Here is a 72,089-nt window from a genome sequence, read left to right on the forward strand (position 1 = left end):
TTTTCTTTGTTTTGTTGCTTCCTGTTGTGTTTCTCTTTTTTCCTCCATTCTGTTTAGCTGATTTCCTGACTGGTTTGACACTACCTTCATCCTCCCATTCCATTTTTGGTTTTACTCAGTGTTTTCATATTTTTTGTTCCTCTCTTTATTTTTTTACTTAAATGTTGTTTCCTGATTTCACTTATTTTTCTTTATTCATTTATTATCATTTATTCATTTATTTCTCTTTAACCTCTCCCTTCTTTGTCCATTTATTATTTTCAAGTGTTCTATCCACATAACTGTTTTCTTCTTCAAATATATCTTAATGCTTCATGGTCCTTTTATCTAACATATTACATTTTGGAAACAACTTGTCAAGTTCAATGTCATGAGTGGGTTTGGGCTTTGTTGAAAATTGCTTTAAATTTTGAATATTCCTGAAAATTGGCACTTTATGATACTGAGTATTCTAGTTTGTAAATGTTCTGTATAATAGCACTTACTTCTGTCTTCCCTAATATCTTTCAATTGAGTTATATAACTTTATTCAAGAACATCTTGCATAAATTAGAGGTAATCTCATAGTATTGTTACTGTAAATCTGATCTTTTCTAAAATTACATTGTCTGTCTAAGGAATTCATTGGCTTTTATAATATATATCCAGCAAATATGCCAAACTGTATTACCTGCTTTAATAATTTTCTTTAGAGATTTTTTCCCCCAGTATAGGAGATCTTATTCTTGAATAACGACAATCCAAAATAATTTTTTGGAATGCTTATACTTCAATTCTTTTTTCCAGTGTATGTTAGGAGTTAAAACACAATGAAAATGAAGACCATTGACAGTTATGTTTGTAACAGAAACCCTGGTGGCACAACGGATGAATGCTTGGCCGCTAACGAAAAGGTGGGTGGTTTGAACCCACCAGCCGCTCCACAGGAGAAAAATCCTGGTGATCTGCTTCTGTAAAGATTACAGCCTAGGACACCCTATGGGGGCAGTTCTACTCTGTCCTAAGCGTCACTATGAGTTGGAATTGACTCGATGGCACCTAACAACAACAACATAATTAATTTAGATATTTTTATATGTTTATATACCCAGTGCCCAGTGCCGTCAATTCGATTCTGACTCATAGCGACCCTAGGGTATTTCATATAAACTTTAAAATTTTCTGTTATATTTCTAATATGATAAGCAATTTAATTTTTTTATTACGAATGAATGCTAAATAAATTTTAATGTACCTTTCTCATTTACTGAGAAGGTTTTATGCCATTCTCCTCTCAGACATTAATATGGAGAAAGATTGATATGTAATTATGGCAAAAGGTTTCCTAAAGTAAAAAACTCTAGCATTTCTAGGATAATCCAAACTTTTCATGTCACACTAATCTTGTTTATAGTTTGTATACAGTTTGCAATTATATACATATATTTTTCTTTTTAATTTTATCATAGTAAAATATATATATATATAACCAAAAGTTAGCCATTTCAACCTTTTTTAAGTGTACAATTCAGTGACATTAATCGCATTCACTTTGCTGGGTTACCATCACCACTATCCATTTCTAAACATTTCTCATTGCTCCAAACAGAAACTTAGTACCCCTTCAGCTGTAACTTCCATACCTCCTCCTCTCAGCCCCTGATAAAAACATGTTCTCTGTGCATGTGCCTATTCTAGATATTTCATGTGATATTTGTCCTTCCGTGACTGACTTATTGCATTCAGCATAATGTTTTTGAGTTTCATCCATGTCATAACATGTATGAGAACTTCATTTCTCTTTATGGGTGAATTGCAATTACATTTTGAATAAATATTCTTATGTTTAATTATCTTGTAATTGTATTTTCTCATTATTCCAGTGAATAATCTTAGTATTAAATTAATGCTACCCTCATTACTTGAATTGGGGAATGTTCCCTATCTTTGATATTTTTGGATGAATCTATTAAAATCTATTCTAATTTGCTCTTTAATGCTGGATAGAGTTCACCAGTGTAAGCATCTGGGCCAATAGTTTTGGAGCTGTTTTCTGTTTCCTTTTTTGCCTGTGTATTTTTATCCCCAGTGGATTCATTTTGCTTTTAGTTAGTCTGCATTTTAATAAAGTATGTAGGCGTAGTGGTTAAGTGCTATGGCTGCTAACCAAAGGGTCGGCAGTTCGAATCCACCAGGCGCTCCTTGGAATCTCTATGGGGCAGTTCTACTCTGTCCTACAGGGTCGCTATGAGTTGGAATTGACTCGACAGCACTGGGGTTTTTTTTGGGAATAAGCAAATTGTAGTTGATACATTATCTTAAAAAACATAGGCTGTGAACTTTTAAATTTATTAGCATGAGCTAGCTTATATTGTTTTTCTTATTGTTTGAAATATCTTCTCTGTGTTAATGCTTATAATATTATTCCTAGTCTTTATATTTTAATTACATTTTCCTTTGTGAATCTTGTTAAATTGTTCTGTTAGGTAGTATTAATCTTTCCTCAAAATTTTGGCTTTGTTCATCCTTTTCATATTGCCTTTTCTTAATTTTATTAATTCCACTATTATCTTTACTACTGCATTCTTTCTCCTTTCTTTGCATTTGTACAAATATCAGCAGTGGCCACAACATTGAACTGAAAATCAACTAAGATAGTACATTAACCCAACACATCTGTACTTATCTTAGCCTCAAATAATCAAGATGTACAAAAGGATAAGCCTATCAAGGTGGATAAAAACAAAACATAGCTATATGCTACATGGAAGAGCTACACTAAAAATATTAGGATTCAGAAATGCTAAAAGAAAAAGTTTGGAAATGATTCATTCATTCATAGCACACTGTCAGCAGCATTCTGTAACATCCTGAGGCTTGGGCAAGCAGGATCCCTGCCCTGTACAAAATGAAAACAAGCATATACTACCCAGTGCTAGATACGAAAAATATGGTTAAATTTCTTTATAACTTGGCAGAGGAAGAATATTTCTAATTATGACTCAAAATATATATTAATATCAAATATGAACATTAATAGCAAAATGTACCATAAACAAAGTAAATGTACAATTGACAAATAGGAAAAGCATTTTCAACTGATTTGGCTTGTATATCTAATATCTAAAGAGATTCTACATTTGGAAAGAAGAACTCTAACTGGCCCAATTGTCAACTGTGCATTACTGAAAAACAGACAATTATAAAACTCTGTGGTTTGATACAATAGCCATTATATTCTGCTCAGTGTTTCAAGAATTCGCTGAGCCATAAGTAGGTTTGGTGGCTAATCTTTGTTGGGATCTCTCACGCCAGTGTGGTTATGCTGATAGTTGGCTAGAGGATGGCTGCCCTCCCATCTGGGTCTGAAATTTGCTTGGAGTGGAATGGGATTACAAACAGTCCTGAAAGTTGGCTGGAGAGCCTCAGATTCGCTCTGCGTTTCCTCTCATTCTCGTAAATAGGCTAGGAGTCTTTGTATAGTGGTCTTTGGGCTTCAAATGAAACAAGAGAGCAAGACCTTGTGTATGATACTTAGGAAGACTCTGCTGTGTGTAATTATTTGCTGTACTTTGATTGTCCAAAGTCAGTCAAAAGCAAACTCTTGTTCAAGGGGTAGAGAAAGAAGCTATTTCTTGAGAGGGACCACAATGTCCCATTATAAGGGATAAGGAGAAATGAAGAATTTATAGAGTTTTTTTTTTTTTTGGCAATCTAATATACCCTGGAATCAAGAAAAAATGAGTTATGAAAAATCGAGAACAGAAGTAGAACAATTACTTAGAAGAGTATTGCTCAGAAAGGATGAAAAGATATGTCTGAAGAAATGAGACAGAAATACAGTATACTTGTGTGTTGAAGGGGGGAATTTTGATAATGCATGAAAGAAGAATAACAGAAGACAAGTCCTTGAGCAGAAAAGAGAGTTCCATATTCATTGCACAAATAGGTGGGTGGGCTTTAAAAAGGAACCTGGACAGTTCATCCACTGTACCAGGAAAGAAGAAAGATATTCTGAGCAAAGATAGAGAAAGGGGGATAGATGCAGTGGTAGGAGTCTTGGAAATAAGCCTTTTGGTGATTTACTTTTCTCAGTGAATTATTAAGTTTGCCATCAACTGAATACAAGATTGGGAGAGGATATATTGGTAATTTTTAAAATACAGAAGCAATGACACAGTCACAAAAGATAGCGAGAGAGTAAATAGGTAGAAAATTTAGTGCAATTGTCAGCCAGAATTAATGGTTAACTGGTTCTTAGTGATGAGGAATTTGATAATTTCAGTTAACATGGATTGGTATATTTCCCCAGGTTTGTTTATCTCAGCAGGATGGCATGAAGTAGGCAGAAAATTAGAGGTAACTGGGATTCAATTCAGAAACCTAACACCAGAATTATTGGAATCCCAGAGCGCCATGACAACAATAAAAGCACAGAAACAATTTCCATGAGATAATCAGACATATTTCCCAGGCCTGAACAGGGAATCAAGCCTGCAAACACAGGAAGCTACAAGACCCCATTCAGAGGAGACACAAAAAGATCAACTCTGTGACATATCCTAATAAAATTCTTGAAAACCAAAGACAAGGAGAGAATCATGTAAGTAGCAAGAGAAAAACATAATATAACATGCCAAGAATCATTCATAAGAATTACTGCAGATTTCTCCCCAAAAGACAATGGAGAGACAAATATAAAATACTGAATCAAAACAATTGCCAACCAAGAATTCTTCACCAGTAAAGTTGTCATTCAAAAACAAGGGGGAAATCAAGACACTCTCAAACAAACAGAAGTTATGGGCAGTTACCACTACCAGACTCGCTTAGCAAGTATCACTCAAGGGAGTACTCTAAGTGGAAAGGCAAAAGCATTAAGTAATAAGTGCAAAGTAAACTTATCAAATATAGGTTGTATATTGATATTATTGGAGACATACCAAGACACATAGAGGAGGGAGAAGCACATCAGAAATAGATTTATTATGATAAAGTTGTATGTTGACCATGGTCCTATGTTAAATAAACATTGTTGTAAAAGTTGTATAATGTAACATATGTGGTAACCATATGAAATCACCAAGAAGAAACATTCAGAAGACAAGAAGGAAGATAACAAAAGGATCATCACAAGAAAGGACCCAAGTACAAACAAAAACAGAAAAATCAGATTAAAAAAAAAAAAGATATGAAACACTCAAAAACCAAATAGCAAAATAAGTGAGGTAGGCAAGTTGTTTTCAGTAATAACCTTAAATGTAAAAGGTCTAAAATCTCCAGGCAAAAGACAGAGAGTGGTAGAATGTATAACATACATGATCCACCCTTTTGCTGTGTATAGGAAACACACCTTAGATATAAGGACATAAATGGACTGAAAATAAAAGCATGAAGATAAATGGTCCAGGCAACCAGTAAGCAAAAAAGAGCAGCAGTGGCCAGATAAAATATCAGATAAAATAGATTTTTAAATCAAAATCTATTACAAGAGTTAAAGAAGGACATTACTTAATAATAAAAGGGTCAATTCATCATGAAGACAAAACAATTATAAAAACATATGCACCTAGCAGCAACACATCAAAATACATGAAGCAAATACTGATTAATATGAAAGGAAAAATAGACAACTCCACAATAATAGTAGGGGATTTCAACACACATCTTTCAATGATAGAAGAAGCATCTAAAAAGAAAATCACTAAGGACACTAAGAACTTAAATAAAAGTGGACCTAATGGACAAAAATAGAACACTCCACCCCACATCAGAACAATACACATTCTTCTTCAGTGGACATGGATCATTTTCTCAAATTAGACCATATGCCAGGACACGAAACAAGTCTCAACAAATTTAAAAATATTGAAAGCATACAAAGCATCTCTCTGACCATAATGGTATGAAGTCAGAAATCAACAACAGGATAAGGAAAAATAAATAAATACACCTGCTTCTCACTTATTAACTATGTCATTATCCAACATTTCACATTTATGCCAAATAGAGGAAATCTACCATCAGATTAGTTTGTGCATTAACAACATATTTCAGGAAGTAAGGAATACCCAGGTGTGAGGTGAGAATAATGCTGACTGTGATGGTTATGCACCAGCTTGGCTGGGCCATGATTCTCAGTGATGTGGCAGTTATGTAATGATGTAATTTGGCAGTTGTGTAACTGTAGTCATCCTCCGTTTTGTGAGATGATGTAGTCATCCTCCATTTTTGTATAATGCTAATTTTCACGTACCAACCTGGTTGTTGGAACCTAACCATTTCAGTAAGTGGGGAGTAGGTGTACATGGAAACTAAAGAATACACTACCAAAAAACTACTGGCCATAGGAAAAATTAAAAGTGAAATAAAAAACTTCCTAGAATCAAATCAAAATGAAAACACAACATATTAAAACTTTTGGGACACAGTAAAAGCAGTGGTTAGTGGGAAACTTATAGCAATAATTGCCTACAATAAAACAGAAGAAAGATGTAAAATCATTAACTTCAACTGACAACTTTAACAAATAGAAAAGCAAGAGCAAAACAAGCCAAAATCTACCAGGAAAAAACAAAAACAAAAACAGAAAGAAATAATAAAGATCAGGGCAGAAATAGACAAAATTAAAAATAGAAAAACAAAAGAATTAACAAAACCAGAAGTTGGTTCTTTGAAAGGATCAATAAAATAGACAAACGACTGGCTAGATTGACAAAAGGAAAAAAACATAAGAGGCAAATAACCAAATTAAGAATTGAAATTTGTGACATTACGATTTATCCAACAGAGATAAAGAAGATTATAACTGACCACTATGAAAAATTGTACTCCAACAAATGTGAGAATCTAGATGAAATGGAAAAAATTCCCAGAAGCACAACACCTACCCAAACTAACACAAACAGAGGCAGATAATTTAAACAGACTCATTACAAAAGAAAAGATGTTGTAAAAAAGCTGCAAAAAAAAAAAAAAAAAAAGAACAAGCAAAACAAAATAAAAACAACACGGGACCAGATTGCTATACTGGAGGATTCCAGCAAACATTCAGAGAAGAGTTGACACCAATCCTACTCAATTTCTTAAAAATATAGATGAGGAAGGAACACTACTGAATTCATTCTATGAAGCCAGCAGGACCCAGGAACCTAAACCAGTAAAAGACATAACAAAAAAAGAAAATTAGAGACCAGTGTCCCTTATGAACATAGATGCAAAAATTTTCAACAAAATTCTAGGCAATAGACTTCAGCAACATATAAAAAACAAAAACAAAAAAACAGACACCATGATCAAGTGGGATACATACCAGGATTACAAAGGTGGTTCAATATCAGAAAATGAATCAATGTAATCTACCACATAAATAAAACAAAGGGAAAGAATGATATGATCATATCAATGATGCAGAAAAAATGTAATAAAATTCAACACCTTTTCCTGATAAAAATTCAGAAAAACAGGAATAGAAGGGAAATTTCCGGCATAATTAAAGGCATATATAAAACAGACAACATTATACTCAATCAAGAAAGGCTGAGAGTCTTCCCTTTGAAAATGAGAATGTGACAAGGATGTGCATTATCATCACTCTTATTCAACATTGTGCCGGAAGCCCTAGCCAAAGCAATAAGACAAGAAAGAGAAATAAAAGGTATACAAATCAGAAAGGAAAAAGTAAAACTAGCTCTATTTTTAGATGACATGATAATATACATAGACGACCCTAAAGATTCTTCAAGAAAACTGCTGGAACTAATAGAAGAATTCAGCAACACTGCAGAATACAAGATCAACACACAGAAATCAGTTGGTTTCCTCAAAGACTACTCCAAAAAAAGAAATTAAAAAAAAAAATACCATTTTCAATAGCCCCTAAGTCAATAAAATATCTAGAAATTAACCTAACCAGGGACATAAAAGACTTTTACAATGAAAATTATAAAACACTACTACAACAGACTAAAAGAAACCTACCAAATGGAAAAACACCCCCTGCTCATGAATTGGAAGACTTAATACAGTGAAAATGTCAATTCTACCTAAAGTGATTTACAGATTCAATGCAATCCCAATCCAAATCCCAACAACATTCTTCATGGAAATGGAAAAACTCTTGACCAACTTCATATGGAAAGGAAAGAAACCCTGAATAGTCAAAGCAATGCTGAAGAAAAAGAACAAAGCAGGAGGTCTCACACTCCCCAATATCAAAACATACTATACTGCTACTGTAATCAAAACAGTCTGATATTGGTTCAGTGATAGACACATAGACCAGTGGAAAAGAATTGAGAACTCAGAATTAATTCCAGCTCTCCAAGGACAATTGATTTTTGACAAGGGGTCAAAGTCCATTGAGTGGGACAGAATCAGTCCCTTTAATAAATGGCCTTGCCAAAACTGGATATCTACCTGCAGAAAAATGAAACAGAACCCATACCTAACACTATATACAAAAACTAACTCAAAATGGATTGAAGACCTAAATGTTAAATCTAAAACCATAAAATTCCTGAAAGACAACATAAGAAGAAAACTGTGGGACTAATCATCTGTAAAAGTAGGATACGAACATTATAACAAACGCACAAATTGAAGAAGACAAAATAAATGGGACCTCATAAAAATTAAAAACTTATGTTCGTCAAAAGAATCCACTAAAAGAGTAAATAGACAACCTACAGACTGGGGAAAAAAAACTTCAAAAATGATTCATCAGATATGGGTCTAACGCCTAAAATCTATAGAAAACTGCAACTACTCAACAATAAAAAGACAAACAACCCAATCACAAAACGGGCAAAGGACATGAACAGAACCTTCACCAACGAGGACATCCAAGCAGCCAACAAACATATGAAAAGATGGTCTTTATCATCAGCCATTAAAAACCAGTTGCCATCAAGTCAATTCCAGCTCATAGCGACCCTATAGGACAGAGTAGAACTCTCCCACAGAGTTTCCAAGGAGAGCCTGGTGGATTCAAACTGTTGACCTTTTGGTCAGCAGCTGTAGCACTTAACCACTATGCCACCAGGGTATCCCATTATCCGTTAGTGAGATGCAATCAAAACTACAATGAGAGATACCATCTTTCCCCATCTGAAATGACACTGATTTAAAACAACAACAACAAAAACAAAACAGGTAACAACAAATGTTGGCCAGGATATAGGAGATTGGAAGTGTAGCACTTAACCATTATGACACCAGGGTTTCTAGCTCTGTTGACATCTTACATTTTATAAGTGAAGAAAACAAATATTTGATGAACACATACAAGGAAGAAATACTCATAACAATTACACTCCCTGTTTCTGCAACTGTTCATGTGGTTGTAACTGGTATTTAGAACTACCTTCTTCCACCATCCATTCCGTATTCCCTTTGCCCTCAGCAAGCACCTCAGCTGGTGATGGTTCTTTGCCTGGTGGGGGAGTGACCGATATCTTTATTCCTAAAGGGTCTAGGCCATTAGTAGTCACGCCAGAATTGGGTTACTGTAGTTTTCCCTTGACAATAATCACAGGTATGGTAGGACCAAGAGATGCCCTAAGGGATCTCCTGCATTCCAGACATACTCTTCTTTACCTCCATTATGTAATATCAATCCGATTTCCTCTTGATAATTAGGATCAATCACACCACCCAATACGAGAACGCACTTCTTTGTCTGTTGATCCAGGGGGATAAGAGGCCAAAGTGTCTAGGTGGCACTCTTAACTTCCAGTTCAATGGAATCAGTGATGTCTCTCCAGTTGGAAGCATTTCTCCCTTTGAAACTAGGACCTCTAGGCCAGCAGAGCGTATAGAGTCGTAGGGACAGGAGGCAAAAATTTTGTGAGTGGGTCACTAGGCATAATAGTGAGTGTCGCCACTCCTATTTCCACCCCTTGATTCCTGGACCCATGAATCCCGGCAATGGGAGAAACAGCACTGTATGTTGGGTGCTGGTTCAGAGCATATACAGCCTCCTGAAGAACACTGCCCCAACCCTGCAAGGTATTGCCACCTAGCTGGTGGCATAATTGTGTCTTTAGAAGGTCATTACATCATTCTATGAAGCCAGCTGCTTCAGGACAGTGGGGAACATGGTAAGACAGTAAATTCCATGAGCTTGGCCCTGTTGCCGCACTTCATTTGCTGTGAAGTGAGTTCCTTGATCCGAGGCAACGGTGTGTGGGATACCATGACAGTGGATAAGGCATTCTGTAAGTCTACAGATATTAGCTCTGGGAGAAGCATTGTGTGCATGGAAGACAAATCCATACCCAGAGTAAGTGTCTATTCCAGTGAGAACAAAATGCTGCCTTTTCCGTGCTAGAAGTGGTCCAGTGTAATCAACCTGCCACCAGGTTGCTGACTGATCACCTTGAGGAATGGTGCCATATCTGGGACTCCATGTTGGTCTCTGCTGCTGGCAGATGGGGCACTTAGCAATGGCTGTAGCCAAGTTGGCTTTGATGAGTGGAAGTCCATTCTGCTGAGCCAATGTATAACCTCCATCCCTACCACCACGGCCACTTTGTTTATGAGCCCATTGGGCAATGATGCGAGTAACTGGGGAAAGATGATGACTTGTTTAAGTCATCCTATCCACTTGATTGTTAAAATCCTCCTCCGCTGAGTTCACACTTTGATGAGCATTCACATGAGACACAAATATCTTCACTTCTTTGACCCATTCAGAGAGGTCTATCCACATACCTTTTCCCCATACCTCCTTGTCTCCAATTTTCTAGTCATGTTCCTTCCAAGTCTCTGACCATCCAGCTAAACCATTGGTCACAGCCTATGAATCAGTATAGAATTGCACATCTGGCCATTTATCCTTCCAAGCAAAATGAACAACCAGGTGCACAGCTAGAAGTTCTGAACCTTTGGAAGATTTCCCTTCACCACTGTCATTTAGGGAGGTCCCAGGAAGGGGCTATAGTGCTGCTGCTATCCACTTTCAAATGGTGCCTGCCTGTCACACAGAACCATCTGTAAACCAGGCATGAGTTTTCTCTTCCTCAGTAAACTGATCATAAAGAACTCCCCATGAGGCCTTAGATGCAGACTGGGAGATGGAAGGTAATATGACAGGAGTGGACACCCTGGGCATTTGGGCCACTTTCTCATGCAACTTTCTTGTGCCTTCAGGTCTTGCTAGGGGCTGATCTCATATATACCACTTCCATCTAATGATGGAATGCTGCTGCACACATCCAAGTTTGTGGCTTTGTGGGTCAGACAATGCCCAGTTCATGATGGGAAGTTCAGGCATCATAGTGACTTGGTGGCCCATGGTTAAGCATTCAGTCTCTACTAAGGCCCATAACAAGCCAAAAGCTGTTTCTCAAAAGGAGGATGGTAGTGCTATGCTTCAAAGTCTGAAGGGTCTGTACTGTGATTCCCCAATAGGGGCCTGCCAAAGACCCCAAACAAAATCTCTATCACTACTAACACTTCAAACACCATTGGACCAGCTGGATCATTTGGCCCAAGTGGCAGAGCTGCTTGCACGGCAGCCTGAACCTGTTGCAGAACCATCTCTTGTTCTGGGCCCTACTCAAAACTAGCAGCTTTTCAAGTCACTTGGTAAATAGGCCAGAGTAGCACACCCAAATGAAGAATATATTGCCTTCAAAATCCAAAGAAGCCCACTAGGTATTGTGCCTCCTTTTTAGTCGTGGGAGGGGCCAGATGCAATAACTTATCCTTAACTTTAGAAGGAATATCTTGACATGCCCCACACACTGGACCCCTAGAAATTTCACTGAGGTGGAAGACCCCTGAATTTTTGTCAGATTAATTCCCCCCTCCCCAGCACGCAAATGGAAACTCTGATGGCATAGTGGTTAAGGGCTATGGTTGCTAACCAAAAGGTCAGCAGTTTGAATCCAGCAGGCGCTCATTGGAAACTCTATGGGGCAGTTCTACTCTGTCCTATAGGGTTGCTATGATGGCAAAGGGTTTTTTTTTTTTTTTTTTTGGTTTAGCATGCAAATGTCTTATCAATAGGTCCAGAGTCATTGACACTTTGTCCTTATTAGGTCCAATCATCATAATATCATCAATGTAATGGGCCAGTGAGATGCCCTGTGGAAGGGAAAGGTAATCATGGTCCCTGCAGACTAATTTATGACAAAGGGCTTGAGAGTTGATATATGCTGAGGTAAGACACTGAAGGTGTATTGCTGGCCTTGCCAAGTGAAGGCAAATTGTTCCTGGTGGTCCTTCAAAACAGATATGGAGAAAAAGGCATTAGTCAGATCAATAGCTATGTACCAGGCACAAGCAGATGAATTAATTTGCTAAGGCAGTGAATCTACATCTGGAACATCAGCTGAAATTGGAGCCACCTCCTAATTAAGTTTTTAATAATCCACTGTCATTCTCCCAGGTCCATCTTTTTTTGCACAGGGCAAATAGGTGAGTTGAAAGGGAATGCAGTTGGAATCACCACCCCTGCATCCTTTAAATTCTTGATGGTGCAAGTAACCTCTGCAATGCCTCCAGGAAAGTTGTGTTGCTTTTGGTTTAATGTTTTCCCAAGTAGGAACGATTCTAATGGCTTCACTTGTCTTTTCCCAACATAATGGCCCTTACTCCACTTGTCAGGGATCCAATGTGGGGACTTTGCTAGTTTCTGAGTGATCTATTCCAATTATGCATTCTGGAATTGGGGAAATCACTACAGGGTGGGTTTGGGGAACCACTGGACCTGCTGTGAGATTGACATGAGCTAAGAATTCATTATTAACCTGACCTCCATATGCCCCTGCTCTGACTGGTGGGCTACAGTGACATTTTGAGTCTCCCGGAATTAGTGTCAGTTCAGAGGCAGTATCCAGTAATCCCTAAAAAGTCTGATTATTTCCTTTTCCCCTGTGAACAGTCTCTCTTGTAAAAGGCTGTACATCACTTTGGGGAAGGCTGGGAGAAAGATTAACAGTAGAAATAATTGGCAGTGTAGTGGGGTCCTTCCTCAAGGGGACCTGGCCTCCCTTTCATTTGATTTGCTGTGGGTCTGTAAACTTGCTCAAGTCTGGGCATTGATTGAAGGGCCATGACTCACTATTCTGGCAATATGAGTTAGACTACTGTTCACTTGAACTAGAATTCTTCCACTTGTAGAAATCAAGCAAATATTTAGCAGATTTCCTATCTATTTCACTCCTAGGGACACCATTCCTAAGTAGCCAATACAATAAATCCATACAAATCAGAGTATTCTAATTACCGCTTTGACTCTGCTGTTCATTATGGTAACTATGCTCATCTTAACTTAGTTGATGGAGTACCCCCATTTGGCTCCAACACTATGGGGTCCAATTAGCCCCATTGTAGTTGTTGTTGTTAGGTGGTGTCATGGATTGAATTATGTCCCCCCCCCCCAAAATGCGTGTATCAATTTGGCTGGGCCATGATTCCCAGTATTGTGAGATTTTCCTATATGTTGTAAATCCTGCCTCTATGATGTTAATGAGGGAGGATGGGTGGCAGTTGGGTTAGTGAGACAGAACTTAACTTACAGGATTGGGTTATGTCTTGAGGCAATGTCTTGAGATATAAAAGAGAGAAGCAAGCAGAGAGACAGGGGAACCTTATACCACCAAGAAAGCAGCATCGGGAGCAGAGTGTGCCCTTTGGACCTGAGGTTTCTGTGCTGAGATACTCCTAGACCAAGGGAAGATGGATGACAAGGACCTTCCTCCAGAGCCAACAGAGAAAGCCTTCCGCTGGAGCTGAATTTGGACTTCTAGCCTACTAAAAAAAAAATTACTAGAGTATAAGAAATTAAATTTCTTTTTGTTAAAGCCATCCACTTGTGGTATTTTTCTTATAGCAGCTTTAGATGGCTAAAAGAGGTGCCATGGAGTAATTTCCAACTCATAGTGACCCTATGTACCACAAAATGAAATACTGCCAGATCCTGCACTATGCTCACAATCTTTGTTATGCTTGAGCCCATTGCTATAGCCACTATATCAATCTATCTCGTTGAGGGTTTTCCTCTTTTCCACTGACCCTGTACGTTACCTTTCCTCTTTAAGTTGTCATTCCCAGCATAGTAGCCCATATGATTGTGTGATTTAAAATAGCCAATACCAGTCCATTTCAGCTCACTAATGCCTAGGATATCAATCTTTATGCATTCCATTTCATTTTTGAAGATTTCCAATTGTTTTAGATTCATACTTTGTACATTCCACATTCAGATGTGGATGTTTGCAGGTGTTTCTTCTCATTTTGAGTCATGCCACATCAGCAAATGAAGGTTCTGAAAGCTTGATTCCATCCACATCATTAAGGTCAACTCTACTTTGAGGAGGCTGTATTTTGAGTGCCTTCCAAACAAGTTTATTTATTTTTTTTCCAGGCTAGAGGGGGGGCTTCATCTTCTGGCACTATATCAGACAATGTTCTGCTGCTATTCATAAGGCTTTCACTGGTTAATTCTTTTCAGAAGTAGACTACTCTCGATCCTTCTTCCTAGCCAGTCTTAGTTTGAAAGCTCAGTTGAAACCTGCCTGCCGTGGGTGACCATGCTGTTATCTGAATACCGGTGGCATGGCTTCCAGCATCACAGCAACAGACAAGTCTCCACAGTATGACAAACTGACAGACAAGTGGGGGTAGTTAGGTGTCTTAATTCAGTTCCAGCAGTTCTCACTCTCAAAGCTGAATTACATAAAATAGCAATCAGAGCAGTCTTCAAGTATGCTGGGGCTCCCTTCACAAATTTGTTCCTCACTGTTGTGGTAAAAGGTATGTCCACTGTGCACTCCATGTTCTCTCCATCTGTGGGTCTAACCTGACAAATTCACTCTAACATGCCAATTTCCCTAAACCTTTAGATACCTTCTTCTACAGTATACCAAGGCAGTTCTGATACTTTAACTTGGTTTAGTGTAGGCCACGTGTAAACCATGATTCAGTGACCCATCCAAATAAACTATTAGATTCTTTCCTAACCTCTCAAGCCGAAATACTGAAAGAAGAGCCTGTGCTTAGTGGGCCCATATCAATAAAGACAGACTCATCTATCTCTACACTCCTGGCACCATATCCCACACATTTCATTGCCATTCCTGCCCATATTCCTCAGGTTTCTGTCTGTACATATTAGAAAAGTCAAGCAGTTCTTTTGGAGTTTAGCATATTTCCTCCTGATTCACACTTTGTACTTCACCTTTTGGGGCTCACTGGGACTTTAGTTATAGTTTTATGTCTTAGTCATCTGGTGATCCTTACAACAGAAATTTAACAAGTAGGCAGCTTTAACATACAGAAACTTATTCTCTCAGTCTAGTAGACTAGAAGTCTGAATTCAGGATGCCAGTTCCAAAAGAAAGCTTTGTATGTTGACTCTGGAGGAACGTCCTTAACATCAATCTTATCTTGGTCTAGGAGCTTCTCAGTGCTGTGACCCTGGGCCCAAAGAACACCTTCAGCTCCTGGCACTACTTTCTTGGTGGTATGAAGTTCTCTCTCTCTACTCGTTTCTCTCTTTTATACGTCAAAAGAGATTGACTCAAGATAAAACCTAATCTTGTAGATTGAGTCTTGCCTCATTAACATAACTGCCTCTAATCTTGCCTCGTTTACATCTAGAGGTAAGATTTACAAACATAGGAAAATCATATCAGATGACAAAATGGTGGACAACCACACAGTACTGGGAATCATGGCCTAGTCAATTTGACACATTTTTTGGGTACACAGTTCAATCCATTAACATTCCACACTTTGGCCCCCCAAAATTCATTTCTTTGTCACATGTAAAACACATTCACCCCATCATATCATAGCAAAAGTCTTGAATCAACTCCAATTCTAAAATCCAAAAATTCCTCTTCATCTGTGAAATCTAGAATACAAGTTATAAGCTATACATTTCTATTACAAATGGGAGAAATTTGAGGGAAAGAAGGGATAACAGGAACCAAGCAAGTCAGCAGAACACATTACATTAGCACTCAAGCCTGGAAAATAATCCTCTGTTCTCTGAGACCATTTAGGCAATGGCCCTGCCCTCTAGACTCTGGGTATTGGCTACACTATCTGGATTCTGGGTGGAGACCTTTCCATCCTGAGCTTCAGCTCTGCTTTCTAGGCCCACTGAACATCAAGCCTGCTCCCCTGCAATTGGGCAGGCCCATTCTCCTAGTTCTTCTGAGGGGTGACCATACCTTCTTGGCCCTGGCAGACCCTGTTGCTCTGCCACTTGGGCATGGCAGCACCACCCCCTCAGCTTTGGGCAGTGGACCTGGCGTCATCTTCCTAGCACTCATGAATGGCAGCCCCAAACCCTGGAAACGAGTTGGTGAATATCTGATTCTTTGAATCCTAGGAGGCCATGGCCCTGCCCTTTGAGACCCAGCAGGCCATAGTTCCATCCTTTGAGACCCCAGAGGTTGTGGTCCTACCCTTTTGAGACTGAGGCAGCTGTGCTGCTGGTACTCCTTGTCTCTTCAGCTTCTGCTTTCTGGTTGCTTGGGGCTGGTGGGTTTGAACCACCGACCTTTCAGTTAGCAGCCAAGTGCTTCACCACTGTGCCACTAGGGCTCCTTGAAAGGGCACAGAGTAGTTTATTACTGTATTTTGCCTTATTTGCAGGCTTTGGGTAATTTTTCTCAACAGATATTTAGAATTATAGTAAAACTGAAGTGTCCAAGCAAGTGAGTTTCTGACACAAAGTTGGGATGGATTTGAATGGTCTAGTAATTATGAAGGGTCCATGTAGCTGGAGTGTTTGACTATAATTAAAATGGATGTTAAAACTGTAGGAGAGTGTTATGGGTTGAATTGTGTCTTTCAAAAAGATTTGCTAAGTCCCGACCCTAATACCTGTGAATTTGACCTTACTTGGAAATAGTGTCTTTGCTGGTGTAATTAGTTCACATGAGGTCATACTGGAGGAGAGTGGGCCTGAATACAATTAAAAAACAAACAAAAAAACAAATTCTTTGTCATCTAGTTGATTCTGACTCACAGCAACCCTATAGGACAGAATAGAACTGCCCTATAGGGTTTCTAAGGCTATAATCTTTATGGAAGCAGATTGTCACATCTTTTTTTCATGGAGTGGTTGCTGGGTTCGAACCACCAACCTTTCAGTTAGCAGCTAAGCACTTAAACTACTTCCTCACCAGGGCTCCTTTAATATAATATGACTGGTGTTTTTTAAAAAAAAAGGAGAAGAGACACAGATAGACATAGACAGAAGAGAGTCATGTGAAGACGGTGACAGAGATTGACCTAGGCTGCCGCAAGCTAAGGAATTCCTGGGGTTGCCAGAACCTGGAGAAGAAAAGAAAAAATCTTCCTCTAGAGCCTTCGGAGAGAGTATGACCCTGCCAGTACCCTAAATTCAGGCTTCTAGCTTCCAGAACTTTAACAATACATTTCTGTTTTTTTAAGTCACATAACCAGTTGCTGTCAAGTTGACTCTGACTCGCGACAACTCCACGTGTGTCAGAGTAGAGCTGTGCTCCACAAGATTTTCAACGGCTGATTTTTTGGCGGTAGATCGGCGGGTGTTTTTTCTGAGGCACCTCTGGGTGGACGGGGAATTCCAGCTTTTCAGTTAGCAGTAGTGTGTTAACCATTTGCATCACCCAGGGACTTCTTAAGCCACGTAGTTTGTGGTAATTTGTTATAACAGCCTTAGGAAACTGATAAAGAGAGGCTGTTGGAATTGAGAAGTAAGAATGAGACAGGATAGAAGAGCGAGGGTTACAAATCGAAGTCCAGCTGACTCCAAAGTTTATATTCTTTCTTTCATGCAGTGACTGATAAGACAGTTAAAAATGAGAATTTGGAGTCTGCTGGTGATTTTTCCTACATGTTTTTCCATGCTTATCATGTTACAAAAGTTAAGCGCTCTTCTCTGACTCCATTACTATGTTCTGTGCTACTCTTTTTTGTCTTAGAATCAAATGACACAAGTGGAGATGCTAAATTCCTTTTTTAAACATAAAAAATAAAGAACAAGTTAACAATTTTAAAAATCCGAAAGAAGAATGAGGATTGAAAATATTTATTTTAATGCTGAATGAAAAGCTTATAAAGATCAATTTAATGATAATTTGGCATTATATGCAGTTATGTATCACCTTTGCTTTGGATATATACTTTCTTTTGATTTTCCCAAGAATCCACCAAAGGCCTAGATTTTAACTCAGTGATGGTAAACTGAGACAAACAAAACAATGGAGTGACCCCCTCTGATAAGCCATGTTTGGATTGTGGAGGCCGCTTTAAGTGCAACCCCTGGACGAGTGAAACAGAAACAGACAGTGTGCGGGCTGGTGAAGGCACCCTGTGGGGAGTAGGGAGAGGTGTTGCAGAGGGCAGCTTTTGACTTGTGTGAGACAACTGTGGAAATGTCCATTGTTATGGATTGAATTGCACCCTCCAAAAAAGAAATGTTAAAGTCATAACCCTGGCATCTATGAATCTGATCTTGTTCCGAAATAGGGTCTTTGAAGATGTTAGCAGTTAAGTTAACACGAGGTCATACTGGAATAGCTGCTGTTGGATGCCATTGAGCGGATTATGAAGCCCAGCAACCACATGTGACGGAGTGGAACTTCCCATAGAGTTTGCTTGGCTGTAATCTTAACTGAAGCAAATCGCCAGGTCTTTCTCCCACAGAGTAGCTGGGTGGGTTCAAACTGCAAGCCTTTTGGTTAGCAACGGAGCACTTAAGCATTGCACCACCATGGCTCCCTTACTGGAGTGGAGTAGGTCCTAATCCCATCTTAGTGGTTTCCTTATAAAAGAGACATTCAGAGAGAAGACTGTCATGTGATGATGGAGGCAGAGGTTGGAGTTATGCTGCCATGAGACAAGGAGCACCTACGGCTCCCAGAACCCAGAAGAGGCAAGATGAGTTCTTCCCCCAGAGCCTTCGAAGAGAACACAATCCTACCAAGTCCCTGAATCTAGACTTCCAGGCTCCAGAACTGCGAAACAATTAATTTCTGTGTTTTAAGCCACCCAATTTGCGGTATTTTATTATGGAAGCCCTTGGAAACTAATACACCTATCAAGCAAAAAACTGGTCCTAAAATCATGCTTGGTAGGTTGGTGGGTGTTTGTATGTTTTAATTTGGCAGGTATCTTGCCATCCTGGACAGCCTTGATTTGACACAGATGTCAAAATGTTTCATGTGTATCATATGATTAATAGAAATAATGAAAAGAAAAACAATGGTGAAGTGGATGGAATTATTTGTACTCCTCTGGAGAAAATCTTTGGGGAGACCCCTTATCTTTTCTGGCTTTCTCTCCCAGGGATCCTACATGCCTGGTGTTAACTGACCACCAGAGGCTGAATCCCAGGGAACTACAAAATAAAGCAGTGACTTTGCAGCCACCGTTATCCTGCTGCATTTTCTATTCCCTTGGATAGCCATAAAAGCTGTTTTGTAGCCTGATCTGAACGCTTTGGACTGGGCTGAGAACTCCCAGTCACCAGGTAGGATCTAAGGTTTTTATTTCTTCAGTACAATTTCTATGATGGGTCCGTGATGCACTTGGGGGCCTAGTGATGCTGAGTATGGGCATGACAGAGAGCTCATAAAGAGAAAATGTATATATAAGGATGCTTAAATGTAGGAGACAGTTCTGGTGATCAATGGAATTTCATGTTATAAAATAAGAAGAACATAATATCATTTCTAGCTTTGTCATAGAAAAATGAATGGCCTCACATCATTGGTTATAGCAGTTTTCCCTACTACCACTTTTTTTTTTATCACTTTAGTATTCATATCTATTATCCATATTTTGGCCCTTAATACTATTCTCCACTAAAAGAAACACAAATTCCTTGGAGCGTAGTTAATTCCATGTTTTGAGGCTGCAAAAAATGTTGGATGGCAAGGAATATCCGAGGAATTTTACAAGAAAATTAGGGGCAGTTCTCAAAAGACAAATGGTCTGCTTTAAAGGAACTGGCCTATTTGAGAAATAATAATAATAAAGATAATTTAGGTAAATTGGAACAAGACCATGGGTTCATAATGACACCCAGAGTTCATAACAATACTTGTGTTTATGTAATGCATGCAAAAGGGTAGCACAAAAGTTGCTGTGGAGGCAATGTGGACCTCTTGTGTTTCAGAGTAGAGCTGCAGTTCCTAGGGTTTTCAATGGCTGTGCTCTTTTGGAGGTTGATTGCCAGGCCTTCCTTCCAAGGCATTCCTGGGTGAACTCAAACTACCAACGTTCCATTTAGCAGCCCAGTGATTAACCACTTGCACCACTCAGTGCATCGACTTCTGCAAAAGGTAGTGTAATACAAAAGAAGGATGGATTTCACATTATATGTGTAAATTTTCAAGTTGATTTTAGTAAGTGAGAATGTGTTAGTATATATATAAATATACTTGTAGCTGCTGTTAAGTAGGTGTCTCTTTAGAAATATATTACTGTCTATGTGAGCAGAAAAGAGAAAGCAAAAATAAGGACATCCAAAAGGCCTGTAGGAGTATGGAACAGTATTAAGAACAGAAACGACTGATCATATTGCTAGACATCATGTAACAACAGGTAGAAAGGCAGTCTGGCAGGTAACCTGCATACAAAAACAAAACTAACTTTAAAAGTAGGGTCCAACGGTGTGTTCCAGGGTAAAAAATCAGCCACATATCACCAAATGGAGAACTAGCTGTGCAGACGTGTCCATTCTTCACTCAGTGAATGAAGCCTCTAGTCTGTACTGTCCAGTGTTTGAGCACTTGAAGTGTGGCTAGTGTGACTGAGGAACTGGATTTTATATTTTATTTAATTTAAGCTGAAATTGAAAAACTCATACTCCATTCAGCCATTGGAAAACTTTTCAGTATGTTTGAAACACCTTGCGTATGAGAATCTACTCTTGCAAATGTAAATTTTATGAATTCTAAATACAGATAAATATTTCTGATAAAATTAGCATGTTTGAATGTGTACTATGTGTAAAATACACACAAAATTTTGAAGACTTTTTTTAGTATGTAAAAGGAATGTAAAATGTTTCCTTAATAATTTTTTATATTGAATACATGCTGAATTGGTAATAAATGTAAGGTAAATAAAACATGTTATTAAAATTAATTTCACCTTTTTCTTTCACTTTGTTTTTACAGTTTTATAGTGGTAAAATACATATAACATAAAAATTTCCATTTTAACCATTTTATGTGTTCAATTCAGTGGCATTAATTACAGCCACAAGGTTGTGCAACCATCACCGCTATCTATCTTCACAAACAGGAATTCAGTAGCCATTAACCAGTAACTCCCCACTCCTGCCTCCTCTCATCTCCTGGTTACTCTAATCTACTTTCTGTCTCTACGCATTTGCCTAGTCTAGATAGTTCACATACGTGGGGTCATACAATATTTGTCCTTTTGTGTCTGACTGATTTCACTCAGTGTAATGTTTTCAAGGTTCATCTATTTGTAGCATGTATCAGAGCTTTATTTCTCTTTATGGCTAAATAATATCCATAACATTGTACGTGTATATCACATTTTGTTTATCCATTTATAATGTGGTAAACCTGGAACTCAGATTCTTACCCTTCCCCAGGGTTTGGATTTTTTTTTTTTTTGGACTCTTAAAGGCTGTAGTAGTCCATCTGCTCAGCAACTTCCCCGAACTGTTTTTGCAGACCACCTTATTGGATGTATGTGGACACTGAGGACTATGTTCCCCAGTTTATGTCCAGCTACTGTTTTGCAAAAGGTGTCTTTGTAATCCAGGGAAGAAGAAAAAAGCCCACACACCTCTCAGTCTTTGCTGGGGTGTGCCGAGGCCCTTCACCACTTAGGCTGGCTTGAGGTAGGATTATGGATCAGCCAGAGGTGAAAACTAGAGTCTTTTAAGGTATTTTCTCTGCATGTATTTTGCCCTGAGCATGCATGGCTTTCTTAGCTCCTCCATGTTGCTTTTGACAGCCCTGATTTCCAAAAGAAACTCTCACTCCAGCTTCTCCCTCAGCCTTTAGGTATTAACTACATGTTTTAATCCCACTGTTTAGCATTTGGTGGCTACAGGAAGTCACAGCCTTCAGGCGCTGTCCCACTACTCCTCTCCCCCCACCCTGCTCCAGCTACGCATCACCCCCACCCCCTCAGGCCAAACCAAGAGGAGCACACCTATTTAGTTCTTCAGGCTGCTTCCAGACAGATGAGAGCAGGCACAAGTAATAATCTGCTAGCAAAGTCTCTGCTATAATAATATGTAATTACATGTTACTATATACTTATGAAACCCTGGTGGGGTAGTGGTTAAGAGTTTGGCAGTTTGAATCCACCAGGTACTTCTTGGAAACCCTATGGGGCAGTTCTACTCCATCCTATAGGGTTGCTATGAGTTGGAATCAACTGGATGGCAACAGGTATTCTTTTTTTTTTTTGGCATGCACACTTAGGGGCTCTGGTGAAGAAGTGGTTAAGTGTTTGGCTACTAAGAGAAAGGTTGGCAGTTGGAATCCACCAGGTGCTCCTTGGAAACGCTGCAGGACAATTCTACTCTGTCCTATAGGGTGGCTATGAGTTGGTATCCACTTGAAGGCAATTTTTTGGGGGGGAGTTAAGATAATATATTATAATACAAATAATCCACTAGTAAAGATCAGACCTCCTCCCAGAGAGTAGGGTTGGCTGTCACAGCTTTGAGATGGCCAAGTCACAGAGCCAGGGAAAGGGAGGGGGCAGACGGTAGAAAGCCAAAGCGTTCCTGCCTTTGCAAGTTGCCCTTTTCTTGATTCAACATTTACTTAGTTGCTGCAAGCCTCTGACTGCCTTTCAGAGTTCTTACGAAGTTGAGCCTGCCAATTTCTGATCGTTTTTCTTAGTGACCCTGAGGGAGGGATGGGAGTGTGGAGCTGCTCATGCCACCATCTTTCAGGAAATTGACATAAGCTTATTTTATCATTTTCTTTTATGTTCTGTAGTCATCCCTATTATGATGCTTACCTTTGGCACCTGATCATATTTCAAAGTGCATATTTTTAGGAGAAAAAATTAATTGAAATGATTTATTTTGAAAAAACAAATCCTAGCACTTATCAAAATAACCCTGTTTCTAATTTTTAAAAATTTTGTTAAAATATGTATAATATAAAATTTACCATTGTAACCATTTTTAAGTGTACAATTCAGTGGCATTAATTATAGTCATGATGTTGTGCAACCATCACCACTATTTCAAAATTTTTCATCATCCTAAATAGAAACTCTCTAACCATTAAGCAATACACCCCACCCTCACTCGTAGTAACCTCTATATTCTGTCTCTATGAATTTTGTCTATTCTATATACCTTATATAAATGGAATTGTACAATAATTGTTCTTTTATATATGGATTATTTCATTTAGCATAACGTTTTCAAGTTCACCCATGTTGTATGCAATACATACCAGAGCTTCGTCTAATTTTATGGCTGCGCAATATTCCATTGTATGTATATTCCACATTTCATTTATCCATTCATCTGTTGATGAACACTTGGTTACATTTTTCAAGTTGTGCTACCATTCTACTGTCCACTTCCAAATTATTACACCACCATTATCTTAAACTTACTTCCCCCTAAGCTTTTCATTCAACCTTTTGAGTTACCATTGTCAATTTGATCTCACACAGAGAGTGCTTTAAAAGAACACAATGCTGAAAGCAGACCCACTTTACTAATTATTTTTGGTTAAAAGAAGACTTCAAGGGATAGTTTTGGTTTAAGGTGTAAAGCTTAATGAATAACTCAGGGCAATAATTTTGGGGGGTTCATCCAACCTCAATAGCTCCAGAAAGACTGGATTCCATTGAGAATTTGGAATTCTGTTCTACATTTTCCATCTTTTGATCAAGATTCTTCTATAGGGTCTTTAATCAAAATGCCCAGTAACAGCAGCCAGGCACCATCCAGTTCTTCTGGTTTCATGGCAAAGGAGGCATTTGTTCATGGAGGCAACCATACACACATTAGGTTCCCTTTTCCAATTCCTGATGCACCTTCTTCCTATGTTGCTCCAGGCAAATAGAGACCAATTGTTGTACCTTGGGTGGCTGCTCGCAAGCTTTTCAAAGTCTAGGTACTACACAATGACCTAGGAGGCAGAACAGAAGCACTAAACATGTTATTAGGCCAATAAACTGTGATGTCCCGTGGAATCATGCCCCTAAAGCTTCAAACCAAGAAACAAAGCCCCATGAGGTGTTTGGCTATACATAAGCAGGCTCAGCAGCTACTCTTTTTTTTGTCGTTATTGTAAATATATCTATCACACAACCTTTGCCAATTCAACTTTTTACAAGTGTAGCGTCTATTGACAGCAATTAATCTAACTGGCTGCAGAACACTATCCTTAATCAATGCAATAAACTGAAAGTCATTACTCCAAAATCAGTAACCCTCCCCCCCTTTCCTTCTCCCTCCTACCCCTGGGAAGTACTAATAAACTTTGGTCTCTATACACTTACCTGTTGTCTTTTTATATAAGTGAGACCATACAATATTTGTCCTTTTGTAATTCACTTATTGCACTCAGCATAATGTCTTCAAGCTCCACTTTTTTAGCATGTTTCAAGACTTCATTTCTCTTACTGGCTGAGTAGTATTCCACAAAATGCATGTATGTACCACATTATGTTTATCCATCCATTCCATTGGTAGGTGTTTAGGTTGTTTTTACCTTTTGGCTATTGCGAATAGTACTGCAGTGAACATTGGTGTAGAAGTATCTGTTTTGGTCTATTTTTAAGTCTTGTGAGTATATACCCAGGAGTAAAATTGCTGGGTCATATGGTAGTTCTATTTTTAGTTTTTTTGAGGAACCACAATAGTGTTTTCCAAAATGGTTGTACCACTTTGAATTCCTACCAGCAATGGATAAGTTGTCCAATTTTCCCACATCCTTGTCAACATTTGTTATTTTCTGATTTTTTTGGATATTAGCTGTCCTAATGGGAATGAAATGGTATCTCATTGTGCTCCTGATTTCCCTCTTTCTGATGGCTAATGATGTTGAGTATCTTTTCATGTGTTTGGTGTTCAACTGAACGTCCTCTTTGGTGAAATGTCTATTCAAATCCTTTGCTCATTTTATGATTGGGTTGTTCGTCTTTTTGTGGTCAAGTTGTTCTAAGTTTTATGTACATTTTGGTTATTAGATTCTTATCAGATATATAGTTTCTAAAGATTTTTCTGAGTCAGTAGCTTGTCTTTTTACTTTTTTTTAGTAAAGTATTTTGGTGAAAAAAAGTTTTTAATTTTTGTGAGGTCACATTTACCTGTTTTGTCTTTTTCTGTTTGTAGTATTGTTATTATATTAGATAATCCATTGGTAAAAGCTAAGCCTGACAGAATTGCCTCTGAGTTTTCTTCCAAGAGCTTTATGGTTTTGCTTTTCACATTTAGGTCCTTAACCTATTTTTTTTTTTTTTTGTAAATGGTGTGAGACATGAATCCTTCTTCATTTTTCTGCAGGCAGAAATCCAATTTTCCGACAACATTTATTACAGAGATTCTCTTTCCCCATTGAATGAACTTAGCTAGCACACTTGTAAAAAATCAGTTGACGATATATATGTGACTCCACTTATAACCTGGCTGCTGGCTCATGGGGTTGCAGGAGCTGGTTAATCCAAAATCTGCAAGTCGGGCCTCAGGCTGAAGGCTTCTTACATCCTAAGAACTGAAGGTCAGAGTGTGACAAGACGAATAAAGGGTTGAGAGAGAGAGCTTTGCCAGAATATCCATTTATATCATGGATGCATGGTAAGCCCCCAAGTTAACTCCTCTTTCAACTGATTGACTGCTCATATCAGATCACAAAACGGAAGATTATTACATAACGTCCCCCAAACCACTGAGAATCATAGCCTAGCAAAGTAGACACACAATATTAACCATTATAGTTCACCCCTTGTCACCTTGACACCTATACACATCTCCTTAAACCATTTTTTTTTCCTTAAACCATATGTAATCTCTAAATAAAGAGAATTATACAGTCATACTTGTGCTTAACATGATACAACAATGTGTGTATAACCAGGAACACACTAGCCCTGCTTACGTCTTATATTTTATAATGAGTAATGGCATAAAGGAGGGAAGAAAATAAAGATATTTAGTATGCATACATATCTATATACACACGTAACAAAACAAAATCATAGAAATTACAGTCCTCATTTCTGCAACTGCTCACATGGTTGTAGCTAGTATTTAGAATCACCTTCTTCTATCACCCATTCCGTATTCCCTTTGCCCTCAGCAAGCAGCTCAGCTGGTCGTAGTTTTTTGCCTGGTGGGTGACCCAAGTCTTCACTCCTGACAGGTCTGGGCCATTAGTAGTCATGATGGAATTGGGTTGCTGTAGTTTTCACTGACTTTAATCACAGGATGTGGTAGTACTAAGAGATGCCCTCAGGGATCTCCTGCATTCCATATATACTCTTCTTTACCTCCATTATGTAATATCAATCTGATTTCCGTTTGATAATCAGGACCAGTCACACCAGTAAGTATGTTAACTCCTTTCTTTGCCTGTTGATCCAGAGGTATAAGAAGCCCAAAGTACCTGGGTGGCTTTCTTAACTTCCAGTTCAATAGAATCAGTGTTGTGTCTCCTGGTGGAAACATTCCCCTTTTTGGAACTAAGACCTCTCAACCGGCAGAACATAAGGTTGTGGGAACAGGAATAAAAAATTTTGCAAGTGGACCACTAGGGGAAATAATGAGTGTTGCTACTCCCATTTCTACCCTGTGATTCCTGAACCTATGAATTCCAATTCTGGGAGAAAGAACACCATATATTGGATTCTGGTTTAGAGTATATACACCCTCATGGAGAACACTGCCCTAGCCCTGCAATGTATTGGCATACAGTTGGCACTGTAATTCTGTCTTTAAAAGGCCATTTCAATCGTTGTACCAAGTCAGCTGCTTCAGGATGATGGGCAACATGGTAAGACCAGTGAATTACTATGAACATGGGCCCATTGCCACACTTCATTTGCTCGGCAAGTTGACATGTAACATTAATGATCACAGGAGTGAAACTACTGTTTACCTTATTAGTGCTAAGGGAACCAATTGTAACTATGATAAAATCCTTTTAAGTTTTAGCTGAATCAATTTGGTCCCACCCTCACTCTTTTCTTTACTATCACAGCCCTTGTTGTATCATTTTATTCCCAGTCAGGAGAAATTAATCTATCACATCAATCCATAGCTGAGCTCTTGCTTCTTTTTCTTTTTAAACACTTGGTTATTCCCCTCATAATTACTCCGTGAAACAAGAGTATAATATTAAGAAGGAGATACTAGTGAAATAGAAATGATATGGATATGGTGCCTAGCTAATTAATTAGATAATACAACCAGCAGAAGCACCAGAAATAGAATATATTTTATAATATATTTCTAAAGTGTATATATATTTTGTATTTATAAAAGTATTTTTAAATTACTTCCATTTCATTTTTACATTATTTGTGATATAAGATTTATATTTAATTCATTTTATAAACCAGAAAATTTGAGTTCTATTTTTTGGATTTGTTTGAAAAGCCTATGAAATGATAGTGACTTTATATAAAAATTGACCAACTTTTTTTTTTTTTTTTTTTTTGGTAATATATAGATAACACTTGATTCTATTTCAAGTGACATGAAATAAACAGACGATGGAAATGAATGACAACTCATGGGAAGACTTCATTTTAGTAGGCTTCTCAGAATATCCAAAGGCTGAGTTCATCATTTCTCTGTTTGTCACTGGTTTCTACACGATGACACTGGCGGGCAACACGGCTATCATCTTGGTCTCCATCCTGGACAGCCCACTCCACACCCCCATGTATTTCTTCCTCCGAAACCTATCATTTTTGGACATCTCTTTCACCACCTGCATTGTCCCTCAGATGCTGGTGAACATCTGGAGTGGTCATAAGACGATCAGCTATGTAGGTTGCATAGTTCAATATTCAGTGGCCTTGGCTCTTGGCTCCATAGAATGTGTGCTTCTTGCTGTCATGGCTGTTGAACGCTATGTTGCTGTCATCTGGCCCTTGCGCTATGCTACAATCATGCACCAACAGATTTGCCACCTTCTGGCAGCCACTTCCTGGCTCTCTGGGTTTGCCAACTCTCTTTTTCAGTCATCACTAGCCATCATTTTGCCTCTGTGTGGCCACCACCATTTGGACCATTTCCTTTGTGAGGTCTTGGTCATTGTCAAGCTGTCTCGTGTGGACACTGGTCCAACTGAATCAAAAATGTTAATTGCACGCCTGCTTATTATTGTTGTTCCAGTCTACATTATCCTCACCTCCTATGCCTGCATTGCTGGGACTGTGGTGAGGATTCCCTCTGCTGAAGGACGACAGAAGGCCTTTGGGACATGTGCCTCCCATTTAATGGTGGTCTTGCTGTTCTATGGAACCATCATGTTCATGTATCTTCAGCCTAAGAATAACTACTCTCAGAATCAGGGAAAGATCCTGGCTCTTGTTTATACCATTGTTGCCCCCACCATGAATCCACTAATCTATACCCTGAGGAACAAAGATGTAAAGAGGGCAATGAGAAAAGTGATCTGGAAGGACTTAGTTTAAGAAATTATGATTCCTGGAATCTGGGTCATAGAAATAATTTGGATGGTGGATTTGTGGTAGGAAGGATAGTTTTCTTTGACAATTTCAGCCCAAACTGATTGGAAAATAAATGAAGCCAGCACCAACTACAAGCTAAATGTAGAATTATTGTCATCAATACTGGTGACTGTAGTCTCAGAATAAATTGTGTAATACAGATGTTCATTCACACTTTTGCTCCCATCAAAATCTGTAATCTGGATATTTTGCAATATTTGTTCACTTCCTTGTGAGATTATTGGAGCCATAGTCTTCTAAGTCATTCTGGATTTTCTGAGGGAAAGAAGACATGAAAGATATGAAAAATTCTCTAAAGTGGCTTATATATGAAGATGGATATCATGGACATCAATCTAAATAAAGCAAAATTTGAACTGACACTTCACAAAAGAAAAAAGGGTAAAATAATCAGAGATAATACAATACCATGTCTTGGACCTTTTTTGTTAGGTGCTATTGAGTCTATTTTGACTCATAGCGACATATGACAGAGTAGAACTGCCCCCGAACCAAAAAACCAAACCAGTTGCCATTGAGTCAGTTCAGACTGATAGCAACCTTGTAGGACAGAGTAGAGCTGTCCCATAGGGTTTCCGAGAAGCCCCTAGTGGATTTGAACTGCTGACCTTTTGGTTAGCAGCTGTAGCACTTAACCACTACACCACCAGAACTGCCCCATCAAGGAAGATTCCCTGCAGCATGAAATACTTTACTTCATGTTTAAATAGGTCTTTAGGACGTGCACATATGTGTGGCGTTTGGGGTAAAGAGCATTCACTGAAGCAGGAAAAGGTGTGCAAGTGTGTCACTAATATAAAGAACAATATTAAAGTTCTTATGTTCATTCATTCTTTCATTTAATCAAGGATGAGTGTTTAGGGCTGGTGCTACAGATATAAATAAGACAGTAATTTTACTGAACACATCATAATTCAGATACGCAAACAGACTGGAAATATAAGGGCAAACCTAATATGATCCCTGCTCTAAAGGAGCTATGCACAGGACAAATGAGAATTGGCTGTTTGGGAAAGTTCTGCCAAGTAATATTACTGAAGCCTTAGTAAAAATGCTGAGCTGAAAAGGAGAGGCTGGTGTGAGAGCTTAGAGCAACAGGGAACTCACCCCAGAGGTTGTGAGGTGGGCATAGAGCTGAGGAGGCAGAATTGGGGCAAGTCCATGAGGGAAACACAGCTGTGGGGAATTGTTTAAAGGATGCATTATCATTGCCAAGGGAAGAAGAACTAAATGTGTTTTGAGTCTCTACAGTCACTGAGGAGTCCCTGGGTGGCACGAACAGTTAAGCACTCGACTATTGGCTAAAAGGTTGGCATTTGGAACCTACGCACAAGTGCCTCGGAAGATAGGCCTGGAGATCTGCTTCTGAAAATTCACAGCCTTGAAAACCCTGTGGAGCTGTTCTACCCTGTACACACGGGGTCTCCATGAATCAGAACTGACTCGACTGCAACTAACAAAACAGACACTGAGTCAATGCATCAATAAATTCAGTCTCATGGATAGTATTTAGCCCATTTGTTTACTGAATTTATTAGATTGATTGCAATTCAGTTTTTAGTGTCATGTTGACTCAACTTTCCCACAGTCTCAACCCTGTGTAAAATGATAGTTGAGAAAGATTAAGTTTATTTCTCAGAACTGAACAGTATTTGAAGCTGGGAGTCCAACTCACAGACTGAAGTCACTTCTCACACAAGCATTAGGGTTTAAAGACAATTGTAGGTAAATATTTAAAATAATTTTTCAAATTCCTTAAACCACCCACAAATAATACACTTATTTTAAAAATGTAAACACTTAAAAATTGCATGAAATATAAATTCATAGCATATATATTTACGGATGGTATGTAATAAAAAATATATGCAAAATTCAATTTTACTATGTATAGGAATTCTTATGAGTTTACATATTTAAATTCCTGTAGGGTATGTGCTTGCCTGATGCCACTCCCAAGTTCAGGGGGGCAACAAAGACCCTATACAGGAGATTGTGTACTACACAGAAAAAACAAGGAACTTCCTTTGTGGCTTTCACCATTATTTAGGAAGAAAATGCCCAGGACATGGGATAAATTTAAAATTCATGGAGATAACGGAAGAGAGCATACTGAAACATTGTAACTAGGATTCACCAGAGGTTTCAGAGCCCCGGTTATGCAGGCATTAATACTGCTAACCAAAAGGTCGGGAGTTCGAATTCGCCATCTGCTCCTTGGAAACCCTATGGGGCACTTCTATGCTGTCCTATAGGGTTGCTACGAGTCGGAATTGACTCTATGGCAATGGGTTTTGTCTTTGTTTTGGCTGTAGGTTTCACTGTAAATGCCACCCTTTTCCACTGTTCTTTAGGTATAAAATCTGTCTCTTAGGTGCTTAGTGAATAAACAGCTAATATACTGATTTTACAGTTCAGTCTGAGCCTGCAGGAATCAGTTCTTAAGCTAACATGTATATTATCATTACCTAATATGTAAGGGGAAATCCTGGTGGCATAGTGGTGAGAGTTTGGCTGCTAACCAAAATGTCGGAAGTTTGAATCCACCAGGCGCTCCTTGGAAATCCTATGGGGCAGTTCTACTCTATCCTATAGGGTCACTATGAGTTGGAATCGACTCAGTGGCAATGGGTTTGTGCCTTTTTTTTTTTTTTTAATAGGTAGGGACATAAATCCAATAAAATTAGTGGCCTTATGGACAAATATTGATTCTAGTTAGAGTTGAGGATGTTGCTTTCCAGTTGTGGGGAACGGGATCAGTGCAAGAAAGCAGATGTGAATAATTTATAACGATATTTCCTATAGAGAAATTATGGTCTTAACTCAATTCTGGAAGTCCTGCAGTCTTGTAAATCTTGTTAACATCAAAGATTGCCTCTCTGATACTTTCTGACTCTGGAGAGTCATTTGGCCAACGACCTTGGAACTCTGCTGTTCCCTGTATGTTACAGTCAATATGAGCATAAAGTGTCACTTTGTTGGTAAATTCAAAGTGCCAGGTAATAGACATATTGGGTCAATAAATGGCCAGATATACCAGCATTACTGTGTATATTAAAGTTGTCAATAGTGTAAACACCTCATATCAGTCTAGAATATGGCTTCAGAAAAGAAAACCCAAACAGTTTATTTCATTTAAGAAAGGATTTGTATGGTTAGGAGGAGCCTTTCAAAGAGTTTGTTCAAAGTTTATTTCAGGGGCTCTGCCACACATCTGTGTAGTATGAACAATTCCACCTCCATCCCCATTTCCTCTACACTCTTCCTACATTACTTTTTTCTTTCTTTTTTGTTTGGTGTTTATTTAATTGTATATATGTACATTTGTTTAGATATTCTGTGATCCCACTGGTAATGATATTTTTATTTTAATGTTAGTTCCTCATACTTTTTGGTGTTTCAGCAATTCTTGTACTAAGATTTTTGGTTTTTGATGTGGTAGGTGTCAACTGAGAAGAACATGGGCACAGAGAGGGTAGCAAATTTCAGTCCTACCAATAGTGTGTCTGAGTCATAGTTCTTAAAAGAGTGTTGGAATCTTATGAAATTGTTAAATGATGACTTTGTGAGATTCTACGATGAATCAAAGCCTATTTTGAATGTGAAAACTTCTTTTCCATGATATAGGTAGATCCCAGATTACAAATGAGTTCTGTTCTTAAATCTGTCTTTAAGTCAAATTTGTATGAAAATCGGTTAGGTACAGTTTGTATCTAATGTCAGTTAATCAAATGTTTGCCTTCGTATATAGTATGCAGTGTACATTTCTATGCATAAAAAATGAAAGAAACACTTTCAGATACACTAAAACATCTTTAATATAATAATACAGTAATAATAATAATAAAGTAGCACCTGTTTGTTATTATGAAGCATTGTGTGTACCTAGAATTTTTGGTATAATCGGCTTTATGGTAACAACCCAACCCATTGCCATTGAGTTGATTCCAACTCAGAGCGACCCTGTAGGGCAGAATACAAGTGCCCCATAGAGTTTCCAAGGAGCACCTGGTGGATTCAAACTCCTGACCTTTTGGTTAGCAGCTGTAGCACTTAACCACTATATCACCAGGGTTTCCAACTTCACAACGGTGGTTCTTAACTACATGTTGTATGTTAAGTTGGATGCTCCTAATCTGGGGACTGCCTGTATTTGCATTCTTGTGGTTTGTAGTGACAACAATGGTGCTTGTCTTATTAACTTTGCAGATATTTGCAGGTAGGTGAGTTTCCTACCATCTGTGAGGGTAAGTCCACTGACACTCTTAGGGAAAGTCTTCTTCACTGCAGAAAAGATATGTCTTCTTTCTTTTTTGGAGAGTGTGTCTGGAAGTGATACTTGATATTGTCTCTTAGAGGAGCCAACCATTGTGTCAGCTAACCATGACGGCACAGGCAGATGGAAAGATTCTGTATCCTTGGTGAGAAACCCTGGAATCACCTCCTACCCAGTTTTTGATACTTAAATGAGTATCATAAAGCCATACAGTGTTGGGTTCTTTTTTTTTTTTTTTTTTGTTACAAGCTACTTCCTTCACTGAGACAAATTCAGAATACTAAATTCTATGGTATCCCTTCTGCTGGTTGAAATACAAGTGGATGCAGCTTTTTGAGGATAACATGTTTTGTATCAAAACTCTTAAAAGCACAAATGTGTGATTTAGAAATTCCTATATATTGCAATTCTTTTTTAAATGAAACATTAAAAAATGTAGAAAAATATGAATGAACTAAGATGTTTATTACAGTTTTATTTGTAAACAAATTAAGTGCTTGTAATTGGGACTTTGTATAAAACAGAAAATGGTTTTGTCTATAAAGTAGAACATAAAGTAGCCATTAAAATTTATCTTATGACAGAATATTGATGAGAAAAAATACTCAAGATATATTTACCTAAAAACTTCAAGTTATTAATGCCAATAAATGATAACACAGAGTTTATGTATTATAGATAGGTTTATATATGCATAAAAGAACACTGCATATATGTATACATATATATATACTGTACATATTATGTATGTACAAGAAAGCAATATTTGCTTTAGTTATAATTTTGGACAATGTTTTTTTTTTCTGAGTTTTCCTGTATTTTCAGCTTTTTCAAATTCAAACACTTATTTGCTTTGTAATAGAAAATCTCATTGATACCAAAAGATGTTAATGACTTTTATTATTGTTGTTTCTCTTGCATTAAAGTGTTTAATATTCAAAAAACAGAAGAAAATAAGTTATAAGCCCATATGGTGGTCTGTACAAATTGTGTCTAGGCAGGATGGCTTGGGACAATGCTGAAAATCAAGGCATTAGGAAAACTGATATTTTCTTCGTTGGTCACTGACGTTGTAGTCTGAAGGAGAATCTGAGGATAGTGCTGCAGGGCACTTTTCCCTCAAATCCTCAGTTCTCATAGTTCCAATGATAAGGATGGAGTGCGGGGTGGGAGCAGAGAGTGCACTGGGCTTGCCTACTCTATGGAGCATTAGTGTTGAATACTCCACTGGTCATGGTTCCAGAGCTTGGAGACAAGTATGTTCAATGAATCAAGTGGAGATGAAGGCCCAGGAGTTTCTGTAAAATCTGACCTAGTCTTCCATATGCAAGTTTCATGGTTGGAAATTCAGGTAATAGGCTGTCAGCCAGGGTATAGAGCTAAGATCGTGGAAAAACTGCCAACCGTATATATCTAGAGCTACTGTGTTTCAATGAGCTATGAATTCACTCCCATACAAGCAGAATAAAGAGAATTTTGATCACTGAGATCAAGGGAGAAGATTTCACATTTCTCCAATGTTCCAAATGAAACCTTATAATTACAACTGCTGATATATAAACAGCAAGACTGAAACTCACTTTGAGTCCTAGATAGGAAAGGAGTTGCTAACAGACTTCAGATAAACACAATGCAAAAATTTAATAAGTAACTTGAGGTGTGGAATCCCCTGCGTTAAACAATTTGGCCTTTGGTTCTGGTTCCTGAGAGCAGGTACACATCTGAGATTAATGAGTGGGAGCCGACCAGACCAAAAAGGAACACCCGTGGGCCCTATGCTGATTAAATCTCAAGAGGCATAATGTAATATATTATGGCCATGTAGTGAGGCCAACAAAGGCCTTGGAAGATGGAGGCCCAATGGAGTTTCCTGGTTGGAGAGAGCAAACGTCTGTTCTCAAGAGGGTATATGTGTCCCCTGGAGACATGGAAACTCTGTGCCAAGACTCCTCCTTATGTGTTTGTGCCCTTTCTTCTGCTAGATTAAAGATAGCTGTTTTCCTGGAATCTGTGAGTTGTTTCAATGGATTATTGGAGCTCAGAAAAAGAAAAGGGGCCAGTAGCTACTGACGTAGCCCCGGGTGAATGGGGATGAGAGCGAGAAGGGCTTTATGGAGCAGCTGGGGTCTGGACTGATGAGGAAAGGAAGGCTGAGATTTCTACAGGATGTAGCTGGCTTGTGGAGTGGGCTTTGTTATCCACCACACAATTTGGTGTCAAAAGTGGGTGATCTTAGCCTCTCTGAATTGGTTTGCACAGTTGGCACAGTGAGCAGGGTTAGATACAGAGAATCTTGACTGCCCCGTAACCAAAATAAGCTCCTGGAGCCTACATATTTTGTTTCATTTAACCTCATTGTCATTTTGGGACTACCTATTAAGAAGCCCTGATAGCACAGTGGTTAAGAGCTCAGCTGGTAACCAAAATGTTGGAAGTTCGAATTCACCAGCCACTCCTTGGAAACCCTATGGGGCAGTCCTCTGTCCCACAGGATTACTATAAGTCATAATCAACTTGATGGCAAGAGTTTATTTTTTTTTTAAGAAGTGAGGTACAATCTTGAGGAGTTAAATCAGTCACTGGAAATAGGAGAACAGTGTAGATAAGAATATATGTGAAAAGTTTATATTACACTTCTCACTAATTTGCATTAATTTGTACTATTCATCATTACTGCTCTGGATTGAACTGTATCGCCTAAAAATGTGTGGTGAATTGGCTAGGCCATAACTCCCAGTATTTAGTGACCGTCTACCACTTTGTCATCTGATGTGATTTTCCTGTGTGTTGTGCATCCTACCTCTATGATGTTGATGAGGCACTGTAGGGAGACAAGGTTTCATCATGGCCACACTATGGTCAAGGCAGGGCCTTGGCTATGGTCCTGGAAGCGGCCCCACTGGCTCCAAGCCAATGAGAACTGGCCTGGGTCTTAGAACAACAACTCTCGACCTTGGATCCCAGAATAACAACTCCCATTAGCCTTGAGCACATGAGGAGAAGCCGCCCTCGCTTGAGTTTGATTATGCTTAACTCTTGGGTCTTAGAAAAACTGCTGCATGCATCTTTTGGTTTTGTTCCCCTTTAAATTTCTCTGCCTCTTTGGCTCAGCGCGGAAAACACTCCAGCCTGCAGCCACTGGAGAGAGCAGCTGCTTGCCCATGTCAGTAAGTTTCCCTGGATAAATGTATGAATCTGGAAAGGGCTATGTGTCAGTTCTTTAAATTATCTGCCAGGGCGCACAGTGAGGGTCTTTCCTAGCTGGGGCTGTCCCCTGATAGGCAGGATTAGAGGTAGTAGTTACGTTAAAAAGTCAGGACTCAATGTACAAGATCAGGCTATATCTTGAGTCAATCTCTTTTGAGATATAAAAAGAGAATGGAGCAGAGAGGAGGGAGGTCTCATGCCACTAAGAATGAAGAACCAGGAGGGGAGCACATCCTTTGGGCCTGGAGTCACTGCATGGAGAAGCTCCTAGACCAATGGAAGATTGATGACAATGACCTTCCCCCAGAGCTGACAGAGACAGCAGGCCTTCCCCTGGAGATGGCACCCTGAATTCAGACTTCTAGCCACCTCGTCTGTGAGAGAATAAATTTCTCTTTGTTAAAGTGATCCACTTGTGATATTTCTGTTACAGCAGCACTAGATAACTAAGACAATTACCAATACCTAGCAGAAGTTTACAGATATATTTAAAATGACAACTGATTCATTATGGTTCTTTATTGTTGCATGGTACTCCATTGTGTGCATGTACCATAGTTTGTTTATCCCTTTATCTGTTGATGGGCATCTAAGTTTTTTTCCATCTTTTGCTATTGTGAACAATGCTGCAATGAACATGGATATACATATGTCTATATGTGTGGTGGCTTTTATTTCTCTAGGCTATATTCCTGGGAGTGGGATTGCTGGATCATATGGTATTTCTATTTCTAGATTTTAAGGAAGCATCATATCATTTTCCAAAACAGTTGCACCCATTTTCATTCCCACCAGCAGTGTAAAAGAGTTCCAATCTCCTCACAGCCTCTCCAACATTTGTTATTTCCTGTTTTTTTTTTTAATTTTTACTGTGATTTAAGTGAAAGTTTACAAATCAAGTCAGTCTCTCACACAAAAACTTATATACACCTTGCTACATACTCCCAATTGCTCTCCCCCTAATGAGACAGCCCGCTCCCTCCCTCCATTCTCTCTTTTCGTCTATAAAGTACAGTGATGAACCTGTGAAACATTTCATCACATGGAGGAATCTGGAATGCATTATGCTGAGTGAAATTAATCAGTAGCAAAAGGATAAATGTTGTATAAGACCACTATTACAAGAACTCGAGAAATAGTTTAAACAGAGGAGAAAATATTTTTTGATGGTTACGAGAGGGGGGAGAGAGGGAGGATGGGATGGGGTATTCACTAATTAGGTGACGGGAAAGACAACACACAATACAGGGGAGGTCAGCACAACTGGACTAAAACAAAAGCAAAGAATTTTCCTGAATAAACTGAATGCTTTGAAGGCCAGTGCAGCAGGGGTGGGGGTTTGGGGACCATGGTTTCAGGGAACATCTAAGTCAATTGGCATAATAAAATCTATTAAGAAAACATTCTGCATCCACCTTTGGAGAGTGGCACCTGGGGTCTTAGATGCTAGCAAGCAGGCATCTAAGATGTACAATTGGTCTGAACCCACCTGGATCAAAGGAGAACGAAGAACATCAAGGACACAAGGTAATTACGAGCCCAAGAGATAGAAAGGGCCACATAAACCAGGGAGTACAACAGCCTGAGACCAGAAGAGCTAGATGGTGCCCAGCTACAACTGATGATTGCCCTGACAGGGGACGCAACAGACAACCCCTAATGGAGCAGGAGAACAGTGGGATGCAGACCCCAAATTCTTATAAAAAGACCAGACTTAATGGTCTGACTGAGACTGGAAGGACCCCGGTGGTCATGGCCCCCAGACCTTCTGCTGGCCCAGGACAGGAGCCCTTCCCAAAGCCAACTCTTCAGACAGGGGTTGGACTGGACAAAGTGTTGGAGAGGGATGCTGGTGAGGAGCAAGCTTCTTGGATCAGATGGACACTTGAGACTATGTTGGCATCTCCTGCCTGGAGGGGAGATGAGAAGGTAGAGGGGGTTAGAAGCTGGAGAAATATTTCCTGTGTTTTAGATTCATGCTAGTAATGTCATATCTCCTTGTGACTTTGATTTGCATTTCTCTAATGGCTAGTGATCCCGAGCATTTCCTCATGGGTCTGTTAGCCACTTGAATGTCTTCTTTGGTGAAATGTCTGTTAATATCCTTTGCCCACTTTTAAATTGGATTATTTGTCTTTTTGTTGGAGAGGTGTTGGGCTTTCCTGTAGATATGACAGATTAGACCTTTGTCAGCTTTGTCATAGCCAAAACTTTTTTCCCAGTCTGTAGGTTCTCTTTTTACTCTTTTGGTGAAGTCTTTTCATGAGCATAAGTGCTTAAGATCCCAGTTATCTAGCTCATCTTCTAGAGTTTGTGTGTTGCTCGTTATGGTTTGTATCCTGTTAATGCCGTATATTAAGGCCTCTAGTGTTGATCCTATTTTTCCTTTTATGATCCTTATAGTTTTTGGTTTTGTATTTACGTCTCTGATCCATTTTGAATTAGTTTTTGCGTAAGGTGTGAGATGTGGGTCCTGCTTCATTTTTTTGCTGATGGACATCCAGTTTTGCCAGCACCATTTATTAAAAAGACGATATTTTCCCTATTTGATGGATTTTGGGCTCTTGTGGATGATCAGGTAACCATAGGTGGATGGATTTATATTTGGGCTCTCAACTCTGTTCCATTGGTCAATGTATCTATTGTTGTACCAGATACATTGACAAATTGTTCTTTATCAGGCTTTTTTGTTTACTGCGGCTGTATAGGAGGTTCTGAGGTCAGGTAGTGCAAGTCCTTCTACTTTGTGCTTCTTCAATAGCACTTTATTTATCTGGGGCCTCTTCCCATTCCATATAAAGTTGGTATTTGGATGGTGATTACATTGTATTTGTAGATTGCTTTGGGTAGAATTGACATTTTCACAATGCTGAGTCCACTTATCCATGAGCATGGTATATTTTTTCCATTTACGTAGTTCTCTTTTACTTTCTTGCAGTAGTGTTTTGTAGTTTCCATTATATAGGTCTATTACATCTCTTGTTAGATTTATTCCTAAGTGCTTTGTTTTTTTTTTTAGGGGCTATTATGAATGGTATTGTTTTCCTGATTTCCTTTTCATTGTTTTCTTTATTGGTGTATAGGAATCCAACTGAGATTTTTGTATGTTTATCTTATATCTTGCTACTGTGCTGAGTCTTTCTATTAGTTCCAGTAGTTTTCTCACAGAGTCCTTTGTGTTTTCTATGCCCAGTATCATGTCACCTGCAAATAAGGTCAGTTTTACTTCTTTGTTACCCATGTGAATGCCCTTTATTTCTTCTTCTTGCCTTATTGCTCTAGCTAGGGCTTCCAGCACAATGTTAAATAGGAGTGGTGATAAAGGGTATCCTTGTCTTCTTCCTGTTCTCAGAGAGAATGTTTTCAGCATCTCTCCACTAAGAATAATGTTAGCCGTTGGTTTTGTATAGATGCCCTTTACTATGTTGAGGAATTTCCCTTCTATATCTATTTTAGCTCAATATAAGTTTTGAATGTGTTGATAAATGAACAAATCTTTTTAAAATACTTCATGTGTTTAAACAGGGTATAAAGAAAGAAGAAATATTAATGCATTAAATATTGTGACAGAGACAGAGAAATGTAAAAGAACAAATTTCTCATCAAGGACATTACTAATTAGTTGAATCAATGATACACATAAATGAGGCTATATTAGCAGTATATGAGAAGTCAGGGAAGGTAGATATTTGAACCATGTGGCCAAAATGGTAGGCTTCAAGTGAGATGTGGGATCTGGTCTGGTTCTTGAAGGGTGAGTAGGATTTGGATCAAAGTAGGGGAAGTGGGAGGAATTCCAGGCTGTGGAGTAGCATGAGCCAAGTGAAAAATGGTGCTCTGATTATATTGCATAGGTCTGTTTGGTTGAGGCAGATGCTTTGAGTAAGGGGAATAGAGAGAATAGAGGACTGCAAGGCAGATCTTGGGGCCCGTCAGTTGATTTTAATTGCCACATTGGGACCCAGAGGTCTCCAAGGTGTCCCCTCGTAAACAATTCTCCCTCCACTGCTCTAAAGGAGGCTTTAGCAATGTCCCTGGGGGAGAAGTTGAGCTCAGTCTTGGGTCAGGAAGTGGCTTAATAACACACTAGCTCAGTTCTGGTCAGAGCTGGCGAGGGTGAGTGTGCAGGGATCCAGTGAGAAAGATGGTCCCACATCCAGAATTATAGGTTTCATCCATCTTCCCTGCTGAGGGAGGAAACTGTATGCAATCATGAGTTCTTCAAGAAAGAAGTTATGATCAGAGCCCTCCACCATACAGATGAAGTCAGGACCAAAGAAGAACACATCTTCTCAGGCATCTCTAGATGCTGTCAGTCTCAAACCACCTCTGAATTCAGTAGGATTGGGGAGGTAATTGTGGTAATTTTCTTTTCTGGAACTTTGGGGCGATTGTGGACTAGGTGGTCTCCTTTGGCTTCACAGAATCTGGAAAACTCTAGGAATATTTCATTAGACAGTTAGCCCTGAGTTTCACTGTGTAAGGTCCCCTGTTTGAGGAGGTAGAGATGTTAAATTCACACAGGAACATATTTTATCAGTGATAGTCTGCCCTTCTCCACAACGCATCCACCCATCCACTCACCAACTACACACACACAGCAGACCAAAAAGTATTCTCACTTGTATCTCCTACTCTCCAACTGCATGAACATGGGGAAATTATTGGACAATTATAGGACTTTAAGTTTCTTTATTGGAAGCATGAGAGTTGGCTTAAAGTAATTTTGAAGGTCCCTTCCAAAACTCAAATCCTAGATGCCAGTAGCTCTAATATGCAAAGTAAACTGTATATATCAGAGTCAGGAGATGAAAAATAGAGGCATGATCAGAGATGCTGAAGATAAATGTAAGAAGACTTCTTGGAGGAATATATAAGAGGAGGGAATCTGTACTGTTTGGAGACAGTGCTGTGTGTGAGGAGTCAAGTTGAAACAACATGTTAACTCAGCCTTTGGATGTCATAGAGGTGACTGGACATAAATTGTGGTTCTCTGGTCTTATAAGAGAAAATTTTAATGGATTATTGTTGGGGATTTGTAAAAGAGTCCTCAGATTACCCTAAAGACTCATGGAATAGGGCAGGATATTACATATGAGAGAAGTAGGGTTAGGATGAGAGAATGATTGGGTCTCTAGAAGGTGTAGACTGTGTGATGGAGAATGAATAGTAGGATGCTTTGGGCCAGGCTTTGACAGTGAATATAATTTTCCAAAGTTAATAAGAGTACTACTCACAGAGGCTTTATGAGAAAGTGAAATTAGATTCAAATGTAAGGTTGGCTGTTCTAATAATGAAGGTGATTAGAAAGGAATTTGTGGAATCTCCTCCTTTGCTCAGAGTAGAAGATTAAATTTTCTGACTTGAATGTGGCTCCATTCTAGTCAGACAATATCATTAAATTAGTGGACTGACATGAAGTGAGTTGTACTGCATGATGCTGAAACATTTTGTAACACATGATTTCTGGTCTCAAGAAGTTTATTATCTGTAGAGTTCATACACAGACCCACAGATGCCCATACACACAGACACAAACACGCACAGAGAGGAACACAAACATTGATCTTTGTAATGCATAAAATCAAGAGTCTTAAATATGCAAGTTTCAAAATGATATATGTGTGCCCAGGGTCTTAGGAGTAGAGGTTATGTTTTCATCTTAAAGCATTAAGATTAGAAAAATACAGACTATTGTGGCTGGATAGGATACTCAAAGTCATTTAAATTAGTCTGCCAGTTAATGCAGGAACAATTTTACAACATCTGGCAAGGTCACCTTTCAGCCCCTGAATGAGCAGGAAGCTTTCATGTCACAAGAATATCCCTATATTTCCAGGTAGTCCATTTTTAGAAGGGTTCATTTTTTAAAAAAGTTTTGATTATATTGAGCCTCAATCTGTCTACAATTTTCACCAGTTGGTCCTAATTAGGGCCTTTGGAGGAGACCAAAGCAAGTTTACCATCTTTCCCATGTGACAGATCTTTAAACACATAAAAAAGCTATCGTGTTTGTCTTTAAGTTTTCTCATTTCCAATCTAAAATCACAATAAAAAAAATCTATTTCTCATATGAGATGTTTTCAGATGCAATATCAGTTTTGTTTTTTTCTGGAGTCTCTGAAATTTTCAAGGTTGTAATCCAAGTCTCCTGCCAAGAACTTGTGAAATACTCAAAATTATATCTGACCAATGCAGAGTATTGGACCCTGTACTTATATTTGAGTATAAAATTCATGAACATCTGGAGACTTGAGATAAGAACACGAGAGGATTAGGGAGCAGTTATATCAGCCTCACTTCATTTCCTTCTTTTACTGGAATGATAGATTTGGGAAATGTGAAAGATCATTGGCATTTTAAGTCTATTGCCTTCAGTTGAGGAGTATGAAGTCCAGCAAAGATTGCATGTCATGACAATTTCCTTCAGATATTTGGAGAGTTGTCTATTGGATGGAGATTTGTGTTTATTCTGTGTCTCCCCTAATGAGATCTCCACCCTCTCCTCACCCCTGCTCAGCTGCATGCAATGAAATTCTTCCCATGATGACTCAATGCTGCCTAATTCCTGAGCCAGTTTGACCAGGGGAAGACTTGCCTTATGATCAAGCTCACTTGGGTTATGAGATATAGCACTAAGAATATTGTGTGGGATTTACAAAAGGCCCACCTTTGAATCCATGTGAATAGTAATTTGCAACTGCTCTTGAAAGATGGGAAGGGCTCCCAGGGAGTTTGTGAGTTTCCTGTTCAGGAAGGATTTAAGAAGAGTGTTTCTTTTTATGATTACCATATGTGAGCATGAGGAAGAACCAAGCAATAGAGATCATAGGAAGACTGAAGAAAACAAAGATCTGTGAGGGATTGGAAAAGTACCATAACTGCAGCATCTGATTCCTGAGTGAAAGATGTGACAATTCATGGAGTGCATGGTAAGGTGTGCTGAATACAGGAAGTCACTGGCATCAGTCTTGGGAGAGGTTTAATGTAATACTTCAGATAGACATGGATGCTGTGATTCTGGAAGATCAGCTCGTTCTTACCAGGACCCTAGCCAATAGCTGGAGATTAGGAAGTAGGACATGGATTATAGAAGTTTGAAGTTCAGAAGAAAGATTGTGGGAGGACAGATACCCTTGGGTATTATCAACACAGTGACCTGAGATTCAAGCCCTGGCGTGGATGGCATTTTACAGGCAAAGTGTAGAATGGTAATAGGTTCTGGGGATGGAACCCTGTAAGGGCTGTGTAAGCCCTGTTAGGGCTGCACAGAGAAAGAGGAGCATGCCAAAGAGGCTGAGGAATGGACAGAGAAGTAGGAAAAAACCAGGGAAGTGAAGAGGTTTGTGTAGAAAGGGGCAATAGTCAACAGACAAAATGCTTAAACAGAGATGAGAACTGAAGAATGTCCACCAGATGTTTCCATAAAGAGTTGTGTGGACGAAATCCATATAGCAGCAGGTTGGAGACTGATGGGAGGGGACAAAGTTGAAACATTGAGCACAGACAATTTTTTTTTTAATTTATCGTGCTTTAAGTGAAAGTTTACAAATCAAGTCAGTCTCTCATACAAAAACTTATACACACCTTGTTATGTACTCCTAGATACTCTCCCCCTAATAAACCAGCACACTCTTCCTCTCCACTGTGTATTCCTCGTGACCATTCAGCCAGCTCCTGTCCCCCTCTGCCTTCTCATTCCACCTCCAGGCAGGAGCTGCCCCCATAGTCTCATGTGTCTACTTGAGCCAAGAAGCTCACTCCTCACCAGTATCATTTTCTGTCTTATAGTCCAGTCCAATCCTTGTTTGAAGAGTTGGCTTTAGGAATGGTTCCACTCTTGGGCTTACAGAGGGTCTGGGGACCATGACCTACTAGTTCCCTCTAGTCTCAGTCAGACCATAAGTCTGGTCTTTTTAGAAGAATTTGAGGTCTGCATCACTGTCCTCCTGCTTCATCAGGGATTCTCCGTCAGGGCAATCATCAGAGGTAGCTGGGCACCATCTAGTTCTTCTGGTCTCAGGCTGGTGTATTCTAGGGTTTATGTGGCTGTTTCTGTCTCTTGGGCTCATATTTACCTTGTGTCTTTGATGTTTTTCATTCTCCTTTGCTCCAGGTGGGTACAGACAACTCTTTCAATGAAGTTATTTATGAAGAGTATGAAAGACATAGAGCAGTAGCTAGAAAGGAACATAGTATGAAGGGAGATTATTTTGTAGTTGAAGGGGCTTTTTCACATGTAACATCTGCTAAAGATAAGGTATAAGTCAATGTCACTGAATCATACATGTAAAAATCGTTGAATTGGCAAGTGTTTCATTATGTATATTTGTTCCACAATTAAAACAAGATACATTATCAAGAACATAAAGCTTTAGTAGTATTGCATTCAACACTTGAATCATTCTTTTCAGCAGAACTCATTAATCTAATTTGATTTATGGTAAGTATAGAGAATTACATTCTTCCAGAACTGGCTGCATAGGGCAGAGAGATAATAAGTTAAGGAGAGCAGCAAGAAAATAATTGACATGATGGACCAAGGAATTAAGACACATAAATATAGAAATAAGCAGATGATAGATAAGGGGAAAATAAAGGGGCAAAAATTATGGTTATTAAAGGATGATGACGCGAAGCAGGGGCTTCATTATGTAAGCTCTCAGTTTAGGATGCTGTCCTGGGGAGCCATGCATCAAATGGTGCAAGGGGCTATAGGAAATTTTCTTTAGGCTTCCATCCAAACTAGAGAGTCCAAAGTTCAGTGTTTTTATATTGTTTGAGCTTCCACTTGTTAAAACTCAACAGTCAAGTGGGCATTGTTGATTTTTTTTGGCAGTACAAGCCAAGTCATCTCTGTCTTTCACCTTTTCATGATTGATTGTTGAGTTAAGTCTCCTTCTATTCTACATTTGTGCAATTAAGGTCCTGAAGCCTAGGTTCAATTTTCTCCGTTCAGTAGTATGTAATTTATTTAAAGCTCTTTGTTGAATAGTGTTGAGATATTTTTAGATTATGGTTTTTTTGTTATCATATTAATTATATTTATAAACTTTTGTTCTATTGCATGCACACCTCTATGGTATTATAAAAATTCTTGATAAAAATATAGAGCAGGGCTGAGTTAAAAACCTCGTGCCACTAAACAAGAAGCTGTATTCCAGATGTAGTAATTCTTTACATGATGCACAAAAATCAAATATTTCTAATGCCAGCACAGATATTTATGGAGAGTCTTTTATTCACCAGGTAGTGCACTGGTAGATGAAGATACAATGATGAACAGAAGCAGATGCAGTGGCATGGAACTCGAAGATTAATGGTGGAGACAGGCAAGTATTCAAAGTGTGTACAGCATATTCTTTGCAGTTTATAGAATGCATCACATTATTTAATTCCCATTAAAACATGATGACACAAGGTATTATCTCTGTTTAACAACTGGATAAAGTGATACAGAAGTAAATTTTCCTGAAGATGGTACAGCTGGTCAGTAGTTGAGCAGATCTGTGGGGTCTCTGGTGCAGGAACTCTAAGTCATTATATTTTACTTTGGTGGCCTTTAGAAAATAGCTTTGATGTATTGGTGAGGCTACATGTGGATTAACACTTTGCTATTATTAACGCAGATCAGAATCCATCTTTTCCCCAAGATCATCAAGAGTGGCATCCAATACCTTGCTGGACTTATCGATCCAGCATTGATCCTTCATGAAATGAGTTAATTTGCCCAAAATTATTATTTAAAAACTTATTTTTTTAATATAAAAACATACAACAAAACATTTGCCAATTCAAGATTTTTTACTGGTACTATTTAGTAATTACATCAGTCATGTTGTGAAACCATCACCAATATCCTTGGCCAAATTTTACATGACAATAAATGGAAAGCCAAAAATTATTTTAATTGAACATATGCCAGTCTATAGGGGAACCTTATTTATTTTTTGTTTTTTTCCTTGCTGATGCACTCTTCATAATCCTTTTTAGAATTTTATTACAAGAAATATCAATCTTAAAGTAGAGAAACTTTTTATGTATATCCCACTTAGTGTGTCAAAGTGTAATAGTAATTAATCTGTATGTTTCTTAGAGTAAATAAATTTCCATGAGATTTGAAGGGAGAGTAAATCTTTTTACTCAACAAAATGTATTTAACATTTACTATATGCCATGAATTAAAGAAACATCAATTTAGTACCTCTTACGTGTCATGAGGAAACCCTAATGGCATAGTGGTTAAGAGCTACAGCTGCTAACCAAAAGGTTGGCAGTTTGAATGCACCAGGTGTTCCTTGGAAACCCTATGGGGCAGTTCTACTCTGTCCTATAGGGTTGCTATGAGTTAGAATCAACTCGACAGCAATGTTTTTTTTTTTTTTTTTTTTTAACGTACCATGAAGGAAGGCACAAATATTTATTTCTGTATTCATTATGTCGCCTACCACTGAGGAGACCACAGCTCAGAGTAGAACTAAGACAAGTAAAAAGAACTTAAATGCAAAGTTACAGGTGCTAGAGAGAAACTGTGCAAAGAGGATTGGGGTAGAAGTAGGGAACAACTAACTCTTCCTGTAGAGCTGAGGGATAGATTCATCAGGAGCAGAAGAAGTGAGTCTATTCCAGGCATTATGACTTAGCATAAGAAGAGTATTTGTTGCTAATTGTTCTTTTTTTCCCCAAATCGAAGGATCTATAATCTTTTCAGTCCTTCATGACAAGTGGAAGCTGGTCCTAAGCGGGCCTTCCAGGAAGGGTGAGCTGATCAAATACACTGAGCAGAAGGAAGCAAATGAGCTCCCAGAGATCAATGTTGAGATCTCAGCCTCATAATCCATGGTTCTGACCTACTGAAACACGTTAATCGATCAAGAAAAAGAGCAAAAGAGAAAAACATAGAATACAAATATTACATTTTTGCGCCTTAAGTTTTTACAAGCAGTTTTCATATTACTACATTTGATCCTTACCACAATGTATGTTGTTGTTAGGTGCCTTTGAGCCTGTTCTGACTCACAGTGACCACAGAACGAAACAGTGCTTGGTTCTGTGCCATGCTCACAATCATCGTTAGGCCTGAGCCCATTGTTGCACCCACTGTGTCAGTCCATCTCATTGAGGGTCTTCCTCTTTTTTGCTGACCCTCTAGTTTACGAAGCATGATGTCCTTCTCCAGAGACCAATCCTTCCAGACATGTCCAATGTATGTAAGACACAGTCTCACCATCCTTGCTTCTAAGGAGCATTCTGGTTATACTTCTTCTGAGACAGATTTGTTAGTCCTTTTGGTAGTCCATGGTATATTAAATATTCTTTGCTAACACCACAATTCAAAGGGGTCAATTCTTCTTCTGTCTTCCTTATTCACTGTCCAGCTTTCGCATGCATGCGATGTGATTGAAAATACCATGGCTTGGGTCAGGTGTACTTAGTCTTCAAGGCGGTATCTTTGCATTTTAACATTTTAAAGAGGTCTTTTGCGACAGATTTGCCCAATGCAATGCATCTTTTGATTTCTTGACAGCTGCTTCCATGGGTTGTTGATTGTAGATCCAAGTAAAATAAAATCCTTGACAACTTCAATCTTTTCCCTGTTTATCATGATGTTGCTCATTGGTCTAGTTGTGAGGCTTTTGTTTTCTTTATGTTGAGGTGTAATCTCTACTGAAGGCCATGGTCTTCGATTTTCATCACTAAGTGCTTCAAGTCCTCTTCATTTTCAGCAAGCAAGCTTGTGTTATCTGCATAGCGCAGGTTGTTAATGAGTCTTCCTCCAATCCTGATGCCCCATTCTTCATATATTCCAGCTTCTTATTTTATTTGCTCTACATAGAGCTTGAATAGGTATGGTGAAAGGGCACAACCCTGACGCACACCTTTCCTGACTTTAAAGCATGCAGTGTCTCCTTGTTCTGTCTGAACAACTGCCTCTTCATCTATGTACAGGTTCCACACGAGCACTATTAAGTGTTCTGGAATTCCGATTCTTCTCAATGTTATCCATAATTTGTTATGACCCATATAGTTGAATGCCTTTATGTAGTCAATAAAACACAGGAAAACATCCTTCTGGTATTCTCTGCTTTCAGCCAGGATCTATCTGACATCAGCAATGATATCTGTGGTTCCACATCCTCTTCGGGATCCGGCCTGAATTTCTGGCAGTTCCCTGTCAATATACTGCTGCAACTGTTTTTGAATGATTGTCAGCAAAATTTTGCTTGCGTGTGATATTAATGATATTGTTTGATAATTTCCACATTCAGTTGGATCACCTTTCTTAGGAATACTCATAAATATGGATGTCTTCCAGTCGGTTGGCCAGGTAGCTGTCTTCCAAATGTCTTGGCATAGACAAGTGAGCACTTCAGCTCTGGATCCATTTGTTGAAATATCTCAATTGATATTCTGTCAGTTCCTGGAGGCTTGTTTTTTGCCAATGCCTTCAGTGCAGCTTGGACTTCTTCCTTCAGTACCTCTGGAAATGGTTGGATGTTGACCAGTTCTTTTTGGTATAATGATCTGTGTATTCCTGCCATCTTCTTTTGATGCTTCCTGTTTTCCCCATAGATTCCTTCACTATTGCAACTTAAGGCCTGAATTTTTTCTTAAGTTCTTTCAGCTTGAGAAATGCTTAGCATGTTCTTCCCTTTTGGTTTTCTATCGCCAGCTTTTTGCACTTGTCATTACAATACTTTACTTCGTCTTCTTGAGCTGCCCTTTGAAATCTCTTCAGTTCTTTTACTTCATCATTTCTTCCATTTGCTTTAGCTGCTCAATGTTCAAGAGCAAGTTTCAGAGTATCTTCTAACATCCGTTTTGGTCTTTTCTTTCTTTCCTGTCTTTTGAATGACCTCTTGCTTTCTTCACCTATGATGTCCTTGATGTCATTCCACAACTGGTCTGGTCTTCAGTCATTCTTGTTCAATGTGTCAAATCTATTCCTGAGATGGTCTCTAAATTCAGGTGAGATATACTCAAGATCATACTTTGGCTTTTGTGGATTTGTTCTAATTTTCAGTTCAGTTTCAACTTGAACTTGCATATGAGTAATTGGTGGTATGATCCACTGACCACCTTGGCCTTGTTCTGACTGATGATATTGAGCTTTTCCATCGTCTCTTTCCACAGATGTAATCTATTTGATTCCTGTGTATTCCATCTGGCGAGGTCCATGCCTATAGTAACCGTTTATGTTGGTTACAAAAGGTATTTGCAATGATGAATTCGTTAGTCTTGCATAATTCTATCACGTGATCTCTGGCATTTTTTTCTATCACCGAGGCCGTATTTTCCAACTACTAATCCTTCTTCTTTGTTGCCAACTTTCACATTCACATTCCAATCACCAGTAATTTATCAGTGCATCCTGATTGCATGTTTGATCAATTTCAGACTGCAGAAGTTGGTAAAAATCTTCCATTTCTTCATCTTTAACCTTAGTGGTTGGTCCATAAATTTGAATAATAGTCATATTAACTGGTCTTCCTTGTAGGTGTGTGGATATTACCCTATCACTGACAGCATTGCACTTCAGGACAGATCTTGAAATGTTCTTTTTGACGATGAATGCAACGCCATTCCTCTTCAAGCTTTCCTTCTCAGCATAGTAGACCATGTGATTGAGTGATTCAAAATGGCCAATACCAGTCCATTTCAGCTCACTAATGCCTAGGATATCGATCTTTATGTGTTCCATTTCATTTTTGATGATTTTTAATAATCCTTGATTCGTACTTTATACATTCCACATTCCAATTATTAATGGATGTTTGCATCTGGGCATCAAGGTTGAACTCTATTTTGAGGAGGCAGCTCTTCCCCAGCTGTCTTTAGAGTGCCTTCCAACCTGAAGGGCTCTTCTTCCCACACTATATCAGACAATGTTCCGCTGCTATCCATAAGGTTTTCACTGGCTAATTCTTTTCAGAAGTAGACTGCTGGATCCTTCTTCCTAGTCTGCCTTAGTTTGGAAGCTCAGCTGAAACCTGTTTGCCATGGGTGACCCTGCTGGTATCTGAACACTGGTGGCATAGCTTCCAGCATCACGGCAACATGCAAGCCCCCACGGTATGACAAACTGAGAGACATGTGGTGGCCTCAAGGCCTAAAGGGAGGTAATCATCATTTCTACTTATGACAAGGGAACACTAGATCGAAGGTATTAAGGGGTGTGGTTGAACTCATGGAACAAGAAGGCAGCAAGAATAAGGTTCTAATGAAGGTCACATTATTCCTAATCCTGTGATTTCCACCCTCAAGAGAAGAGTAAGAAAAGGAGAAGGCTGAACAGAGCAAAACTTAACAGCAAAATAGATAATAAAATATATGATTTAGGAGTCTTTAGGCAATACTGTGGAATAACGAACTAATCCATGTTTCTTCATAAATCAACCCATACCAATTGGTGTAGAGTCAATTATGACTTAGGAGGACCCCATGTTTTTCAGAGTAGAACTGTGTTTCATAGTGTTTTCAATGGTTGTGATCTTTCAGAAGTAGATGGCCAGGATTTTCTTCCCAGGTGCTTCTGGGTGGATTTGAACCTCCAAACTTTCAGTTTAGTAGCTGAGCTCGTAACTGTTTGAGAAACATAGGCCCATGTTTTTCTTAAGAGGCATAAGATTGTTTTCTGTATTTGCACAGGTGAAAGACTATGGGAGGGTTCAACACTAGTTACCGAGATGGCTTCATTTTGGTGGGCTTTTCAGATTGGCCTCAACTGGAACTTGCCCTTTTCATCTTTATTTCAATTTTTTACCCCCTAACTCTCTTTGGCAATATCACCATCATCACTCTATCCCGCCTGGATCTGCGGTTGCAAACACCCATGTACTTTTTCCTCTGTAATCTCTCCTTCCTGGACCTCTGCTTCACTACCAGCACTGTGCCTCAGCTTCTGATCAACCTTCATGGATCTGACCGGACCATCACCTACGGAGGGTGTGTGGCCCAGCTCTTTATCTTCCTCGCCCTGGGCTCCACTGAGTGTGTGCTCCTGGTGGTGATGGCCTTTGATCGCTATGCTGCTGTCTGTCGACCACTCCACTACAAGACCATTATGCACCCCCGACTCTGCCAGACACTGGCTGCCATCTCCTGGGTGGGAGGCTTCATGAACTCTGCAGTTCAGACAGGTCTCATGATGGCCATGCCGCTCTGTGGCCTCCATCACCTGAACCACTTCTTCTGTGAGATGCCTGTTCTCCTGAAGATGGCTTGTGAGGATATACAAGGTACAGAGGTGAAGATGTTTGTGGCCCGAGTAATTATTGTAATGCTTCCTGCAGCACTAATTCTAGGCTCTTATGTACACATTGCTCAGGCTGTGCTGAGAGTCAAATCAGTTGCTGGACGCAGAAAGGCTTTTGGGACTTGTGGGTCACACCTCTTGGTAGTTTTCCTTTTCTATGGCTCAGCCATCTACACGTACCTCCAACCCATGCATAGTTATTCTCCAAGTGAAGGAAAGTTTGTTGCACTTTTTTATACTATAATTACCCCCATGCTCAATCCTCTCATTTATACCCTAAGGAATAAGGATGTGAAGGGGGCTCTGAAGAAGATAGTACGGAAAGGCAGAGACTCAGGGTAGGAGGAGGAAAGGAGGATCAATACAATTGTCTGTAATAGCTCTCAGGTCATAGAGCCCATTCTATTCCTGGGAGAGCAGTTGTTGAGTAGTAAATAGCCCTCGATAGGCCTCAGGGTTTTAGTACCTTACCTTCCTTGTTTGGGTGTTGGAAGTGGGGATCTCTTGGGGCTTTTTCTTTCTCAATGTTTTTGATCATTTTGCAGGAGGGAGTAAGTATTGATCTATATCACAATGTTCCAAAGAAATGAGGTTGGGAAGCGGGTAGTGTAGCAACTCTTGGAAAGGGACTAGGTTCTAGGCAAGCCTAAGAGTGAGAGAAGACTTAATTCAAAATGACATCACCTTTTCTAAGTCAACGGTTCCCAGCATGGTGCCATGTAAATGTACCCAATGATTAAGGAAAAGAGTTCACTCTGGTTCTTCTACAAATTACCTGTGACCCGGACCATGTTCGCTCACCTCTCAAGATCCATTTTGAAGGTCTGTTACATGACCCTTTTATGATACTTGGAGCAAATAAAGATATCGTAAACAGAGGTACTTATATACAGCATGTAGAGTCTGAGACATGGATGTCCTTTATCTACTTGAGGAAAAAGGCAAAATCATTTCGGTGGTCCTAATTGAGTCAAGGAAACCCTGGCGGCGTAGCGGTTAAGTGCTATGGCTGCTAACCAAGAGGTTGCAGTTCAAATCCGCCAGGCGCTCCTTGGAAACTCTATGGGGCAGTTGTACCCTGTCCTATAGGGTCTCTATGAGTCGGAATCGACAAGATGCCAGTGGGTTTTTGTTTTAATTGAGTCAAGGGAAGAAACTCTCAGTTCCAAGATTCTCATAAAGCTGATTGGTATCATGGGAAAGATACTGTACATGCGAGAGAGAATAGAATAGAAAAGAAAAAAACATAAAAATAAGGAACCATGAAAAAGTGATATAGGAGAAAGAAAGAATAGTAAAAAACCAACCTAGTGCTGCCCAGTTGATTCTGACTCATAGTGACCCTAAGGAACAGGGTAGAACTGCCCCATAGAGTTTCAACGGATTGCCTGGCTGATTTGAACTGCTGACCTTTCGGTTAGCAGCCATAGCACCTAACCACCATGCCACTAGGGTTTCCAGGGAATAGCAGGGTGTGGCAAAAAACCAAACCAAACCTGTTGCCATTGAGTCCATTCTGACTCATAGTGACCCTAAAGGACAGAGTAGAACCGACCTGTAGGGTTCCAAGGAGCACCTGTCGATCTTTTGGTTAGTAGCTGTAGCTCTTAACCACTACGCCACCAGGTTTTCCAGGGAGTGACGCAGATGAGAAAAAAGAGATTCCTGTGGTGGAAAGCGGTGGGAGATTCAGGAGGCTCTAGGTCCAAGTGTTAACACAGTGGATACCTGAAATTCCACCACGGTTATGTCATTCCATGTCCTTAAATGTTGGTGTCATTTTAAAATGCAGGTACCCTTGTTAATAACTTTTTATAGCCTCAGTAATGTTCATATTGAGTTAATCTTTTATTCCAAACACAATAACTAATATTTATTGAATATTTAAAAAGTGTTTTGCATAAATTATCATTATTACAGCAACATTGTCAGGTAGTTTTGATGTATATTCCTTATTTATTCATTATGAAATAGAGGTTCATAGGGTTTACATAACACTCAAGTTCACCTAGCAAACATTAGACGAAGCTGAGCCCCAGGCTTCTGTAACCCTAAATCCAACCCTTACTACCACACACTGCCAGTTGTCTTTTTTAAATTTTTATGTTTTGAGGGTGTATTTTTAATAGGGAAGATTGAGTTAGAGATTAGATGAAGAAGGAATCAAATATGAGCTTAACTTACTTCACAACTTTACTTCAGGTGATCCTGGCCAGGTTTCTAGACATTTCTGAGTCACCAAGTGTTGGTTGGCCAGAGGGAATATTATTTCCCACATAAAACTAGTATTTCCTGTAATAATATTTTCCATTTATTGTTCTCTTACTATAGTCTAAAGCTCCTTGGATGACACAAGTGTTTTGTGCTTAACCACTAACCTAAGGGTTGGTGGTTTGAACCCATTGGCACAAAGGAAGAAAGGCCTAGAGATCTGCTTCCTTAAAGATTATAGCTAATAAAAACCTACGGGGCAGTTTTGCTCTGTAACACATGGTATCACAATGAGTCAGAATCGATTTGACAATAATGGGTTTGTTAGAGTCCAAGCACCATGTTACGTGATATATTCTATTATCACACTTAATTCTAACAACATGAAAAATAGGTATTATCCCCCTCCCCGCAATATTTGTATTGATCAAGAGACTAAAAACCAAACCAAACCTGTTGCCATCGTATCGATTCCAACTCATAGTGACCCTAAGGACAGATAATTATTTTGAGTGACTTGCCGCAAGTTACATGTCCATTAAGTAAAGGGCTATTATTTGAATCTGGCCTGTCTTATCCCAAAGCCTACCCAGCTAGCCACTACCTAAGAACCTCATGTTTATTATTTCAAGGCTCTAACCAACACAGTTGCTACAATCTTAATGGAATGAATGGTTTTTCTCCTGAACGTTATAACACATTTCTAACGAGGATAAGGACACATGATAATCCTTGTATACGGAGGTCTAAATAATTTAAGCATATGCATTCACCTAATGGAAAAATGGATTATTTGAACTAGCAGAACAGAACTCAATAAAAATATTTTGTGGTTAATATGTTATTCTTTCATTAGGCATACAGAGGAAACAGCCACTCAGTTTTGTATTGAAGGATGCATATCCTATACCGAAGCAATTTTCGGAGCCCTTGACACAGTTGGATACACATGGCTATTGCTTTTTGCAAGTCAGGTCCTATGGGAGGCAAATACCATCTCCATGGGAACCTGTACCCCTTGAGTCTCCTTGCATCTTCTTATCCATGGCAGAGACTAATTGATCATCAGAGATTGTGGGTCCCTGTAGCCATGCCAGAGGCAAAAAGTGATTCCCAGTTTCCCTCAGTTGCCCATTTGAAAGGAATTCAGAGGTTTCTTCCTTGGGTGGAGCAAGGAGAATATTTGTCCTTTATGTTTTAGAGCTTAGTTGGCTGCTATTTGAAATTAGTTGCCCTTTGTTCTGTACCTATTAAACCTCCTGTCACAGATTGAATTGTGTCCTCTCAAAAATGTGTGTCAACTTGGCAAAGTCATGATTCCCAGCATTATGTGATTGCCCACCATTTTGTCATCTGATGTGATTTTTCCAATGCATTATAAATCCTACCTCTATAACGTTTATGAGGCAAGATTAGAGGCAGTTATGTTAATGAGGCAGGACTCAGTTCTACAACATTAGGTTGTATCTTGAGTCAATCTGTTTTGAGATCTAAAAGACAGAAGTAAGCAGAGAGACAAGGGAACCTCCTACCACCAAGAATGAAGAACCAGGAGGGGAATGAATCCTTTGGACCCAGGGTCTCTGTGCTGAGAAGCTCCTCTACCAGGAGAAGATTGATGACAAGGACCTTCCTCCAAAGTTGACAGAGAGAAAAAACCTTTCCCTGGAGCCCGCACACTGAATTCAGACTTCTAGCCTATTAGATTGTGAGAGAATAAATCTATCTTTGCTAAAGCCATCCACTTGTGGTATTTCTGTTATAGCAGCACTGAATAACTAAGACACCTCCTAAATCAGGTTCTGAACTAGAAATAATGGTGCACATTGGACTTAAAACTGGGACTTATCTGTTGAAAAGTGAGGGAGACGTGGGAAATCAGAGGTTGAGTAGGATTGTCTCTCAAGAGAAAAATTAAGGGTTGACTTAATGTAGAAAAGTGAATAAGAATTTAGGAATATTTCAGTGAATACCAGAAAAAGGTGTTACTTTGTGGTTTAAAACACATTTCTTCACTTTATTATTTTATTTAATCTTTTAAAATCTCTTTGGCTTTACTGTTATTGCATGTAATTAAATCCAAAGGAAATGCCTTAGCAGATAGTTCAGGTGGGAAAGGGGCTAATTGCAGACTAGTCAGATACATCCATCTCAGAACAAGGAGCAAAAGAGAAGGCCTCTAGCAGAGCCAATATGACACTATGGGTGGAAGCACCATGCCGTCCCTCCACAGCAAAGACCTGAAAAACTAAGTAAAACAGAGATGAATGTCAATCCTGGAACCTTAAGTATCAAATGAAGAGATAAAGAACTCAGCCAAACACCAAATGGAATAAGAAACTGACAAGGAATAGACAGCCAGGAGAGATACATGTGGAGGTTCCGTATCCGCTAAAGCAGCACAGATTTGCCATCTTGGACTTTTGTTGGAGATTGGTGAACAGAGAGTATGGGAAAGCAGCTTCACAGACCTCCCAGAAGGAGACAGAGCACCCGGTAACCAGCGGTACATGCTTTCCCACCCCCTACCCTTCTTCCTCCTGCTCGGCCTCCTCTGTTTCCTGCTGGCCACAGTCTCTTGGCTAGGAGACACTGGCTTTGGCAAGGTGCTGCTTGGATTCACCCTGCCGACACTGGCTGTTTCTCTGAGTGCCATTTGTTTGTTGCTGGTGTTGGTTTTATCCACTTCTTTTGGTTTTCTTCCTTATCTCTTACCACCTTCCTCCTTTCTCTCAAACGCCTGACTCCATGTGTCATCTTTGCTTCTTCTTGAAAGGCTGTGAGGTGCCACTTCACTGGGGAACTGCTTCCCCAGCCTCTCACACTGGTGAGATTCACAGGCCTTTTTTTGTTTTTGTTGTTTTGTTTGCTTGTTTGTTTTATTTTTCTTTTCCCTGCTTGGGAGCCCCTTCTAGGTGAGCTGTACTGCCAGCTTGGGAGTGATCTCCCTGGTCCATGCAGCTCCATTGGTGGCATCCCTGGGGACATCATTTTTTTTCTTTTGGTCTTTCTTCATTTCTCATTTTCTTACGTCTCTGTATTTACCTTCTTTTCCTGTCTCCTGGATACCTGGTGCTGTGTGACATCTACCCTTTCTAGCCAGGCTGTACTACATGGCCCGGGAGCCACCTCTCTGGTTGTTGCAGCAGAGTGGTGGGATCCCTGGGAGCTTCTCTTTTTTTATTTATATATTTGTTTTTTTATTTATTCTTTTTGCCTTTTCTCCATCCCTTGTATTCTCATCTCTCCACTCCAAGGGCAAGCTCCCTTAGCACTTTTGTTTTGTTTGTTTTTGGCTCCTGTTTCTGTCTCCTCTTTCTCATACCCATCTTAGCTGCACACATCACAACCTTCCTCCTCCTCCCTGCCTACCTGCACCATTCACTTACCATCACGCCCCTGAGCAGCACAGGTATGGCCTACCAGAACCTGCCCTGCACTGATTCCCTGCCCACACTGTTGGCCCCAGTATGTGCCACAAACAACCCATCCCAGCCCCCCCTTCAGCTGGACATAACCTGCTGCACCATAGCTGAGCAAATGGCCCTGCCCATTGGACTACGAGGTGAAAAGTATCATGCCCACAGGTGAGCAAACATCAGAAACACACAGCCTGCCTACTAAGACATAACGAAATAAAACTAAAAAGCAGGATGAAACAAACAAATCTACAATCAATAAATGAAGAAAATCACTACTGAATGTCCCAAAGACAGCAGACAATATCAAAACATATTAAAAAAGGACATGATGGTTCCAGAAGGCATCCAAAATAAAACACCAGATGAGTTTCCAGTAGAAGAAAAGGCACTAGAACTACCTGATAAGGAATTCAAATCTCTAATTTCAGAGCTATTCAAGAGTTGAAGCAAAAAGCAGACAAAATTGAGGAAAAATAGACAAATTTGTGGAAAAGACACACAAATTCATGGAAAACACAGACCAAAAAAAGGAAGAATTCAGGAATAAAATACCAAAATAAATTCACAACTAGAAATCATAGAAAAACAGCAATTAGAAATCCAAAAGATGAACAGGATTTAAGAATTGGACACTGTCATAGAAAGGCTGAGGAACAGGTTTGAAGTGATGGAAGATAGGGTCAGTGAAATTGAAGACAAATACTTGGGTACAACACTGTTTGAGGAAAAATCAGAAAAAAGAATGAAGAAGCCCTGAGAAGTATGTGGAATACAATCAAAAGTAAAAATTGTTGAGTGATTGGAGTTCCAGAACAGGGGGAGAAAATGGAAAACACAGAGATGATCATTGAAGAATTGCTGACAGAAAGCTTCTCCACTGTCATGAAAGATGAAAAGCTGACCATCCACGAAGCTGAACAAACCCCATACAGGATAGACCCCAAAAGAAAATCACCAAGGCATATCATAATCACACTTGCTAAAACAAAAGACAAAGAAAGTATCCTGAGAGCAGTGCAAGAAAAATGAAAAGTCACATACAGAGGAAAAACAATAAGACAAAGCTCTGATTATTTGGCAGAAACCAAGCAGGCAAGAAGGCAATGGGATGACATATATAAAACATTGAAAAAAAAAATTGACAATCAAGAATAACATATCCTGCAAAACTCTCGTTCAAATATGTTGAGGAAATTAGGACATTTCCAGATAAACAAAAATTAAGGGAATATGAAAAAACCAAACCCAAGCTTATAAGAATTAATAAAGGGAGTCCTTCAGCCTGAGAGCAAACAACCTCAGACCACAGCCTGAATCTAGGATGCGAGATTGTACCAGCCAGATACCAATGTAGAAAATGAACTCTCAAGGACTATCCAAAACCAAAAGAATTACAACAGGGAGCCAGAGAGGTTAATCTGTAGATGACAACAACTTCAGAACAATAAAAGAGGGAATAAATGGTGTAGGTAGAGAATTTCCAAATGAAGAAGAATGCAAGGTGATACCAAGTAATAACAGACTAGTTCAAACCTAAAAAGATAAGTGTAAATTTCAAAGTAACCACAAAGAAAGTTAACAAACCTACTCATCAAAATAAAGAAGAAAAACATAAAGTCTCAGTAAAAACAAAACTACAAAAAGAAGGGAAATGAAAAAAAAAATCCACAAACAAAAGGAATTCAGGAACTGGAGAATAAGAGGAACAAAGAAAACCTTAGAACCACAGGGAGAAAAAAAGAACACTACAAAATGACAGCAATAAACTCACATCTATCAGTAACGACACTGAATGTAAATGGCCTAAATGCACCCATAAAGAGACAGAGAGTGACAGAATGGATTAAAAAAAAAAAAAAAAAAAGAACCAGGATCCATCAATATGCTGTCTACAAGAGACACACCTTAGAAACAAAGACGTAAATTTATTAACAATCAAAGGACAGAAAAAAATATGTCAAGCAAACAGCTACCAAGAAAGAGCAGGAATGGCAATACTAATCTCAGATAAAATAAAATTTAAAACAAAATCCAGTATAAAACAAAAAGAAAGGCACTATCTTATGATTAAAGGGATGATCTATCATGAAGACCTAACCATAATAAACATCTGTCCACCCAATGATAGGGCTACAAAATACATAAAACAAACTAACAACACTGAAAAGAGAAATTGATAGTTGAACAATAATAGTAGGAGACTTCAACACACCACCCTCAACAATGGACAGAACATCTAGAAAGAAACTCAGCAAAGATATAGAATATCTAAAGGGCACAATCAGTCAACTTGACTTCATAGGCATATAAAGCTCACTCCATCAAACAGCTGCAAAGAACACATTCTTTTCCAATGCACATGGAACGTTCTCCAGAATAGACCATGTCTTAGGCCGCAGAGCAACCCTCAACAAAATCCAAAACACTGAGATAACACAAAGTATCTCCTCTGACTACAACACCACCAAGGTAAAAATTAAAAAGAGGAAGAGCAAGGAAAAAAAAAATCAATTACATGGAAACTGAATAGCACTCTGTTTAAAAACCACTGGATAAGAAGAAATCAGAAATAGAATTAAAAAAATTCCTAGAATCAAACAAGAATGAAAACACATCATACCAAACCTTTGGGACACAGCAAAGGCAGCCCTTAGAAATCAATTTATAGCAATAGGCGTACACATAAAAAAAAGAAGAAGAAGAAGAAGAAAGGGACAAAATCAAAACATTAGCTACACAACTCAAACAAATACGAAGAGAACAGTAAAAAAAAGCCCACAGCCACCAGAAGAAAGGAAATAATAAAGATCAGAGCAGAAATAAATGGAATAGAGAGTAAAAAAACAATAGAAAGAATCAACAAAACCAAAAGTTGGTTCTCTGAAAGGATCAACAAATTTGACAAAACACTGGCCAAACTGACAAAAGAAAATCAGGAGAGAACACAAATAACCCAAATGAGAAATGAAATGGAGGACATCACAACAGACCCAACTGAAATAACAAGGATCATAACAGAGTATTATGAAAAACTATACTCCAACAAATTTCAAAACTTAAAGGAAATGGACAAATTTCTAGAAACATACTACCTACCCAAACTAACAGAAAATGATATTGAAAATCTGAACAGACACACAACAAGAGAAGAGATTGAAAAGGTAATAATAATTAAAAAAACTTCCAACAACAATAAAAAAAACCCTGGCCCAGATGGCTTCACTGGAGAATTCTACCAAACATTCAGAGAAGAGTTTCCACTGGTACTACTAAAATTATTTCAGAACATAGAGAAGGAAGTGACACTTCTGAATGCATTCTATGAAGCCAGCATAACCCTGATACCAAAACCAGGCAAAGACACCACAAAAAAAGAAAATTACAGACCAATATTTCTCAAGAATATAGGTACAAAAATTCTGAACAAAATTCTAGCTGATAGAATTCAGCATCATTCAAAAAAATAATACACCACGATCAAGTAGGATTCATATGAAGTATGCAAGGATGGTTCAACATTAGAAAATCAATGTAATCCACCACACAAATATAAGGAAAGAAAAGAATCACACGATCATCTCAACTGACACAGAAAAGTTATTCGACAAAGTTCAACACCTATTCCTGATAAAATTGTCAATAAAATAGGTATAGAAGGGAAATTTCTCAAAATGATAAAGAGCATCTATGCAAAACCAATGACCAACATCGTTCTTAATGGAGAGATGCTGACAACATTCCCCTTGGGTACAGGAAAAAGCCAAGGGCACCCTTTATCATCACTCCTATTTAACATTGTTCTGGGAGTCCTAGCTAGAACAATAAGGCAAGAAAAAGAAATAAAGAGCATCCAAATTGGTAATGAAGAAGTAAAACTGTCCCTATTTGCGGATGATATGATACTATACATAGAAAACCCAAAAGACTCCATGAAACAACTACTGGAACTTATAGAAAGATTCAGCAGAATAGCAGGATATAAGATAAACATTCCAAAATCTCAGTTGGATTATATACACCAGTAAAGAGAACAATGAAAAGGAAATCATGAAAACAGAACTGTAGCCCCTAAAACAATAAAGTACTTAGGAATAAATCTAAACAGGGATGTAAAGGAAGTATAGCAAGAAAACTAGAAAACACTACTGCAAGAAGCCAAAAAAGAGTTACATAAATGGAAAAGCATATCATATTCATGGATAGGTAGCCTCAACATGGTGAAAATGACAATTCTACCCAAAGTAATTTACAAATACAATTCCTATCCAAATACCAACAACATTCTTTAAAGAGATGGAAAAAATTATCATTAACTTTATATGGAAAGGGAAGAATCCCTGGTTAAGTAAAGCACTATTGAAGAAGAAGAATAAAGTCGGAGGACTCACACTACCTGACCTCAGAACCTACTATGCAGCTAGGGTAGTCAAAACAGCCTGGTACTTGTACAACAACAGATACATTGACCAACGGAACAGAGTTGAGAACCCAGATATAAATCCATCCACCTATGGTTCACTTGGAAACCTTGGTGGCATGGTGGTTAAGAGCTATAGCTGCTAACCAAAAGGTCAGCAGTTCAAATCCACCAGGCGCTTCTTGGAAACTATATGTGGCAGTTCTACTCTGTCGTATAGGGTTGCTATGAGACAGAATCGACTTGATGGCAACGGGTTATGGTTTATGGTTCACCTGATCTTCAACATAAGCCCAAAGTCTACCAGGGGAAAAGACAGTCTTTAACAAATTGTGCTGACAAAACTGGATGTTCATCTGCAAAAAATGAAATAAGACCCATACCGCACACCATGTATAAAAACTAACTCAGAATGGACCGAAGACCTAAATATAAAGTAAAAAAATATGAAGCTCCTAGAAGAAAAAATAGGATAAATACTAGAAGCCCTAATACAGGGCATTAACAAGATATAAACCACAATCAACCACACACAAACTCCAGAAGATAAGCTAGATAACTGGCATCTCCTAAAAATTAAACACTTATGCTCATCAAAAGACTTCACCAAAAGAGTAAAAAGAGAACTTACAGATCGTGAAAAAATTTTTGGCTATTACAAATCGGACAAGAAAATCCAACACCTCTACAAGAAAAAGACAAAAATACAATTAGAAAATGGACAAAGGAAATGAACAGACACTTCACCAAAGAAGACATTCAAGGGACTAACAGGCACATGAGGAAATGCTGGCAATCACTAGCCATTAGAGAAATGCAAATCAAAACCACAATGAGATACCGTCTCACCCCAGCATTACTGGCACGGATTAAAAAAACAGGAAATGACAAATGTTGGAGAAGCTTTGGGGAGATTGGAACTCTTATGCACTGCTGGTGGGAATGCAAAATGATACAACCATTTTGGAAATGACAGTAAGGCACTTCCTTAGAAAGCTAGAAATAGAAATACCATACAATCCAGCAATTTCACTCCTAGGAATATATCCTAGAGAAATAACAGTCACCACATGAATAGACATATGCGCACCCATGTTCATTGTAGCATTGCTCACAATAGCAAAAAGATGGAAACAATCTAGGTGTCCATCAACAGATGAATGGATAATCAAACTGGTACACACACAAAATGGAGTATTACACAACAAAAAAGAACAACAATGAATCTGTGAAGCATCTCATAACATGAATGAAACTGGAGGACATTATGCTGAGTGAAATAAGTCAATCACAAAAGGACAAATATTGTATAAGACCATTACTCTAAAAACTCATGACAAGAAACAATCTTTGATGGTTATGAGGGAGGGGAGGAGTGGGAATGGAAGAAAACTAAATAGATAATAGGTAAGTGGTAACTTTGGTGAAGGGTAAGACAGTGCACAGTACTGGGGAATACAGCACGACTTGTACAAGGCAAGGTCATGGAAGCTCCATAGCCACACCCAAACTCCCTGTGGGACAGAATGACTGAGCTGAGGGCTGTGGGGACCATGGTTTTGGGGAACATCTAGCTCAATTGGCATAACATAGTTTATAAAGAAAATCTTTTACATTCTACTTCGGTGAGTAGCGTCTGGGGTCTTAAAAGCCTGTGAGTGGCCATCTAAGAAACCTCATTGGTCTCTCCCCTTCGGGAGCAAGGAAGAATGAAGAAAACTAAGGATACAAGGAAAAGATTAGCTCAAAGAATTAGGAACCACATCTACTATGGCCTCCACCAGACTCAGTCCAGTACAACTAGATTGTGCCCAGCTACCACCACTGACTGGTCTGACAGGGATCACAATAGAGGGTCCCAGACAGAGATGGAGAAAAATGTAGAAAAAAATTCTAACTCAGAAAGAATGACCAGACTAGCTGGCCTGATAGAGACTGGAGAAACCCTGAGAATATGGCCCTGGAACACCCTTTCATCTCAGTAATGAAATCACTCCTGAGGGTCACACTTCAGCCAAAGATTGGACAGGCCCATAAAACAAAACGAGACTAAAGGGGCACACCAGCCCAGGGGCAAGGACTAGAAGTCAGGAGGTAACAGAAAAGATGGTAATTGGGGACATAAGTTGGAGAAGAGAGAGTGTTGACATGTCGTGGGGTTGTTAACCAATGTCATAAAACAATATGGGTACTAACTGTTTAACGAGAAGCTAGTTTGTTCTGTAAACCTCCATCTAAAGGACAAAGAAAAAAGAAGAGAAGATCTCTATACTCACCGAGGTGGTGGTGGTTGTAGTGGTAAGTGGTGCGTGTGTGTGTTTGTTATGTGTGTGAGAGGAATGAGATGAGCATGTGTGCACATACAGGTGCTGGGGATGAAGGTGTTATTTTAGAGACCTAGTGTGATATCAGGAGACTGGACAGCAAGAAGAGGCCCTTCATAATGTTCAGCACTAATCTCACTCATCTTTGTTGTAATCTCCATTCTTATATTCGTGCAAAAAAGTAGCTAAACCTCTCTCCTCATACACTGTTCTTATATTTTCACGCCCAAATGTGCCTAGCCATTAACCACAATCCAAGACCGTAAATCTGAGTTGGATTTAACTTCAGGAAATCTGCATCCATGTCAAAAACTCTCCAGATATTTTGAAGGGTGTATTTTTTTTTCTGTAGTTCACCCCTTTGGGAGCAAGGGAGAATGAAGAAAACTAAAAACACAGGGAAAGATTATTCCAAATGATTAATGGACCACAACTACCAGGACCTCAACCAGACTGAGGCCACTACAATGGGATGGCACCTGACTACCACCTCCAACTACTCTGACAGGGATCACAATAGAAGGTCCTGGACAGAGCTGGAGAAAAATGTAGAACAAAATTCTAACTTACAAAAAAAGACCAGACTTACTGTCCTGACACAGACTGGAGAAACTCTGAGAGTATGGTCACCAGACACCATTTTAACTCAGTAATGATGTCACTACTGAGGGCCACCCTTCAGCCAAAGATTAGACAGCAGGCTCATGAAACAAAATGAGACTAAAAGGGCTCAACAGACCAGGGGCAAGGATTAGAAGGCAGGAGGGGACAGGAAAGCTGGTAATAGGGAACGCAAGGTAGAGAAGGGAGAGTATTGACACGTCTTGGTGTTGGAAGCAATGTCACAAAACAATATGTATACTAATTGTTTAATGAGAAGCTAGTTTGTTCTGTAAAGGCTCATCTAAACTACAAGAATAAAAAAAATAAAACAAAAATACAGTTGAGAAAAAAGACTGGTGTTTTCCCTGGAATACAGAATATTTACACAAAACAAGGGCAGTTAATGAGATATGTTGGGGCTTTTATTAAAAAACTGACAAGCTTACAGATTTGCAATGCAATACTCTCTGTCTATGATCAAATGTTGGCAGATGCGTGTTCCCTTTTGCTCCTTTTTATTTCTTCAGTTAGTTTTCTTCTATTCTTTCACTACCACCATTTTCTATTAATTCCATTAAAAAACAAAATAATTATGTATATTAATTTACACCTTTAGTAGGGAAAACCAAGTGTGTATTTTTCTTTATCTTTGATAGTTTTTGCCTTTTTTCATCCATATAAAGTGAACTGATTTACTGTTGAGTTCATTAGAAATGCTACAGGAATTTTCACTGGACTTGTACAAAATTATGGATTTATTCATAAGAATTTACTTTGTAACTTATTGAAAGTGCTTATAATAATTACAATATTTGAGAAAATTGACAGCTTCCATTATTGATTCTGTCTCTAAATTAGTTTCACCTACCTATTGGCTGCTAACCAAAGGTCAGCAGTTCGAATCCGCCAGGTGCTCCTTGGAAACTCTACAGGGCAGTTCTATGCTGTCCTATAAGGTTGCTATGAATCAGAATAGACTCGACGGCACTGGTTGTTTTGTTTGACCTATTTTTTTATTTTGGTCATATTCAATGCATACTGAAAGTGATTTATAATTTTTCCTCAGTGAGTTAAACATGTTTTAGTAAACACATTTTTTAATTTTATTGCTCTTTTATATATGAAAGTTACATATTCTTAAGTTTTGCTGTTGCTGTATGGGATTGCAATTCAATTTGTCATTTGACTTATAATCAGCCATTATGCTTGGCTGTGCATGCTTTTGATTTTTATCTGTATGCAGTTGTATTGTTCATAAAAAAAAAAAAAAGCCTGTTGATCTTTTCAACTTTACCTATTATTTTTGGTGTAGTTTGTAATTTACACATGGTAAAATGCCCAAATCTTAAGTATACGCCAATTGCCACCAGTCAATCTGGCTCATGACAACCCCTTGTGTGTGAGAGAACTGAGACCCACAGGGTTTTCAATGGATTATTTTTCAGAAGTGGATCACCGTGCCTTTCTTCTAAGGCACCCTGGGTACATTTGAAAGTCCAATCTTATGGTTAGGAGCCAAACATGGTGTTAACCATGTGCATCACCCAGAGACTCCTTTAAACATACAGCTTGATGAATTTCTACATATGTATACACGTATGTAACTAACGCTCATATTCCTTAACCCAGAAAATTCCCCTTGCATTTTTGTCATTATTGATCCCCAGGGGTAACCAATATTTTAACTTCTGTCATCATAGATTCCCCCACGTGTCTGTCAGTTGTACTGTGGGGGCTTGTGTGTTACTGTGATGTTGGAAGCTATGCCATTCAAAAGACAACTAGGGAAGAGTCAATGTTAATTACATGGATGGAGTAAAGCTTTTGGGACCTTCATTTGCTGATGTGGCATGACTCAAAATGAGAAGAGACAGCTGCAAACATCCATTAGTAATCAGAACTGGAATGTACTAAGTATGAATCTAGGAAAATTGAAAATCCTCAAAAATGAAAGAGAACACATAAACACCCATATCCTAGGCATTAGCGAGCTAAAATGGACTGGTATTGGCCATTTTGAATCAGGCAATCATATAGTCTACTATGCCAAGAATGACAACTAGAAGAGGAATGGTGTTGCATTCATCATCAAAAAGAACATTTCAAGGTCTATCCTGAAGTACAACGCTGTCAGTGATAGGATAATATCCATATGCCTACAAGGAAGACCAGTTAATAGGACTATTATTCAAATTTACGTACCAACCACTAAGGCCAAAGATGAAGAAATTGAAGATTTTCATCAGCTTCTGCAGCCTGTAATTGATCGAACATGCAATCAGGATGCATTGATAAGTACTGGTGATGGGAAAGTGAAAGTTGGAAACAAAGAAGAAGTATTGGTGGTTGGAAAATAAGGCCTTGGTGATGGAAACAAGGCCAGAGATCAAACACAATTTGTCACCAATATCAATAGAAACTGTACACATGGACCTCGCCAGATGGAACACACAGGAATCAGATCGACTACATCTGTGAAAATAGATGGTTGAAAAGCTCAGTATCATCAGTCAGAACAAGGCCGGGGGCAACTGTGGAACAGACCATCAATTGCAAGTTCAAGCTGAAACTGAAGAAAATCACAGCAAGTGCATGAGAGGCAAAATATGACTTTGAGTATATCCCACCTGAATTTAGAGACTATCCCATGAATAGATTTGTTGTGTTGAACATTAATGACTGAAGACCGGACGACTTGTGGAACAATATCAGGGACATCATACATGAAGAAAGCAAGAGGTCATTGAAAAGACAGGAAAGAAATTAAAGACCAAGATGGATGTCAGAGAAGACTCTGAAACTTGCTTTGAATGTTGAGCCGCTAAAGCAAAAGGAAGAAGTGATGAAGTAAAAGAACGGAACAGAAGATTTCAAAGGGTGGCTCAAGAAGACGAAGTAAAGTATCATAATGACATGTACAAAGAGCTGGAGATAGAAAACCAAAAGGGAAGAACACGTTCGGCGTTTCTCAAGCTGAAAGAACTGAGAAAAAATTTAAGCCTTGAGTTCAATAGTGAAGGATTCTATGGGGAAAACATTAAATGACACAGAAAGCATCAAAAGAAGATGGAAGGAATACACAGAGTCATTACACCAAAAAGAATTAGATGACGTTCAACCATTTCAGGAGGTAGCACATGATCAGGAACCAATGGTACTGAAAGAAGAAATCCAAGTTGCACTGAAGGCATTGGTGAAAAACAAGGCTCTGAAATTGGTGGAATACCAATTGAGATGTTTCAACAAATGGATGCAGCATTGGAAGTGCTCACTGGTCTGTGCCAGGAAATTTGGAAGACAGCTTCCTGGCCAATCGACTGGAAGAGATCCATATTTATGCCTATTCCCAAGAAAGGTGATCCAAATGAATGCAGAAATTATCAAATATCATTAATATCACACGCAAGCAAAATTTTGCTGAAGATCATTCAAAAATGGCTGCAGCAGTATATCCGCAGGGAACTGCCAGAAATTCAGGCTGGTTTCAGAAGAGGATGTGGAACCAGGGATATCATTGCTGATGTCAGACGGATCCTGGCTGAAAGCAGAGCATACCAGAAGGATGTTTACCTGTGTTTTATTGACTATGCAAAGGCATTCAACTGTGTGGATCATAACAAACTATGGATAACACTGTGAAGAAAGGGCATTCCAGAACACTTAATTGTGGTCGTGAGGAACCTTTACATAGATCAAGAAGCAGTTGTTCGGACAGAACAAGGGGATACTGATTGGTTTAAAGTCAGGAAAGGTGTACTTCAGGGTTGTATTCTTTCACCATACCTATTTAATCTGTATGCTGAACAAATAATCCAAGAAGCTGGACTATATGAAGAAGAACATGGCATCAGGATTGGAGGAAGACTCAGTAATAACCTGCGTTATGCAGATGACACAGCCTTGCTTGCTGAAAGTGAAGAGGACTTGAAGCACTTACTAATGAAGATCAAAGACCACAGCCTTCAGTATGGATTACACCTCAACATAAAGAAAACAAAAATCCTCACACCTGGACCAGTGAGCACCATCACGATAAATGGAGAAAAGATTGAAGTTGTAAAGGATTTCATTTTACTTGGATCCACAATCAACAGCCATGGAAGGAGAAGTCAAGAAATCAGATGATGCTTTGCATTGGGCAAATCTGTGCAACAGACCTCTTTAAAGTGTTGAAGAACAAAGATATCACCTTGAAGACTAAGGTGGGTCTGACCCAAGCCGTGATATTTTCAATCACATCGTATGAATGTGAAAGCTGGACAATGAATAAGGAAGACCAAAGAAGAATTGAAGCCTTTGAATTGTGGTGTTTTGAAGAATATTGAATATACCATGGACTGCCAAAAGAATGAACAAACCTGTCTTACAAGTATAGCCAGAATGCTCCTTAGAAGCGAGGATGGTGAGACTCTGTCTTACACACTTTGAACATGTTGTCAGAAGGGATCAGTCCCTGGACAGGGACATCATACTTGGTAAAGTACAGGGTCAGTGGAAAAGAAGAAGTCCCTCAACGAGGTGGGTGTATTGACACAGTGGCTGTAACAATGGGCTCAAGCACAACAAGGATGGCGCAGGACCAGGCACTGTTTCATTCTGTTGTGCATGGGGTCGCTATGAGTCAGAACTGACTCGACAGCACCTAACAACAACATCACCATGGATTAGTTTTGTCTGTTTTTGAACTTATTACAACTGAGAATATTCAGTAGGTTCTTGTGTATCTGATTTTCTTTCATCTGTATAGTTGCATGTGTCCTATTGCATAAATATGCCACAATTTTTTATCTAACATACTAATTTCCAAAATATTTGTATCATTTTACCTCAAATCATTTATATATGAGATTTCCAATTGTTCCATGTCCTTGCCAAGCCTTGGAATAGACAATATATTTGATTTATGCCATCATGGTATCTCATTGGGATCTTAATTTGAATTTCCCTGTTGAAAAACTTACCATGTGTTTTTATCGGTCATTTGGGTATTTTTTATATTGATTGCCTGTTCAAATTATGCACATTTTTTTATTGAGGTGTATGTGCTTGTGATTAATATGAGTTCTTTATGTAATATGGACACAAGTCTTTTGACAGATATACGTTTGGTGAATATTTTCTACCAGTCAATATCTTGCCTTTTCATTATTAATGTTTTTTGATGATCAAATTTTTTTAAATTGGAGTTCAATTTATCAATTTTTTTCTTTTATAGTTAATGATTTTGTGGCCTGTATAAGAAATCTTTGCCTACCCTAAGGTCACAAAGATGTTTGTCTATGTTTTGTTCTAGAAACTTTATAGCTTTAGCTGTTACATTTAGGTTTCTGATCAATCTCGAATCAACTTTTATTTATGGTGTGAGGTAGGAGTCAAGGTTCATCTTTTGTCTTATGGTTATGTAGTTGTTTCAACACTGTTGAAGAGATTCTTCTTTCCTTAATATGTAATATTTGCATTTCTGTAAATAATCAATTGGAGGAAATGGTATAATAGAGGACTCTAGGGACCTGCCTCTCCTGAAATACAAACTGTTGGGATTAACTCTACAGGAATTCTGGAAGATAGTCAAATGTTTACAGCAATCAGGTTAAATGGTAAGCTGGAAAGAAGCAAATGAAACATGCTAAGATGGTTTTGTAGCCTTTCAAGTTACACTTGTCCCACCCCTATCCCCAGTTTAGCAGTAGTCTTGATGGAAGAATACACTCCTATTGTGGGTACTGGTTCTGGAGTAGGAAGACCAGACCTTGTCCTCAAGGAATTGTGTCTGTCTTTTTTGACCTGTCTAGGGGCTTTTTTTTTTTTTTAGTTGAAGGTCTGATGCATGGAATTTGACTTTATTTTACCTAATCAGACTCTCAGCGCACAGAAATGGCTCTCAGATGACCCTAAAATGACCCAAAATTTTCACCTCTGTCTAATCTTTAGGGTTAGCACAAGCAGGAAGTGAAGAATAAGACAGAGTTTTAATTTCTACTCTGATCTTTATTATTTTCTTCCTTATGGTAGCTTTGGGTTAGTTTTCTCTTTTTGCTAGTTCCTCACATTGTAAAGTTAGGTTATTGATCTGATATCGTTCTTTTATGTAGTTGTTTACTGCTATAAATTTACCTCTGAGCAGTGCCTTCACTGCATCCCTTAAGTTTTGGTATGTTGTACTTTCATTTTCATTAGACTCTAAGTATTTTCTGATTTCTCTCTTGATTACTTCCTTGACCCATTGATTGTTTAATACTGTGCTGTTTAAATCCACAGATTTGTGTATTTTGCAGTTACTGTGTGTTATTAAATTCTAGTTTCATTCTATTTTGGTCAGAGAATATATTTTGTATAATTTCAATCTTTTTAAATATATTGATACTTGTTTTGTGACCTAGCACATGGTGTTACCTCAAAAATGTTCTATGTAAACTGGAGAAAAAAGTGCATTGTGTTGTTGTTGGTTGGAGTATTCTATATATCTCTGTTAGGTTTAGTTGATTTATACTGTTCAAATCCTCTATTTCCTTATCTTCTTTCTAGATGTTATATCCATTATTGAAAGTGGTATATTAACGTCTCCAACTATTATTTGGAACTATTATTGCTCTCCTCAATTCTATTAGTGTCTTCTTCATATATTTTGGGGCTCTGGTATTAGATGCATGTATACTTATAACTGTTTTCTCTTCTTTATGTAACTCTCTTATTGTTGTATAATGTGCTTCTTTGTCTCTTAAAGTTTGTTTTGTCTGAGATCAATATAGCCACTCTCAATCTCTTTTGGTAGTATTTGCATAAAATATTTCTGTCATCTTTTCACTTTTAACCTATTTGTGTCTCTGGGCCTAAGATATGTTTCTTGTAGAGAGAACACAGATCAATCTTTAAAAAAAAAATCCATTCTACCACGTTATGCTTTTACATTGGTGAGTTTAATCCATCTACATTAGTTACCATGGAGTGCCAAAAGAATGAACAAATCTGTCCTGGAAGAAGTACAGCCAGAATGTTCCTTAGAAGCAATGCTGGCAAGACCGCGTCTCACATACTTTGGACATATTATCAGGAGGGATCAGTCCCTGGAGAAGGACATCATGCTTTGTAAGGTAGAGCATCAGAGAAAAAGAGGAAGACCCTCAATGAGATGGGTTAACACAGTGGCTGCAACAATGGGCTCAACTATGACAACGATAGTGAGGATGGTGCAGGACCGGCAGTGTTTGCTTCTATTGTACATGGGGTTGCTATAATTTGGAACTGGCTCAAGGGCACCTAATAACTAACACCAACACATTAGTTACTATTAAGGAAGGACATATTTCTACCATTTTGCTATTTGCTTTTTGTGTGTCTTATAACTTCTTTGACCCTCATTTCCTCCAATACTGCCATCATTTGAATTAATTGATATTTTGTAGTGAACAATTTTGTTTCCCTTCTCTTTTCCTTTTGTATATATTTTTAAGATATTTTCTCTGTGGTTACCATGAGGAGTACATTTTAAATTTTTAACAACCTAAGTAAATTGATACCAACTTTACTTCATTAACATACAGAAACTCTATTTGTATACCACTCCAAATGGAGTTGATATGATAAATTACACCTTTATATGTATCCAGAATTTGCGGTTAACTGCTGTTCCCCTCCCTCTCCCTCACTTTAAATATGCCATCCCAGCACCTTCTGGCCTCCTAGGTTTCTGAGGAGAAATTGGTACTTAATCTCCTGT

General features: G+C 38.8%; 1 protein-coding gene and 1 pseudogene across 1 annotated transcript; both read left to right on the top strand.

The window, feature by feature from the left end:
- Positions 1–27,669: 27,669 nt before the first annotated feature.
- LOC126067440 (putative olfactory receptor 2W6) lies at positions 27,670–28,599 on the top strand (annotated as a pseudogene).
- Positions 28,600–50,798: 22,199 nt separating this feature from the next.
- LOC126062044 (olfactory receptor 2Y1-like) lies at positions 50,799–51,737 on the top strand. The gene has a single exon (XM_049859078.1). It carries the CDS (start codon positions 50,799–50,801, stop codon positions 51,735–51,737), a length of 939 nt encoding a protein of 312 aa, XP_049715035.1.
- Positions 51,738–72,089: the final 20,352 nt, after the last annotated feature.

Source organism: Elephas maximus, chromosome 2 (assembly GCF_024166365.1).
Source record: "Elephas maximus indicus isolate mEleMax1 chromosome 2, mEleMax1 primary haplotype, whole genome shotgun sequence".
Taxonomy (NCBI): Eukaryota; Metazoa; Chordata; class Mammalia; order Proboscidea; family Elephantidae; genus Elephas; species Elephas maximus.

Bases quoted from the DNA above. Each gene is read 5' to 3' on its own strand.
- LOC126062044 (XM_049859078.1), top strand. From the start codon at position 50,799: ATGGGAGGGTTCAACACTAGTTACCGAGATGGCTTCATTTTGGTGGGC.